Source organism: Zea mays, chromosome 4 (genome assembly GCF_902167145.1).
Source record: "Zea mays cultivar B73 chromosome 4, Zm-B73-REFERENCE-NAM-5.0, whole genome shotgun sequence".
Classification (NCBI taxonomy): Eukaryota; Viridiplantae; Streptophyta; class Magnoliopsida; order Poales; family Poaceae; genus Zea; species Zea mays.
In genome coordinates, this window is record NC_050099.1 from 230,736,426 (window position 1) to 230,808,514 (window position 72,089).

A 72,089-nucleotide genomic window follows, 5' to 3' on the forward strand; every position below is an offset into this window, starting at 1 on the left:
AAGCAACAAAAGTTTGCTGCTTCCTCACCTACAACAACATGGGTTCGAAAACCCTGAGTACAAAGTGTACTTTCGCAAGTCTTACCCGTCAAAATAAAAGACTCTCAAGGATATGCTGGTTTGAGAGGTTCAAGGTAAGGCTTTGAACAAGAATCAAGACTCTGTTTGCAGAAATGCTTACTAATAGTGGATCCTTAAAACCCAGTTTTATTAGCAAGTTAAGTCATTACTTGAATCGAGAGTTCTTTCTACCCTAGTTCAAGCACTTGGCCTATACTAGCCATCTTGTTATCAACCCTTCTTGTTCACTGGAATGCTACGTGTAGGTCAGTGACCAAGTCTTCATATCCGAGAAGTAACGGCGATCCGAATCGATTAATACCCAGCTGGGGATCTCCAATCACACGACATATGTAGCACTTAACCCTTGCATATGTCAACTCGCCACCGGGGTTCTTAAGACCAGATCAGGTTCACGCCAACCGAGAGCACAAATACACCACCGTCCAGCCTCTTGCCACGGAGGGTACACACTACTCTCGCCATCTCTCCACTCCCATTGCGTGTTATCTTATTCTAGTATTATTCTGCCCGAGGCAAAGCTTACCCATGATGAGGCATGTGACCAGTTAAAAGGTCCTCGATCATCAAGCCTACATCGAGATGGTCCTTAATCGACTCAGACGGAGACACTACACCGAGACTCTCTTCTCGTGCAAGTCACCGGCCCGGTCTCAGCTTTATCATTTTAAACCCAAAGTTTGGTACCTGCCAGAGGTACATCTTTTCCGATGTTGAACCCATCACGGCCATGATGGATCCACCATCCAGTTTTATTTTTGAAAACATCCCATCCCACTTGAAGCATCATCTTTTGTCAAAACAAAACATTTTGTTTTTCTAGAGCAAGACTAAGCATCAGAAAAACCTTTTTATAAAACAGGTGTTCAAGGAAAGGTAAACAATCATCCAAGGAAGGAAATGCAACAATTGTTTAGCACACAACTCCTATCACCTAATGCATCAAGCAAGCGAGAAAAATTTTAAAATAGCAAGGAGGTGGCAAATCCACCGGGGCTTGCCTTGTGTTATAGGAGAGTCGGGCTCTGCTCCATAAATATCGAAATAAAAGCAGTTTCCGGCAGGTGGGTCTTCAGGTGTTGGTGTAGCTCTTCCTTCTTCAACCTCTACTATTTCCTCCTCGTTCTCTATATATAATCATATATAACCATGAATGCTCATGTAATGTTTATGAAAATGCAACAATAGAAAAGGTTTATCAAATTGTATCTTGAATACAATTTTCCTTCACGGTACTCCAGGAAACTAGGGTTTTTGGAGTCAATATTTTATTTCATAGGGCACACACTATTTAGGAGATTAGAGTTTTGGGGTTTAGGTATCAAACATTATCCAAATCATGTCTAACTTTACCCAAGGTTTCTAAATATCATTTTAAGCTTATCCAAGAAGTTTGGTTAATTTTGGAGTTACTAATTAATTTCTAAAATTCCAGAAGTATAGGTTTTAGCTATTTTAAATACTTCATAATTCTTGGTTTGGACTAAAAATCCTAAAACTATTTTTATTAAATACTATAGAAATTTAGGAGTCTAACAAAATTGGTCTTGTATTTTTAGCATTCTAAATTTTTCTAAGAATTCTCTAATCCTGGCAGAAAAAGAAAAAGAGAAACTAATGAATAGTGTTGGGCTTAATCTGGCCCGAGCCAGCCCAGCATAGGCAGAACGTGCCCGCTTGCGTGTGCCCACGTGGTTAATTTTGCGCAGAGGACCTTGGTGATTTGAATAACTTGAAAAGGGATCGCGACACTATTCCTGCGTTTCACTGATAGCTTACAAACCCCCTGGATTTCTATTTCTTCACAACACTTGGTCCACGACGCAGCACGACGGCAGACTGAGCGCCGGTGAGCCTGTACTGGCCAAGACAAGCAATGGTCGATGCTCTAACTTGGCTAATACCTAGTTCAACATCTAACAAACGTTTCCCCTCGATCAATTGCACGGTTCGAGCTCCCAACCTCTCTACTCACGGTGACCGCGCAAACCGAGGACAATCCGTGGTGTTCCCGGTGATCTGGCCAAATCTAGCTTAATTGGTCGGGTAGCTAAGCATTCATAACACACAGAGATACTGAAACGAGAGTAAGGAAGCCATGAACGGACCTGAAACGAGCTAGCCACGGTGAGCTCACACCGCACTGTGTTTTTGATTGATTTGGGGGAAATCCCAAATTGGGGTTCTCTGGTGAACGATTTGAGACACGAGTGGGTGCACTGGGTTCTTGAATACCTAGCGGAGCTGAGGGCATGCTCAAATTATAGGATCCACGAGCGGTGGCGGCTAATTTGGGGAAAGACGCGCGGCGGCCGGAGAGGGGGAAGAGTTTCTGGTTGCTCAGTCGTGGCGATTGCCAGTGCAATAACTCTTGAGGTGGTAAATTCAGATGCGCCACGATTACTACAGCATGGTAAAGGACTACGACGTGGCACATTTGGGGTCGTCGGCGTACCACGACGACACCAATGATCCGACCACGTTGCACGACTGCAGGCATGGTTGATAAGCTTCAACCCGCGATCAAATCCACTCCCTTACTGATCTTTTCACCCTCCCGGTGCTATCCTGCCCGAGTTCTACATGAATCACTGCGATCAGTGTGAATCCTTGCATGGAGGTCGCCGACGGCGAGGTTCACTGAATCTGATCCTATCCATTCACTGTACCATTGGAACCGTTCATCAGAGCGCCTGACAGAGCAGATTAAAGACCTTGGTTCTCCAATTTTTGTGTGACAACTTGATAAGCCCTCTGTAACAAAGTTGTTGTTCTATATATCAACTACAATTCGACTACAGAAACCTTGCCCACCTACTTACTCCCTCGAGCTAGAATCGAATTCAAAGTTCATCCCAAGCCACCGTCAGTAAAACTTTAGTTCCAGAGTGGACTGACAGCCCGACTTAAAGTCCATTTTACTCCAAATTTTACATGACACCAAGGCTTAATTACTAAGCAAAATTGTACTCCTACAGTAGCTCTACAAGTTTGATGTGTTGACCCTAGGCAAATTCCTCATGAATTGAAAAATACAGGGTTCCAAAGTTGGTTCTAGGCATTGGTTTTCAGACTTAGGCATAGGGATGTGCATGAGGGCCTTTTTGCACTTAAGTCCAAATCCCCACTTTTTGACTTGCAAATCCTTTAATGTGAGAAATACATGGTTTGTGGTGTTGTATTACTTTGGTAATTTGCACTTTGGTCCAAAAGTGCACCAAATTTACACTTAGCCCCCTAGGATTTCAATATAGGGTTTTCTAGGGGTCTTTTCAGAGTTTTTAACACTTTTGGGTTTTGATACAATCCAAGTTCATTAAATATGATATCTTATGATAATTTATAATGAGTTTTGGGATTTTAACTTATTTGGGCTTCACTTTCACTGATAATCCCAGTTTAGGGTTAAGTACTCTAACCTAGGGTTACTCATATACCAAGTCACATCAATACAACTTGTTTGAAATTTTTGCCTAGTGAATGCACTCTAAGTGTAACAAACACATGATATGCTAATGCTCATGACGTTATGCTCAAGTTTTAGTGACAGTAACACTAGGGGCGTTACAGCCTTCCCCCCCATAAAAGAATCTCGTCCCGAGATTTCAAAGTCCTAGGGCAAGTAGTGGAAAAGGAAACACGTCATATTTTTATTTCCTTATTTCTTGTACAAGGCAGGGGGTGGTATGGGGTCTACTCCACTTTTACAACAATTGTACGTATCTCACAATTTACATGAAGCTAAAAAGCCTGGGAAATTCTTTTCTAAAAAGTCTTGGGTTTCCCATGTAGCTTCATCTTCCGTGTGTTGGTTCAATTATATCTTATAAAATTCGAGAGTTCTTCAGGTAACCCTGTCCTTTTGATCCAGGAATCGAATAGGATGTTCTGAGAATGTTAAGTCTAGTTCTAAGGCAACATTCGTCACTTCAATGGTTCGATCAGGAACCTGAAGACACTTCTTCAATTGGGACACATGGAACACATTGTGCACAACAGACAATGTTTTGGGTAGTTAGAGTCGGTATGCCACTGGTCCGCATCTTTCAAGGATAGGAAATGGACCAATGTACCGGGGTGCAAGCTTTCCTTTTACACCGAAACGAGATACACCCTTCATTGGTGATACTTTCAGGTAGACATAATCTTCATCTTGAAAGTACAGGGGTTGTCGTCGTTTGTCTGCATAACTCTTTTGTCGAGCTTGTGCTTCTTTCAAATTATGTATAATTTGTTGAACTTTTTCCTCCGTCTCTTTAACCATATCAGGCATGAAAAACCATCTTTCCCCTGGTTCAGACCAATTTAATAGAGTACGACACCGTCGTCCATATAAAGCTTCAAAAGGTGCCATCTTGATACTTTCTTGATAACTATTATTGTATGAGAATTCTGCCAACGGTAAACATTCATCCCATTTCTGTGGGTATTCCAGAACGCATGCTTGTAACATGTCTTCAAGTATTTGGTTCACTCTCTCAGTCTACCCACTGGTTTGAGGATGATAGACCGAACTATGAAGCAACTTAGTACCCAGAGACTTGTGGAGTTCTTTCCAAAATTTGGATACAAATAGTGGTCCGCGGTCCGACACTATAGTTTTTGGAATCCCGTGCAAACTGAGAATACGAGCAACCTGTATCTGGGCATAAGTGATGACCGGGTAGTACGTCTTGACTGGTAGAAAATGAGCTATTTTTGTAAGCCGATCAATTATAACCTAGATGGAGTCAAAACCTTTTGATGTCCTGGGTAATCCCACAATGAAGTCCATGCTAATGTCTTCCCATTTCCAAGTTGGGATAGGTAAAGATTGAAGTGGACCAGCAGTTTTCATGTGTATGGCTTTGACACGTCTACAAGTGTCACATCTCGACACATAGCATGCAATTTCAATCTTCATCTTTGTCCACCAATAATGCTGCTTTAAATCTTGATACATCTAAGTGCTTCCGGGATGAATGGAATAACGACTAAGGTGTGCTTCATCCAAAATTTGCTGGCGGACATCATCATCTTAGGCACAACTATGCGGTTATTAAACCATACTATGCCTTGATCATCCTTTCTGAAGCAGTTTTCTTTACCAACTTTTATTTTCTCATGAATATATCTCATACCCTTATCACTTCTTTGTGCATCAATAACCTTTTGCAGAAGAATTGACTCAAGCTTCAATTGATTTAAGGTTCCATGTTGAATCATTCACATGTTTAATTTCTCCATTTCTTGGCATAATGTGATGTCAGAAGTTTTCACTGTAAGACAATGGCAGGAAGCCTTGCAACTTAGTGCATCTGCCACCACGTTGGCCTTGCCTGGGTGATCGTGAATCTCCAATTCATAATCCTTAATCAGATCAAGCCATCTCCTCTGCCCCATATTTAGTTCTGACTGGGTGAAAATGTACTTCAGGCTTTTATGATCTGTATATATATGGCAGATATTTCCCAGTAGATAATGATGCCATATTTTAAGGGCATGAACCACAACAGCTAATTCTAAGTCATGAGTTGGATAATGTTCCTCATGCCGGCGCAACTGTCTTGAAGCGTATGCTATAACTCGGCCCTCTTGCATCAAGACACATCCGAGGCCACTACCTGATGCATCACAATACACATCAAAAGACTTTTCAATGTTCGGTTGAGCCAATACCGGAGCAGTGGTCAATAACACCTTCAGCTGCTCGAAGGCTTCGTTGCATCTTGAGGACCAGTTAAATTTTGTATCATTCTTCAATAGACTTGTGATTGGCTTCACAAGTTTAGAGAAATCCGGGATAAATCGGCGGTAATAACCAGCCAGTCCAAGGAAACTTCGAACTTGATGTACAGTGGTTGGTGGTTTCCACTCTAAAATATCCTTGACCTTGCTAGGATCAACTGCAATCCCATTCGCAGAGAGTACATGTCCCAGAAATTGGATTTCCTCCAGCCAAAACGCGCACTTACTGAATTTAGCATATAATTGATGTTCCCTCAAGTGTGTTAATACGATCCATAGATGCTGAGCATGCTCCTCTTCATTCTTGGAATATACCAAGATATCATCAATGTAGACCACTACAAATTTGTCCAACTCGGGCATAAATACCAAGTTCATCAGATAAGTGAAGTGGGCAGGAGCATTCGTTAATCCGAAAGACAACCAAATATTCAAATAATCCGTACCGCGTAGTAAATGCGGTTTTGGGCATATCTTTGGGTCGGATACAGATCTGATGATAGCCCGACCTGAGGTCAATTTTGGAAAATACCCGAGCTCCGGTAAGCTGATCGAATAAGATATCAATCCGAGGAAGAGGGTACTTATTCTTGATTGTGACCTCATTAAGGGGTCTATAATCCACGCACATCCGAAGCGTTTGATCCTTCTTCTTGACAAAGATTGCGGGACAACCCCAAGGCGATGAACTGGGCCGGATGAATCCCTTCTCTAGTAGATCTTGTAATTGAGTCTTGAGTTCAGCCAACTCATTTGGAGGCATTCGGTACGACCTTATAGAAATAGGAGTCGTACCGGGCTTTAGTTCAATCACAAATTCTATGTCTCTCTCTGGAGGTAATCCAGGCAGATCTTCAGGAAAGACGTCCGGAAACTCACATACTACCGGAATATCTTGGATTTCCGGGATGATAGCTTCATAGACTCTGCCAAATAGTTTAGCTGGAATAGCTACAGGGATGGACAAGAGAACCTCTTCATGGCCATAGCTCAACCTGATGGTTCTCAAATCATTGTTGAGGATAGCTTTGTGCTGGCTAACCAATTCATGCCAGAATTACATCTATATCTTGGCCTTTCAGAACAATCATATTCGTGGGAAAGTCCCATTCGGCCAATGTTACGGGCACATGGAAAGTCATTTCTTTAGTGAATATTTGTACCCCAGACGAATGAATAATAAACCCTTCCCTTGATTCTATGCAAGGAATGCAATATTTCTCCACAAATTTCTTGCTTATGAATGTACGCGAAGCACCAGAATCAAAGAGAATGACTGCTGGGTGATTGGCCACAAGAAACGTACCCATCATAACCGGCTCTCCCTTCGATGTAGGCCCTGTTTGGCACAGCTGCTACTTGTTGAAAAAGCAGCTTATCTGATAAGCTGGTGAAAAATAGCTTCTGCTTGTTGGCTGCTTTTAGTGTATTCTGAAAAGCAGCTGAACTGATAAGCTGCTGCAGAAGCCAGATGTTTGGCAGAACTTCTGCTTAAATTTGTGAAGAAGCTGAAAATAAGCTGTGCCAAACAGGGCCGTAGTGGCCACTTATGTGTAGTATATTCTCCCAGTCTTCTTTATATTCTTGCCCGCTGCATTATTTGTCGTGTTTCCCTTGCCTTGATTTGAGTTCCCTGAGTTATGTTGATTGTTGGATTTGTTCTGCCTCGGATATGGGCAGTCTTTGATAAAATGTTCAGACTTCCCACAATTGAAGCAGCCAGTTGAGGAACTAGGGAGGGCGGGGAAACGAGCACCAGGGGCACTCGGCTGACTTGTTGAAGTGGGGGCAGTGGCAGGGCGAATGAAGACAGACTGTTTAAATGGGTAGGAGGGTGGACGAGGTGAAGAGCGGTTTTGATTGAAAGGTCGGATTACCAACCTTGGCCGCTTTTCAGGCCCCTGATTGGACCTGTCACCTCCGAATCCCTTCAATTTTCCTGGGCCTGTACACTTAGCTTCTACTGCCAGCGCTGTGCAGACAGCCCTCCTGTAAGAGAGATCTAGGCAGGTGGCCATTTTTCTTTGAAGCCGGTCATTGAGGCCTCTCATTAAGCAATTCTTATTTTTTAGGTTAGTATTTACCTGATCAATTGCATACTAGGACAAATGATTGAATTTGTTGAGATAATGCATGACAGAATCTCCTCCTTGCTTGAGTCGCATTAATTACTCATGTTTCATGTGCAGCACTCCTTCTGGAATATAGTGCTCACGAAACGCTAATTTAAACTCATCCCATGTAACCTGATGCCCCGCAGGTTGAATGACCACATAATTTCCCCACCAAGTACTGGCAGGGCCTCTTAGCTGTTGATCCGCGAACAACGACTTTTGGGTGTCAGTGCATCAGATGAGTCCAAATTTCCGCTCTATAACCCGTACCCATTCGTCGGCTTCCAGAGGGTCTTCGGCTTTTACGAAGAGTGGGGGACGGGTTTCCGAGAAATCCAGGTATGAAGTCTCACGGGTCCCTGCGGATAAGCCCTTTCGCCTTGTTGCTAAAATTGATTTCCCGCCATTTCATGCAAAAAGCGGGTGTTGTCGGCGGTCGCATTGACCAAGGCAGCGATAGCCTCGGCCAACGTTGGTGGTACCGGCAGTGGATTGGGCGTGTCTTCTCGACCACGGGAAGTACCAGCACTGTCATGTGCATGAGTACTGGATGGCATCTGAGGCAAAGAAACATTTTGGGAAATATAACATGCCAATATGGCAATATACACCATCGTTTTACATTACTAGGATGTAATGATACAGACTCAATGTACAACATGACCTCATTACCTATTTTACATTAGTATTATAGCTAAACTATACTACTCTAGTATTTATCGTCTTTAGTTGCTTCACTATCTGTTGTAGGGGACCGTTCGTCAGCCAAGTTCATAGAAGGAGGGGCTTGAAAAGGTCCAATTCCCCACCAAGTGCTTCACCTGCTGTTCCTGAGGGTCCGGCTCCCATTCCAATAGGGTCGCCAGGTACGTCTAGGTGCAGTCGTGAATACAGTACATGGACTTCCTCATGTAAAGTATTGCAATACACCTGCAAGTTGTCAACGGCCATGCTAAGCTCATCCGCACGGGCTCGAGCTTTGGCTTCACGGTCCCAAGCAATTGAACGTGAATTGACAGCCCAATCGATTACCAAATCCCGTTCAACAAGCTCGTGTTGTAGATGTCTGACGTCAGCTCTTAACTCATTTATACGCTGACCATCTTCTACCCACACCTTGTTTTGGTGACGTAGCTCCGTCCGAAGCTACTCCACTTGGGCTTCTAGGTCTCCGATGGGGTCGTTGCTGCCGCTGCTGCTCTCTTCATGTCTTGGAGCCAGCTGATGCCGAGGTACGCCAATAGTCCCAGTGGACTTACGCGTAGTTTTCCTCGTACGAGGCGGCATATCTCCATAAGGGGAAAACTTTATTAGTATAGTTTTTAAACATGATGCATGCATAATTACAGAATCAACTTTCGTTGATTCACAACCTTCTATACATTGCACTTTATTACCTGGTATTATAAGATAAGTACTTCAGAAAGTAGTAAGATAAGAATGAAATAAAGAAATTTTCTTTAGATAAGTCTTTGAAAATTCTTTTTGAAATGTCTCATAATATCTGAAGAGATGGGTTTCGCTCCGATACAAGCTGTGACGGAACCTTCCAAGTCATTAGGCCCACCTACAGTTGTCCTTGTCCAACGGACCTTAGACAACCCGGTAGATGCACCTGATCACTTGACAAGTTTGGTATCTGAATTCTTTACCTTTCCCAAGAGCGTTTCACCCGTCACGCAGATATTACAACAAATCGGAGGAACGAATAAGCGGAAGCAATTACAGTAACTTAATTTACATTAAAATATAGAAGAGTGTTATTATTACAGACCAGTCATATAGGAGTGCAGAAGTAATATTATTACAAACCTGGGAGGCAAAAACCCCTCCCGCTAACAGTAAAGTGTTTTTAAAAGGAGGACAACATCCCTCCGAGGCTTCATTCTTGAGTTTCTTCCTTTGGCACCACCTTAGAACAAAAGCAACAAAAGTTTGCTGCTTCCTCACCTACAACAACATGGGTTCAAAAACCCTGAGTACGAAGTGTACTTTCGCAAGTCTTACCCGTCAAAATAAAAGACTCTCAAGGATATGCTGGCTTGAGGGGGTCAAGGTAAGGCTTTGAACAGGAATCAAGACTCTGTTTGCAGAAATGCTTACTAATAGTGGATCCTTAAAAATCCAATTTTATTAGCAAGTTAAGTCATTACCTAAATCTAGAGTTCTTTCTACCCTAGTTCAAGCACTTGGCCTATACTAGCCATCTTGTTATCAACCCTTCTTGTTCACTGGAATGCTACGTGTAGGTCAGTGACCAAGTCTTCATGTCCGAGAAGTAACGACGATCCGAATCGATTAATACCCAGCTGGGGATCTCCAATCACACGACATATGTAGCACTTAACCCTTGCATATGTCAACTCGCCACCGGGGTTCTTAAGACCAGATCAGGTTCACGCCAACCGAGAGCACAAATACACCACCGTCCAGCCTCTTGCCACGGAGGGTACACACTACTCTCGCCATCTCTCCACTCCCATTGCGTGTTATCTTATTCTAGTATTATTCTGCCCGAGGCAAAGCTTACCCATGATGAGGCATGTGACCAGTTAAAAGGTCCTCGATCATCAAGCCTACATCGAGACGGTCCTTAATCGACTCAGACGGAGACACTACACCGAGACTCTCTTCTCGTGCAAGTCACCGGCCCGGTCTCAGCTTTATCATTTTAAACCCAAAGTTTGGTACCTGCCAGAGGTACATCTTTTCCGATGTTGAACCCATCACGGCCATGATGGATCCACCATCCAGTTTTATTTTTGAAAACATCCCATCCCACTTGAAGCATCATCTTTTGTCAAAACAAAACATTTTGTTTTTCTATAGCAAGACTAATCATAAGAAAAACCTTTTTATAAAATAGGTGTTCAAGGAAAGGTAAACAATCATCCAAGGAAGGAAATACAGCAATTGTTTAGCACACAACTCCTATCACCTAATCCATCAAGCAAGTGAGAAAGATTTTAAAATAGCTAGGAGGTGGCAAATACACCAGGGCTTGACTTGTGTTACAGGAGAGTCGGACTCTGCTCCACAAATATCGAAATAAAAGCAGTTCCGGGTAGGTGGGTCTTCAGGTGGTGGTGTAGCTCTTCCTTCTTTAACCTCTACTATTTCCTCCTCGTTCTCTATATATAATCATATATAACCATGAATGCTCATTTAATGTTTATGAAAATGCAACAATAGAAAAGGTTTATCAAATTGTATCGTGAATACAATTTTCCTTCACGACACTCCAAGAAACTAGGGTTTTTGGAGTCAGTATTTTATTTCATAGGGCAGGCACTATTTAGGAGATTATGGTTTTAGGGTTTAGGTATCAAATATTGTCCAAATCATGTCTAACTTTACTCAAGGTTTCGAAATATCATTTTAAGCTTATCCAAATAGTTTGGTGATTTTTGGAGTTACTAATTAATTTCTAAAATTCCAGAAGTATAGGTTTTAGCTATTTTAAATACTTCATAATTCCTGGTTTGGACTAAAAATCTTAAAACTATTTTTATTAAATACTATAGAAATTTAGGAGTCTAACAAAATTGGTCTTGTATTTTTAGCATTTTTCTACAATTTTCTAGGAATTCTATAATCCTGGTAGAAAAAGAAAAAGCGAAACTAATGAACAGTGTTGGGCTTAATCTGGCCCGAGCTAGCCCAGCATTGACAGAACGTGCCCGCGTGGTTAGTTTTGCGCAGAGGACCTTGGCAATTTGAATAACTTGAAAAGGGGTCGCGGCACTATTCCTGTGTTTCACTGACAGCTTACAAAACCCCCCTGGATTTCTATTTCTTCACCACACTTGGTCCACGACGCAACACGGCGGCAAACCGAGCTCCGGTGAGCCTGTACTGGGCAAGACACGCAATGGCCGGTGCTCTAACTTGGCTGATACCTAATTCAACATCTAACAAACGTTTCCCCTCGATCAATTGCACGGTTCGAGTTCCCAACCTCTCTGCTCACGGTGACCGCAAACCGAGGACAATCCGTGGTGTTCCCGGTGAACTGGCCAAATCTAGCTTAATTGGCCGGGTAGCTAAGCATTCATAGCACAGAGTGATACTGAAACGAGAGTAAGGAAGCCATGAACGGACCTGAAACGAGCTAGCCACGGTGAGCTCACACCGCACGATGTTTTTGATTGATTTGGGGGAAATCCCAAATTGGGGTTCTCTAGTGAACGATTTGAGACACGAGTGGGTGCGCTGGGTGCTTGAATACCTAGCGAAGCTGAGGGCACGCTCAATTTATAGGATCCACGAGCGGTGGCGGCTAATTTGGGGAAAGACACGCGGCGGCCGAAGAGGGGGAAGAGTTTCTGGTTGCTCAATCGTGGCGATTGCCGGTGCAATAGCTCTTGAGGTGGTAAATCTAGATGCACCATGATTACTACAGCATGGTAAAGGACTACGGTGTGGCACATTTGGGGTCGTCGGCATACCACGGCGACACCGGTGATCTGGCCATGTTGCGCGGCTGCAGGCGCGGTTGATAAGCTTCAACCCGCGATCAAATCCACTCCCTTGCAGATCTTTTCACCCTCCCGGTGCTATCCTGCCCAAGTTCTACATGAATCACTGCGATCAGCGTGAATCCTTGCGTGGAGGTCGCCGACGGTGAGGTTCACTGAATCTGATCCTATCCTTCACTGTACCATTGGAACCGTTCATCAGAGCGCCTGATAGAGTAGATTAAAGACCTTGGTTCTCCAATTTTTGTGTGACAACTTGATAAGCCCTCTGTAACAAAGTTGTTGTTCTATATATCAAGTACAATTCGACTACAAAAACCTTGCCCATCTACTTACTCCCTCGAGCTAGAATTGAATTCAAAGTTCATCCCAAGCCACTGTTAGTAAACCTTTAGTTCCAGAGTGGACTGACAGCCCGACTTAAAGTCCATTTTACTCCAAATTTTACATGACACCAAGGCTTAATTACTTAAGCAACATTGTACTCCTACAGTAGCTCTACAAGTTTGATGTGTTGACCCTAGGCAAATTCCTCATGAATTGAAAAATACATGGTTCCAAAGTTGGTTCTAGGCACTGGTTTTGAGACTTAGGCATAGGGATGTGCATGAGGGGCCTTTTGCACTTAAGTCCAAATCCCCACTTTTTGACTTGCAAATCCTTTAATGTGAGAAATACATGGTTTGTGGTGTTGTATTACTTTGTTAATTTGCACTTTGGTCCAAAAGTGCACCAAATTTACACTTAGCCCCCTAGGGTTCCAATCCAGGGTTTTCCAGGGGTCTTTTCAGAGTTTTTAACACTTTAGGATTTTGATACAATCCAAGTTCATTAAATATGATATCTTATGATCATTTCTAATGAGTTTTGGGATTTTAACTTATTTGGGCTTCACTTTCACTCATAATCGTAGTTTAGGGTTAAGTACTCTAACCTAGGGTTACTCATATACCAAGTCACATCAATACAACTTGTTTGAAATTTTTGCCTAGTGAATGCACTCTAAGTGTAACAAACTCATGATATGCTAATGCTCATGATGTTATGCTCAAGTTTTAGTGACAGTAACACCAGGGGTGTTACACAAAGTGTGATGATGTCCAATTATGTAACCGCTGTGTACGTGAGTTCTGATCCTAGCACGTACATGGTTCGCATTCGATTTGCCTTCCAAAACCGGGTGTGACAACGATTTTCTGGAGCACATAATGACCTGCTCCACCAACTCCAAATTTTGTGGAGCTAGAGTTGTCACAAATAGGGCCTAAACCTTTGCGTATTTTGGTTAGCGTATCACAGTTACCAAAATCTATTGTTTTAGGATGGAGACTTATATTATTTACAGTACATGCTTATGGTTCCTCCCACTCCCATAGACATACGTACATATATCTATAAAAAGGTCATTCAAACATGTCAACTCAGCATCTCCCTAAATTATTTCATCAGCACACAACCATATTTCGTCAGCACTTGCAGCACACAGCCATATCATAGTGGATCAGAACATGACGATTCTATTTACAATGTGCCAGCAACTGACATGTGAAGCATGATAACACATATAAAAAAGAAAACAAAGCTACAAACTCAGTGCTATATAGTAGCAAGATTAGCCCTATGAGAATATTTAACACTTTACTCTGACAGAATCATGTAATCAGGTTATGTTGAAGTCGAAATGTAATACTATGCGGTACTGGTTTTGTAATACTATTCAGATTTCTCAAGCTTGAAAGTTACAATAAGATCTCCAAAAAAACTGGCATGACTGCTATTCTAAAAAGCAGTGGCCAACCTGCTGATGGTAATGGTTTTGTAGGATGCTTACAGTTTCTCAGGCAGTCTTTATGGGCACAACATTTGCCATTGTTCGTCCTAAGTCAATTAGCCAGACCATTTTCTCTTGACCGGTAGGCTAAGGATTGCATACTCCAAAGAGTATACAAGGAACCATATTTGTCTTCCATGAAATGATGTGTTCTAAAATTTGAGAATGGCATATAAATGAGGTTACAAAGAGCAACAATTTTTAGAAAGAGAAGACACTAAAGATAATACTTTTAAAAGAGGGACTTCTTGCTTACTTTGCTGGTCTCATGACGACAACAGTTCTCCCCGCTGTCTTGAAAACTTGCCATGTACATTTTACTCGTTTCCCCTTCAATAGAAACTTCAGGTTAAATGCAACAACAATGATGTTTAGTTACTTTACCGAGGTTCATATACCATGATACTTGAGGAAAGCAACACAAGGTTAGTAAAAAATTAATGGACGTATTTACCCAGCGTATATCCTTTAGCCTGTAAGCTTACCTCCATTTGACACTGTCTTCCAACATTTTTCTGGACTTGACAACATTCTAGTTAAGGTTGAGATCCCAACAAAACATCCAGATTCAACGAAATGAAATAGAGATATCAGGGGCATCATATTTATGCAATATCAATCATAGGGTACTCAAAGACCACATCTTTCCCACACAGACTGTGGTAGACCGGAGTGTAGGTCTCTAGCTTGTATTCGATGTTGTTCCTCTCCTTTAGGTCCAAGAAGATCTGAATGGCATCACAAGAAAAGGTTCAGTACCTTGCAGCAAGATATTAGCCAAACCATAAACTGTATCCAAAAAATTTCTAGATAACAAAAGCCAAGGGATAATGTTGTGTTTTTGTACAAGTGAATACAATTGTGAGCAGAGATCTCATGTGACATCTTTGTTCCTCAATGACATGTAGGTTATCTGAAGAAAGCAAGATGAAAACATCTACCTCGATGACCTTGGCACCATCTAGGGTACCTGACACGCTTCCTCATAATCTCAACTGGGAAGACAACATCCTCCAAGATGCCATCATGAACTGGAGTCAAAGTCCTGGTGCGAGGGCGCTGAACAGTTGAACCCTTCTTGGTTGGCCTCATGATCCTCCTTGTAGCAACGACTACCACATCCTGTGCCGAGTAAGGTGTGTGATAAGTATTCCACAAGAAGATCTATTAGAATTATTGTTAAAAATGATCATATACCAGAACCAAGATGCACATCTCCACTTATTTCAAAGTTAACTGCCTTACATGTCTTGTTCGTATTAATGTCTTCTTCGTATATCACCCATATACAAAAGGCTACACGTCAACTTTGTATAGTAGGTACATGTAGGTATAACACTTAGAAATTTAACTTTTCATCACCTCTAGATGACTCCTTTATTTCGTAGACGTACTTCACGACGCTTCTTACTTTTCTCGTTTTTATGTTCAACGGACATCGTGGCGTATCTTTCATTTTCCATTTGCCTCTTACATTCCTTAGCATCGACATTTGGTCCAAGCGAGTTCGATCCATTTTCATAACCTACAATATAACTTTGTGTATTAGTGTTCCTCTACATACTACGTTTGAATCATTAATCAACACACATGTAATAACCTTTACCTCTAATGATAGTGTTTGAGATGTTTGTGAATGGTGTGTGATCAGCATTATTTCCCATCTGGTTTGTTTCTATTGGTTCTCTGTTCTCCATAAAGAAACCCTAATAGGAACAATGGACTGTCTTAATTAAGTTTTCACACAATACTCTGTCTACACCCACAATTTAGTTGAATATAAGTTTTCACACACATCGTTTGTCTACTGTCACTACTACAATTTGGCTCTATACAAGCGTTAGGATTTTTACATCCCAGACGGTTCGGCTAGAAAACCGCCTGGGATGTCCCAGGCTAATCGGACAGCCTGGGATGTATTCGTATCACAAGCGGACCGAAATAAAAACCTCTTGTGGTGCTCGATTCGTTTCACAAACGGTCCAAAATATAAAAACCGCCTGTGATGCGCGATTCGTATCACAGGCGGTTCTCAATTAGACCCGATTGTGATTTGATTACCATATTAATATTTTTTAACAAAAATATGCCAAATACAATTTAAATGAATTTTAATAGCACACATAGATAACTAGAGATATTTTAAATTAATTGGTAACAACAATGCATAGTCGATCATACATGCTAAATACAATTTGATTCATACAATTTTTCACGAACTACCATTTTTCCGCATGTATGGCTTTAAGTTCTTATCAATTTTCTTTTCCACACGCTTGATTCTCTCTGGACCGTTAAAGACGGACATCTCTTCATACTTATTGTATTCCTCATCTCCGTCTCCCATATTATCAACTCCAACAATTTTTTGCTTTCCAGAAATAACTACATGCATCTTCTCATCTGCTAGATCGAGTACATAGAACACTTGTGCAACACATTCGGCGAGAACCCACAGGTCATCTTTATATCCTACTTTCTTTAAGTCTACCAGTGTGAGTCCATAGTTATCCACTGTCACCCCCACGAGATGTTGTACCCATTGGCACTTAAATAAGGGTATTTTCATGCTTGGGCCATAATCAAGTTCCCATATTTCCTCTATGAATCCAAAATATGTGGTCTTCTGTCCCTGTAGGTCAAAAGCATCGATACGAACACCGCTATTTTGCGCAACACTTTTCATGTCTTTTGATTTAGTGTAGAATGTGTACCCATTGATGTCATATGCTTGCCATGATGTCACTAAACACGATGGCCCAGAAGCCAAATTATTCATTGTTTTCTCTTTCAAAGAGTCTCCGAATGGGATGTTTTTGTCCATTAACCATTCGCTGAAATGATGTTTGTGCTCCCTCATGATCCAGCCCTCTGTGCGGTTCTGATTTTCTTTACGAAGCTCATCCAGGTGTTCCTCTATGTAAGGCTCGGCTATCGCGAGATGTTGTAATACACTACCATGAGCACAATGTACTAGCTTGTAATCCTCAACGCGAGATGTTATATTGTTGCTCATCACATTACTCTTAGCACTGCTTGCTTTTTGCTTTCATTGCAAGTTCCTAAATCCAAGATCAATGCTAAATGGCTAGAAAAAGACTTGCTTTACTTTATGCGTCGTGAAGTTCTTCATCAACAAGGGCTATTCTACAATAAATATGGAAATTTGCAACAACTCCTAGAACTAAGTTTGTACACGCTAGCACACAGTGTTTAGATCTTTAGTTTGGAACTTGAGATATTCAGTTGTATATGGAACTTGAGATGTTGAGTTGTATATGGAACTTGAGGTGTTTATCTTATTGTGGTTTGGTGCTAATATTAGTACTGTTATCGTTCTGTGAATGTGATTTGTGATGTATATGAATATGATGTATGGATCTGGATTCTGTATATTGATTTGTTATGAATATCATATGTATATTAATTCTATATATGAATCTAGAATCTGCATATGAATATGGAATCTGTATATTGAAATACAGTCGGACCTATATTTAAAACCGCCTGTGGTATGTGTCTAACACAAGCGGCTAGGACTAGAAACCGCTTGTGATGTGTGTCTATCGCAAGCGGTTCCATTAGCCAGAATCGCCTGTGATGTGTGTCTATCATAAGCGGTTTTAGATTGACCGCCTGAGATGTTGTTTTACATCACAGGCGGTGCACCACAAGAGGTTCCTGGAACCGCCTGTGTAGAGGCTAACTGGAGCAGTGTGTGTACATGTATCAATTTGCACACATTTTATCTTGGTTCACTGTGTGTTTAAAACAGTGGTAAAATTATTCACCACAACCAGTTCAGAAACTATCATGACATGCATGTTGAAGTAAAACAAATGCACGAAGCTCTTAAGAAAAATATTAAAATGCAACAAATCAGAATAGGAGAATGACATGTACTGTGAGTTGCAAACACACCCAATTGGTTAATCACATGAGCAAGAACACAATATCTGTCTATTTTAGGTTGAATTAGAGGACATCTCTCGAGTTCATGGTACACCACAGTTTGCTTGAATTAGAGTGGTATTAATCAAACAATTCAGGACATCTATCGAGTTCGTGGTACACCACGAATTTGTTAATTTTCTTGCTTTGAGGTTTGAGGCAAAGTTAGGCTTACTGATAAACCAAAGGTACAGTCATATGTTGATGTTATATGAGACCACACTAAAAATATAGTTCCTGTGCTATAGATCAAAGCACTTTCTTGTTAGAAGTAAAACTATAATGTATTAAGATTATCTAGAATGTAACAACGAAATTCTTGCGGCTACTCTGATTTTTAACAGACTTGCTCTCAAAATTATTACATACTTGCATTGTGATTGCTAACTGGAAAGTCAAGCTGGAAACGAAATATGGCAACCTCTGTCTAAGGTCGAGAATTAGGTAGGGTAAAGATAGCCACCAACACAATACAAGTAAAACTAATCATATATCATGGTTGGCCTATGTTAGGTCCATTACAACACTCACGAATCCAAATTGGTTTGACAAAGATCCACAAAACTAAAAAAGCAAGAGGTCCAAGCATTGTGCTTACAATTTTGTGTAGTTTCTAGCTCCTCAAAGGCCTCTGAAATCCAGCTTGTACCAACAGGACCTATAGCCCTAGCCCCTTGACACTCCCTTAAGGCAGTAGGACAAGACACACTGTAAAACTGTAGAGAAACATTTTGCAGAGTCAATTTCAATAAATTGTTAATGACCAAGAAAAATCAAATGCTACTGCAATTGGACCATTAATAGGACAACTATTAGCTGCTGACCGAAGATGAGGAAATTGGCTATCAACAAAAGACAATGGAACTTTAAAACAGTTTCCCAAAACACTAAATAATACCTTAACTTGTACATAGTTACTAATATACACTAACCATGTAAGCTAAACAGACTATAAAACTATAGAGAAACATTTAAGAGAAACATCTTGTAGAGTCAATTTAAATAAACTATTAATGGCTCAGTTGACGGCTAACCTTTCAGAAGATAATGGTGAAGAAACACCATTTATAGGTTATTCTTACAAGTTATTCTAGGTAAGGATAGTGCAAATTCTTGAGTGGACAAATACTGAAGGTTGTCTTTGGTTTATGTGTTCACCCTTTTTAGGTTCGCTTGAATGGTACTGCAACTTTTATTGGTTTGGTAGGCTTGTCTGTAGCGGGTGTTGTGCTTTGGATAAGGTACTTTATTTTTACTAAATATTACTACTAACAATGATGCGAGACAAAGCTCTTGTAAATGATTAGCAGATAAAAATAAGAATTGACTTTTGTTCATTTAAATAGGTGAGAAGTGTATCTGTCTTAAATTTCTACACAGTTTGAAGAATAATTAGCAGAAAAAAATTGGCAAACAAAAATTGTAACGATCCACCACTCTGCTCATGGAGTCATTAGTTCAAGTACGAGCCTCCATGTTTGATTCATGTACTAAAATAGGTGAAACAAATCCATGTGCACCTTGTGACTGAACAAAAGGTTTTGTTCACTTCCCGAATTCCAAATTATTGTGTACATTTTAGTTTGGTTTACTGACTACCACATGCCATTCCAAAGATGTCACTGGAGTAAAACTATAATGTATTAAGATTCTCTATCATGATATATGTCTTGAGTTTTTTATATTTACCCTCTTAGACTTACTCGAATACACAGCTTAAGGCACCCATTGTACGTGCCCTAACCTGCCATTTGCTCCCTTCATTTACGTTTGTTGGCTCATCCACTCCTTAGGTTTTCATTGTTTTTGCATTCCATATCCTAAATGTGCTCAACAAACTTCTTGGTCACCGGAAAATTATAGTTACAATGATTTATATTATATCATTTGAGATTTTTTATCACTATTAAGAATCACCTTTTTAAGAAAAAATACAACATGGCTTCTTGCTTAATAAAATACTCGGTAAAAAAGTTGGTGGAACAATCTATTAGAATATGTCACATCTCAAAATTTATATTTTAGAACATGAGCGAGCAACAATAACAAAAATCAATGATCCAATATTTTCTAAATGTTTCCAAGAATTAATTAGATTATTGATAATTTGAACGATAAAGGTTTGATTTTTTTCTAAATACAATTAGTTTTTTTGCTTACGTTTATGTTGTATACATTATTTCATTTGGTCAGAAATAGAAGACTGTTGCCGCATAACAACACCAGGTACCATAGGTACATAGAGCATCAGATTAGAAAAGGAGTGAGAGACATAGGCATGGAGGTACACCGGATCCTAGGTACTGCTCATAGAGGTTTAGGCCACAAATACTTAATGCCATGCGTCTTCTTTGCGTATGACGGATTGAAAACAAAGGCGAAGAAGATTACACGCTCAAATATCGACTCGGCCTTATGATCGACTAGCTCTTTTTTCTTTTAATTCCGGTGAGAGTTCTAGACTAAGTGGCCTATGATTCTCTATTGCCTTATTGAAGGCTTGGTTGTTTTAGTTTGCAAGCCGATTGAATAGAGTCTATGTTGACTTGGATCTAACCGAATCTAATCTAATCATATTCTCTGTTGCTCTACCTCTCTTTTTAGCTCAACAGAGGAGAGAGTTACATGCCTAATAGATTGTAAGCTATGTCCAGCAGAGGTCAACTACTCCTATCTTGTCTTAGACGTGGAGTTGTAGCGATACATGCCTTGAATATGTCATAGTGTTGAGCCTGTCTCATTGTAGTGGCAGATATATCCTATTGTAGTGGTATATACTGAAGCCTGCGTTGTTAGGTACATAGTGCCTTGGTTACACTTGCCGTCTTCGTTTGGAAATAATGCACTTCCTTGATTATATTGTCGTTCAATGCATTTAATGTGATGGATGGAAGTTTTATATTGTCCGCCACATGCCATAGGGCCATACTAAGCAAAGGCACTCTCATGAAATTCCAATATGGAGAAGATTGAATGTCTCATGTTGGTGGAGATTAAACTCCTCACAATTGGTATTGGTAACTGATACAATGAGAGGGCTAATATTTACTCTAATGTTATGAACTTGGTAAAGTCCACATCTAAGATTGAGCAAAGAATGGCAACAATGGAGATGATGGTGATGGCCACAAGAAGAGATCAAAGTGCTCAAAATGATAAAGAAGAAAATGACAAAATACAATGGCTCAAGGAAAAGGTATAGCTGGGGTATTTTATTTCATCAATCAAGAAAGAATAGAGTGTATGATTGAATTTAGAATAAATAGTCATACTATTAAGCGAGGAGTTTAATTAGACAATTTGGTCATCTAGTGCCAATAGGTATTGGAACTATGTGCATTGCATTTAGACCCAATTGAAAATGTTTATGGAAAATACTTTGAAAATGCTTACTCAGTTCTAATATACTTTACAAAAAATTGAGAGTCGGCACACTTTAAAGGAGGCAAGAAAATGTTCTTGATGCAACAGTTCTGTATCCTAAGATATGTTTGATGGTGTAGTGAATGTGTGCATTGCACACGAGGCTGAGTATCACACATTGTGTAGTCTTTTAGCCGAGTACCAAGGAAGTTAGTGTGCACTAGATATGTGTTCCTAGAGTCATTCACTGGATGTGTCCGGTGCTGGCACCAGACGCCACACCGAATACTAAAATCAGAGAACATGTAAAATATGCACATCAGCTCCGTCAAACATCAGACGTGTCTGATGACATGTCTAGTGATACACCAGACACCTGAACACATAGTAAGGACTAGTTGAGCTATTGAGATTACAGTCGTTGGAGGCACACTGAACATGTTCATTGTGACACCTCAGTGTCACCTAGGGTTTCTTCTTAAAGCTAACTCAAAACCATTATCACATGTGAACCAAATAGGGGAATGAACATAAAAAATTAACAACAAAGGTTAAAGTGAGTCTTTTTCACCTTAAGAAATTCTCCTTAATCATGCCATGAACCTCAAGGTAAGAAGAACTCTCAAACCCTAATTAATCCTAAGTGGACCCTTTAAGCACATAAAGGGAATTTGGGGAAAAGACTTGGGAAAAATACAAAATTTTGGTAAGTACCAAATAACAAAGTTTTAGTGCACTAAATAACCAACAAAATATAGTAAGAAAGTTTTGCCATTTGAATTTTCCAAAATCCCCAAATCAGCCCTTGAACCCATGCCCTATGGAAAAATTCAAAAACTCAGAAAACTGAATTTCAAACCCTTCCTAAAGATTAGATGTGTTCCCTATCTTCCAAAACTCAAATCCTCGAAGTCCAAATATCAAAGTGGCGCCAAAATACCCTAGGAACACTCTGGAGAAGTTTGAGATCAAACCCAAATCGTTTGACATGACTTGACACATGTTTTTTCTTGGTTTGGGCAGTGCTGACAGAGCAATCTCCAGGCCACCATATCTTCTCACCCAGGCCATATCTTCACTCGGGACTCACACACGACAGGAAGACCATGGCACGGTGAAGAGACGCTACATAGGATCCTTGGCAAGATATGCACGTTTTGGTCGGCCAACGGGCGTTTGAACTCGAGCATAATCACACTTCCACGTGTTCGATGGCGTGCCCAAGCGCTCGGCCGCGCACTGGCTGCCCTCTACGCGCGCGCCGCGCACGATCGGCTTCTGTCCCCCGCGCCTGCGCCCAGCCATGCCCGAGGGCGCCTATAAGTACCTCGGGTGCACAACGGTCTGCCCTTCACTCCGCCTCCCGCCCGAGCAAGAACTCCAACTCCGGCGAGGTCTCCTCCGCCCGCCACCACCGCCCGAGCCTCGGCCACCGCGGCCACTTCCAAGCTGCGCCAGTCACTCGGTTAGCTTCGCCAGTGGCCCGTGAGGCTTTCCAAGCGCTCGGACCCGACAGAACTTCATCGGAGACCCGAGATCGTCCTCGCCGGACTTTGGTCGCCCGCGGCCGCGCGTAGACCGAGCAATCCGGTGAGCCATTCTCAAATTCCTCGCGCGCATACCTTCCTTGATCTCTGGTAAAGATCTCTGACCCGTTCAATCGGACTATGGCGCCGTGAGCAGGCCAGATTCCTCGCCGTCGACGAGCTCCCCCGCCTGCGCACGCGGACCGACCTACTCCGACCTCCACCGCCGACGATCCGTACCTCGACGTGATCGCCAGAGACCCTCGGACCTCACCCGACCCCTCACCGGAGCAACCTCGCCGCCGGTAAGCCCTCCGCCCTTTTCTTCCGCCGCGGTCACTGTTCCATTAGGGGAAGGATCGTGGGTTCGATTTCGCAAAACCCTAGGGGGTTTTCTGCAGAGTCATAGACTTAGATGAATAGTGAACCGAGGACCTGTCTGTAATACACTTAAAACCTTTCGCCAGGGACCCCAGTGCAAAACCCCTTTTCCTTTATCCATTTCTATTTATTCTTTTTTTAATTCAGCAGAGAACTTGAGAAATTTGTATCTTAAGAAATATTCAACCAAATTTAGTCAAACCAATTTTACTAGATTCAAAATATTATGAACTATCACATAAAAATACTGAACCCTGTGCTTTCTATTTTAAATTCTAGAGTTTGGAATGAATTAAAGAAGCTGACCAAATCTTATTAAAAGGAAGAAAATTAGTTATGCTTCTGTGCTGAACTTAGGAAAATTTGTAGAAGTTTAAACCTCTCTTAGACACTATTTAAAAATATTGAGCACCCTAGTATTGAAGATTTAAACAGGGTTATCTATTAAAAGCCGTAATTCCCCAAAACTTAAGAAAATGAGAAAGGTATTAAAAAATAATAAACAGTGGATGCAAATATTTTTCCTAGTCTACTTAAGTAATAAAGAACCTAGGAAAAATAAAAGGAACCCTAGTCCATAGCAAATTCAAAGTGAAATGTTTTATTAAGCACTAATCAAACTAGAAAGACAATTATTAGAAATATAAGAACAATTCCAAAATTGGTAAGAAAAATTCATCAGGCTTGTAACCACAAGGACACCACTACAAAAATGATAAATACCCCAGTCCATCATTTTAAGTAGGGTGAACAAATATAACTTGATATTGAGCCATATTTCAATTAAATCATAAGCAAGCCAAAAAGTGTGCAACAGTGGGCAAGTAAATTTTTACCAAATTATTAATGGAATAGACCACCAGAGAAAAATGCAAAACCTATTCAAAACTACAAAATAATACTCATTGCCAATACTTCATGAAAAAGGCCATTTAATTCAAGAAATTCCTACCACCCTTCCCTTAAACAATAAGTTACCAAAATTTAGAATGATTGCTCTTGGGCAAAGAAGAAGTTAGGAAAAATTAGAAATCTGTTGTTTGATATTTTTCAAATATAGTGGTAGTAGAAAGCACCCCTTGGGCTAGGAACTTTAGAAAATCATAATAAAATAACTAATACGTGTTAGTGGCTAAAATTTTGTACCAAGTCATGTTATAACATCTAAATGCCAGCAAAAAAAGTCTTAGGAAATAACCCCCTGTTAAAGGAAGGTTGTAGTTCAAAACACCCCCTCTGCCCTAATATTTGATAATTTTATACAGAGAGAACCCTTCACTTTTTAAGCCCCAAATTTTGAGACAGAGAATTATACACTAGTAAGAAGCCACTGTAATTTTTGCAGAAGTTTTGGAAATTTATTAAGCTATCTTGTAGTTCAAACCCACCTTAAAAGCATAAAAGAAATAGAGATAAAGTAGAGGGAATAATAAATCTCACTCCAATGAATTCAGCTAGGAATCTTAATAAACTCTCACTAAGACATTAAAAGTGATCAGTGGAACCCCAAAATAAACTTACCAAGCTTGACCCCAATTTGCTAAGTGTACCATAAAAAAAATCTTCAGTAGTAAGAATAAGCTCCACCATATTAAATTGATCGTCCCCCATTATATTTTAATTGCTAAATTGCATATCATGCCATGCATATATCTTACTCACTGCATCCATTAGATTGCAATCTCGCTGACAGAGAGTACGTGCTCATCCCTGATCAAGGACCTATCCATGAGGAAGACGAGGAGCAAGCTCCCGAGCCTGTCATCAAGGATCTCCCCGCAGCCCCAACATTTGAAGGCAAGCCCCGGTTTTATGCATAACCGTTTATATATGCTACTTTACTACACTTAATGTTTGTAGGCTTGTAATGTGCACTTAAGTGTAGGAGTTGCTTGAAACCTTAGTTGCATGAACTCAGGATTCCTTTTTGAGATGGATACTAGTATGCTAGGTCGAGTAGCTGCTATGCTAATTAGGATCTCGGTAGAAGTCGAGTGATTTTTCTAGCACTCGTGTGAGGTCAGGAATTTATTGTATTCATCTTGATAACGGGATCTATGATGGTCTATGGGCTTGGATCTAGGGAGGATGCCTTGCCCATGAGACGGGAAAAGGAATTAAGGATTAATGTGTGGATACCTGAGTCAAGCGTTTGAACGTACTAAACACATGTCGGGAAATATGGTAACCGGTAAACCTAGTACCTGAGTGAAGCCGGGCGTGGACTTTTCTCCTCACTCGTCCTGAGACTGGGTCTCCTATGCTAGCTATGGTGGGTACAAGTGCGGTCACTGCACGGCGGAAGCCGGGGTCAGTGGAGCATTGTATGCCAAGGCGGTGAGCCCTGGCCACGAACGGGGAATCGATGGGGACGGTTGACTTGTGTGGGGACGGAGTGCCCCTACATGTCGTGTGTTTAGGTTTACCTTGCAAGGTTAAAACTCGATTCGAATCGTCTGCTTCGCGCAGCTAATGAGAAGTGCTTAACTGTGGGAAGTGCTTAACTGTGCCGGTTACCCTACGCCCCCTTTGTACACGGTGCAGCTGTACGAGGAACATCGAGTACCACGTTGCCGAGTCTGGCTGACTCTGGAGGCTCATCCCCTTCAGCCGGGTTGGCGTTCCCTTGACTCCGAGACGATTGGATTCAAGACGGACGACACCACCGAAGCAGCAGCCATGAAGACCCTGACGACTTTCTATGGCTACCATCCCCTGGAGATGGTGATGCACCCCTTGTGACTCTTCCCTACTAAGAAGAAGGATGACCCCATGTGGTGCAACCGTGTGAGCCATGTGAAGGACGTGTGGGCGATGTATCCTGACATGGTTGGGAGGGTCACTGTTCAGTGCATGAGTGCGCTGTACCGCCTTCAGGCCCTGCAGAGCGACGCTATGGCACATCTTGCTAACCTCGCTCGAACCACCAAGCTCACCCTTGACAGCCGAGAAGACTTTATGGTCGACTTGTCCTTCGAGCTGGTAGAGGACCTACAGGTGGAAAGGCTGAGCCAGCGCATCACCACCTTGGAGCAGCAAGTGGAGATCCGAGACAACACCATTGATGTCTTGGAAAATCAGCTTCACGATGTGCAGCAGGAGCTCGAGGAAGCTAATGACCACCTGGACATGCATCACCTAGAGATGGAGGCCAATGAAGCCGGAAGCGAGGGAGAAGAGGCTCCTGAGGAGTTAGGACCAGCCCCTGGTACCAATGTGACTGCCTCCGAGATTCCCCCTTCACCCGCATCTAGTGTCGCTTCCACTACCACTACAGGAAAACACTTAATTCTCGTCGGCCAGGAACCGATGGGAATAAGCCTTAAACCGACGGAAATAAGTAATTCTCGTCGGTTTAGGGCTTATTCCCATTGGTTGTAAGCCGACAGGCGTCAGATGTCGGGGATAAGATTATTCCCATCGGCCGATGACGGGAATAATTAATCCCCATCGGCCATTTACAAGCCGACGGGAGTTATTGTTAATCCCCGTCGGCCAGGCCAACCGACGGGAGTTACTAATTAATCCTTGTCGGCCCTACTTGGCCGACGGGAGTTACTGATTAATCCCCATCGGCCCTACCTGGCCGACGGGAGATACTGGCCCGACGGGAATTAACTGTTAATTCCCGTCGGTTAGACCATAGCCGACGGGAATTAACTGGGCTGATGAGAATTAGCCTATACTGCTACAAAACCAGCACTAAATTAGGTCATTATTTCTGCATAATTGCACACATAACATATATATCACACAGAACAGACACATTACAAACACATGCATTCATAATCAATTCACGCATTACAAACATAACATCCACCAACATAGTTTACACAAACATTTCAAATAGAAAGTACGACATTAGTTCAAGTGTTTAGTTCGCGAAAAACATAGAGTCAACGAGTTACTAATTAATTGTTCAAGTGTTTAGAGATAACCACCACTTGGGTGGTTAGAGCTTTGACCGCTGCCGCCACCACCACCAGGAGGAGGGAACGCGAAGATGGTGTCAACAAATCCAGTCCCTGCTGTGGGATCAGACCCACTACCACCCGCTTCGACTGTAACCTATGCAAGTTAGCAAATATCAACACGTTAAATGCAAATATCAAAAAGTATACAAGTGTATAAATTCATCGAGAGTTATCAAACGTACTCTATCTCCAGGTGCAGGTATATGTGTCGTAGGGGTGTTGAACTGTGGTGGCGGAGCTGGTGTGGATGCAAACTGGCTCCATTTTGGTGGCGGTGGAATATTTGGTGTCATGCCCTATTGCTGCATTAACTGTTAAACATATGTGTTACTATTGAAGATGTTGTATTGAAATATAATAATTTAGAGTTCAAATTATGTGTACTCACTTGATACATCGCTTGGTTATGTGCATTGCAAGCCTCCATAAATTCTCGTTGTTGTCTCATCTCTTCACGCATCCTCATAATCTCCAACTCCTGCTCGTTCGGTCGACGAGAGCATGAGCTACGGGGAGACGAACCCGTCCTCTGAGATCTCACCGACTTCGAGTTAATGAATCCGTCGAAGAGTGCGTATCTATAAGTGAGTCAAAAATTGTGATTACTGCATAATCAATTTAGTGTCAACCATATAATTTCATAAGTTAGAGCTTACCGTCCATGCGCTTTGCCACCACCACTTGCGTACACCACCGAGGGATCCACCGGTTCAAGGCGCCAGTCAAAGTCAGGGCCATGGCGACGAACCATCTCCTCCCCATATGTCGCCTATACATCATTCATAACCTTAGAAATGCAGGAATTTCTATACTTTGAACGTTTGTAATTTTGGGCCAAAACTCACCAGCCGATCCGTGGCTGTCTGGCTGCAGAGCTGGTCAGGGTTGTTAGGGTCTGGTCCTTTGTGGCCCTCCTGGTAGACCTCAATGTCACTAGGCTTTTGGCCACTCGTAGCTTTCTGTATAAACAAAAAACATTCATAAGCAATCATACTATTTGCTGATCGACATAGCTATATCAAACTTACCATTCTTTTAGCTTTTCGTACCATGTCGTCACCGCCAAACTTGTGGTTAGGATTGGTTCCTCGACATTGCCTGTGATGCGCTGACGCTTTCTGGAAGCCTTCGGAAGCCCAATATCGACACCAAGTGTAGTACGCATCAGGCACGGGCGCCATCCATAGAACCATCACCTGCACACACAATGTTACATATTATATCAATCACAACAATCAATAAAAAGGGTAAAACAAATTGAATACTAACCTCACGATATTGATCCTCAGTCAAATATATGTTTGAGGACCCTTCCTTTTTATTCATGGGGCCTACTTCTTCCGGATGCTTTTGAAAATATAGGTTTGTAGCCTGAATTCTCGCATAGTATATGGTATCCTTCACCAGCTTCTTTGCATTGTTTTGGAACACACGTTCAGCGTGCCCCATGTAATCCTCTCCGTCAGGCAACCGATATCGAAGCTACAACATAAAGAATACAAATACAATGGTATAAGTCATAGAATTACAATATTAAGAAACATAACAAAAACAATAAAGAATAAATACCCAAAAGTCATTACGCATAAGTCCCTGTCTGCCGGTGTGGTTTTGTTCCTTTTTAAACTTGTACTCATCCCAGGTACTCACGAGCACCTCATCCTCGGTATCACCGTTTGACACCTTCACTATACCAGGGTAGTGAAGGTGGCAAAGAGAACCCAACGTAAGGTTAACCTGAGTGTTGTGTCCCTTGCTGTCAAAGGACAGGTCCTCCCAATTCCTGCATTACACAAAAACATTAACAATACACATAATAGTTATATGAGATAAGTTAATATATTACACTCACCGATCTCCATGTGGCATGATTAAGATCCTATCAGCCTCTCGCTCTATCGCGTGGCGAGGCTTTACTGAGTGGCTTTTTCTTGAGCGACGTGTGCGTGTCGCTGAAGAGCCTCCTGAGCCATCTTCCATCGGGTTGTCAGCCGGTTCGGCTTGTTGGCCCCACTGGTCCCACGCCTGCTGTTGCTCTCTATGGTGGTCGCACTGGTCCCATGGCTGGTGATGCTGCGCGGCCTGGTCCCATATAGCATGCTCCACCTCCTCATTGTGCTGCTCCTCAGTGTGCTGCTCATCCTGGTACATACAACTCAAGATTTATTTGTAAATATGTAAACAAATTTATTTGTACAAGATATGTTACCTCATCTCCATGTACAGCGCTCAACAACTCTCGAAGTCTGTTGCTACTTGAAGAACTGCCCTGAAAAAGGCCCAGGCCCTTGAACAACCCCTTCACCGACTTCTTTGATTTTGGCGGCATCCTGCATCAAAAATAAGAAATTATTCATTAGTGCATCAAAAATGACATAATCCTTAAAAAATAGAAACAAATGAAATAACAAAACAACTTTATTTGTTAAATATCATCAAAATCAGGATCTATTTGTTCTCTTCTATGCAGAGGTCGCCATGTAACTTTTCTCCTAACAGGTTGTCTTTTCCATCTCTCGGGAAAAGTTAAGTCGTTAACGTCTGCAACTAGTGAATCTAATGCCGGTGCAGGATCAATATGAAAACTAGTTGGCAACTCTTCTTCTTGAAACACATCATCAACCTGCTCAAGGTGACCAATTTGATATTCGTCCTCACCAGGAGTGTATAGGCGTTCGCGGGGATTTACATTGTACACAACCCTCCATTTAGACAACTTTTTGCATGGATATGTCGAGAAATAAACTTGGTCTGCTTGATGGGCAAGGATATACGTGTCGTGTCCTTGAAGCAATTTTTCAGGTTGGATCTGTGTCATCCCAAATTCGGTCCTATAATACTTCGGGTCATACCATTTACACTCAAAGAAAACTAGCGCTAAAGGCTTATTTCCAGCAAATGTAATCTCAATTATATTTTTGGTTTTCCCGTAATAGCAGGCTTCGTGTCCTTCCATGTCGGTTGCCCTAGTAACGACTCCACTATTTTGAGTGGCGGCCATAGGATGACTTGATTCGAAAATGCTTGAACGAAAACGATATCCATTGACGTCGTAACGTCCATAGCTTTTGGCAGTTACACTTCCAATAGATAACGGACGTAAGTCATCATTCAAATTCATTTCCTCCCCAAACTGTCAATTATGCCACAAAGCATTAGCAAATTCTGTAATATTAGTTAACTAAAATTAGGTCTCGGAGCCACATAATTAAGACTTACACGGTCCCGAAGCCACATAATGAAATTAGGTCACCCATGCATACCAATTGCGTCACAATTTGTCTATGTCTCTCGTTGTTGGCCTACCGAGACACCTCATGTTTTGTTCATCAAACTCGCTGTCAAATATTATTGTATGACATGGGATATTTGATAACATAAACTAATTCACATATGAACAATTTAAGGAAATAAGTCTTACACAAAGTATTTCTCCACCTCAGGCATATTCGTGAACATGTACAGTAAAGCAGACTTCCGTTCTTCCATAGTGAGGTGATATGCCTTGGGTGGACCAACGACTTTGTCGTTTGTCTGAAAAATCGAAAGATCACTACACGAAGGCATCTCTCGTTCATCATCATGGTACCTTTTCTTTCGAGCAAATACATTATGTTCTTCTGCAAAGTAACAACTTCTGAAGTGTGCTACCTCCTTCAGTTTAAATTGTTCCGCAATACATCCTTCAACTCTTGCCTTATTGCCCACCATTGCTCTAAGCTTCTTTAATGCTCTTTCTATATGAAACATCCACCTGTATTGAACAGGACCACCGACCTTAGCCTCATATGGAAGATGTATAAAGAGATGCTGCATAGGATTGAAGAAACCCGGTGGAAATATTTTTTCCAATTTGCACAAAAGCACCGGTGCCTCTTTCTCTAGTTGTTCCATCACATCTCTTCTGATTTCTTTAGCACACAACTTTCTGTAGAAATAGCTAACTTCAGCTAACGTTTTCCACACAGCTTCGGAAATGTACCCACGAAACATTAGAGGCATGAGCCTTTCCATAATTATGTGGAAGTCATGGCTCTTCAGTCCATTCATCTTCATTGTCTTCAAGTTCACAGATCTTCTAAAACCAGCAGCATAACCATCGGGGAATTTAATATCCTTCATCCACTTCATCACCTCTTTTCGTTGCTTAGGTTTCAGACAATAGTCAGCTTTTGGTTTGCCTCCGTTTTCTCTAAGCACTTGAGTTGGACGATCACATATCACTGCTAAGTCCATGCGTGCCTTGTCATTGTCTTTCGTTTTATCAGGGAAATCCATGCATGTATTTATAAGGGCTTGGCAAAAGTTACTCCCTTGATGCATGACGTCAATGTTGCGCATCAAAATTAATGACTTAGCATAAGGAAGCTCCCACAAGCCACATATGTGAGTCCAGTTATGCTCCTCACCAAAACCTTGATACCTTTTCCCATTCTCGTCAAGGACAAGTTTCCTATGCTCTTCTGTAATTTCTATCCCACTACGTCGCTTGGGCGGTCCCTTCGTGACGATGGTGCCCTTCCTAAATTCCTTTCTCTGCCTTGTGAAGGGGTGATTGAAGGGTAGAAAACATCTATGGCAATCAAAGTAACATATCTTGCCACCATCACTAAGATGAAAACAATCTGTATCTTTAGCACAATAAGGACACGTCAATCTACCATGCACGCTCCATCCAGAGAAAATACCATACGCCATAAAATCATGAACCGAGAACAGATATGCAACACGAAGATTTAATTTCTGCTTCTTGAAGCAGTCATAGGCTTCCACACCTTGCCATAGCTTATTTAACTCTTCAATCAGTGGTTGAAGCATCACATTGAGGCGTACGCCAGGATGCTCAGGCCTAGGTATAACAAGACATAGGAACATAAACTCATATTTCATGCAAAGAGCAGGTGGAAGGTTGTACGGTATGGCAATGACAGGCCAACATGAATACGACGCAGCGGTCATATTGAACGACGTGAAACCATCAGTTGCCAAGCCGATACAAACGTTTCTTGCATCGCTGGTGAGAGCACCTAGAGGGGGGGTGAATAGGTGATCCTGTAAAAATTAACAACTAATATCCACAAAACTTGGTTATAAAGATGTTAATACAATAGAACCAAGTGGCTATAGAGCGAGCTCTTGCGAATCACAATAATCACAAAGAAAGACAACACAAGAGACACAGTGGTTTATCCCGTGGTTCGGCCAAGTATAACACTTTCCTACCTCCACGTTGTGGTGTCCCAATGTGGACGAGGGTTGCACTCAACCCCTTTCAAGTGATCCAATGATCAACTTGAATACCACGGTATTCTTCCTTATATCTTTTCCCGTTTGCGAGGAATCTCCACAAGTTGGAGCTTCTCGCCCTTACAAGATTGATCACAAAGAAGGCATGGAGTAAGGTTGGGGAGCAACACACACAAATCCGTAGCACACGCACGCACACAAGCCAAGACTTGAGCTCAAAATGAAACACAGAGAGTTCACAACTAGAATGGAACTCAAATCACTAACACGATCGATCAAGTGCGTGGAGACGGAGTGTGGGAGTATTAGATTGCTTAGTGAATGCTTGGGTAACTCCTCCATGCGCCTAGGGGTCCCTTTTTTAGCCCCAAGGCAGCTAGGAGCCGTTGGAGACAATCTTGGAAGGCTAATCTTGCCTTCTATCGGGTGGCGCACCGGACAGTCCGGTGCACCACCGGACAGTCACTTTAGCATGTCCGGTGCGGATCTCCTTACTTATTTGGCGTAGCCGACCGTTGCAACTCCGGGCTAGTTGGCGCACCGGACACTGTTCGGTGTACACCGGACAGTCCGGTGCCCCCAGCCGACCGTTGGTGCGGGCCATGCGTCGCCCGCGGATTGCGCGACCGACCATTGTGCTGGCGGCCGTTGTCTCACCGGATAGTCCGGTGCACCACCGGACAGTCCGATGAATTATAGTCGTACGCCGCCAAAATCTCCCGAGAGCAGTCAGTTCGCCGGAAGCCAGCCTGGCGCACCGGACAGTCCGGTGTGCCAGACTGAGCTGAGTGTTGGCTGCTTAGAGCCAAGTCCTTTTCTTCTTCTCTTTTCTCTGTTTCTAGCACTTAGATAAAACATGTTAGTACTTAAAACAATGTACTAAGTCTAGAGATGTACCTTGTTACATGATTTGCACTTCTCTTTTCATTTGGCACATACTCAACTCACTTAGTATGTGTTGGACACTTAATCACCAAAATAGAAATGGCCCAAGGGCACATTTCCCTTTCAATCTCCCCCTTTTTGGTGATTTATGCCAACACATCCAAAAGCGATGCAAAACATGCAACATTGATTCAAATTGAAGACCAAATTGTTTTGACTCAAATTTGGCATATTTGGATCATTCTTTGCCACCACTTGGTTTGTTTTTGCAAATCAAATTCATTTTCCTATCTCTAAGTCAAACTCACTTGTTTGGGCATTAAGAGAGATAATCCAAGAGTGAAAATGATCAAGATCCAAAAACTCTCCCTTTTTCCCATAATCATAAATTCTTCCCATAAGAGACCAAATTTTGAAAACAAGAGTATTTTGACAAATCAAAAGTTCTAACTCTACTATTTTCAAAATTCTTCTAACTCTACTATTTTTGAAATTCTCAAGTGGTAGCTGATCCATTTGCTTTGGCCTTAACTTCTCCCCCTTTGGCATGAAGCACCAAAACGGGATCATTATTGGCCCTTTAACCCCATTGCCTTACCAAAAATGTCAATTAAGAGCAAAAAGGCAATAGGAGCATAAGAATGAACTTGGAGGTGAGTACACTAATACCGGAGTGCAGTGGAAGTCTTTGCATGGTCCAAGTTCAGCTTTCCCTTTCAATTCACCTTTGAGACTACATCAAGTAAACTTAAGCACAAATGTTAGTCTCAAAGGGTCAAGTTGTAGCACTTCTCCCCCTAAATATGTGCATCATTCACACATGGACTTGTGAGGTCCGGGGATCCCTTGCACAACTTGAGCACATCAAATCTCATAGATGCATAAAGTAACTTGATCAAAGGCATAAAACATATGTATGCTATAAATCAATCCAAGTTACGCGAATCTAAGACATTTAGCTCACTACGCAGCCTGCAAAAGGTTTTCTCATCTAAAGGCTTGGTAAAGATATCGGCTAGTTGGTTCTCGGTGCTAATATAGAACACTACGATATCTCCCTTTTGCTGGTGGTCTCTCAAAAAGTGATGCCCGATGTCTATGTGCTTAGTGCGGCTGTGTTCAATAGGATTATCCGCCATGCGGATTGCACTCTCATTGTCATATAGGAGTGGGACTTTGCTCAGATTGTTGCCAAAGTCCTGGAGGGTTTGCCTCATCCAAAGTAGTTGTGTGCAACACTATCCTGCGACAACATACTCGGCTTCAGCGGTGGATAGGGCAATGGAGGTTTGTTTCTTAGAACTCCAAGACACCAGGGACCTTCCTAGGAATTGGCACGTCCCTGATGTACTCTTCCTATCAACCTTTCATCCAGCATAATCGGAGTCTAAGTATCCAATCAAGTCAAAGGTAGACCCCTTTGGATACCAGATCCTGAAGCAAGGCGTAGCAACTAAATATCTAAGAATTCGCTTAACGGCCACAAGGTGACATTCCCTTGGATCGGATTGAAATCTAGCACACATGCATACGCTAAGCATAATATCTGGTCTACTAGCACATAAATAAAGCAAGGAACCTATCATAGACCGGTATGCCTTTTGATCAACAGACTTACCTCCTTTGTTGAGGTCGACATGTCCGTCGGTTCCCATCGGTGTCTTCGCGGGCTTGGCATCCTTCATCCCAAACCTCTTGAGAAGATCTTGAGTGTACTTTGTTTGGGAGAGGGAGGTGTCGTCCTTGAGTTGTCTCACTTGGAACCCAAGATAGTATGTCAACTCGCCCATCATCGACATCTCAAATTTATGTGTCATCACCCTGCTGCCATCCTCAAAGCCAGGGGGTTGTTCCACGTACACCTCCTCCTTTATTGGCCCATTGAGGAAAGCGCTCTTCACATCCATTTAAAACAACTTGAAAGAGTGGTGAGCGGCATAGGCTAATAATATTCTAATGGATTCTAGCCTAGCCACAGGAGCAAAGGTCTCCTCGAAATCCAAACCTGCGACTTGGGCATAACCTTTTGCCACAAGTCGAGCCTTGTTTCTTGTCACCACCCCGTGCTCGTCTTGCTTGTTGCGGAACACCCACTTGGTTCCCACAACGTTTTGCTTTGGACGTGGCACCAGGCTCCAGACTTCATTTCGCTTGAAGTTGTTGAGCTCTTCCTGCATGGCCAACACCCAGTCCGGATCTTGCAAGGCCTCTTCTACCCTGAAAGGCTCAATAGAAGAGACAAACGAGTAATGCTCGCAAAAATTAGCTAATCTTGAGCGAGTAGTTACTCCCTTGCTTATGTCACCCAGAATCTGGTCAACGGGGTGATTCCTTTGAATCGTCGCTCGGACTTGAGTTGGAGGGGCCCGTGGTGCTTCTTCCTCCATAACTGGTTCTTCTTGTGCTCCCCCTTGATCACACGCCTCTTCTTGAGGAACCTGTTCATCATCTTGAGTTGGGGGATGCACCATCGTTGAGGAAGAAGGTTGATCTTCCTCTTGTTGTTCCTATGGTCGCACATCTCCAATCGCCATGGTACGTATTGCGACCGTTGGAACATCATCTTCATCTACATCATCAAGATCAACTTGCTCTCTTGGAGAGCCATTAGTCTCATCAAATACAACGTCGCTAGAGACTTCAACCAAACCCGATGATTTGTTGAAGACTCTATACGCCCTTGTATTTGAGTCATACCCTAGTAAAAACCCTTCTATAGCTTTGGGAGCAAATTTAGAATTTCTACCTTTCTTCACTAGAATGTAACATTTGCTCCCAAATACACGAAACCTGGCTCTGATACCAATTGAGACGTTAGGTTTGTTACCGGTAAGAAGTTCATACGAGGTCTTCTTGAGGAGGCGGTGAAGGTAGAGCCGGTTTATGGCGTGGCAAGCTGTGTCCACAGCTTCCGACCAAAACCGCTCAGCGTCTTGAACTCTCCAAGCATCGTCCTCGCCATGTCGATAAGCGTCCTGTTCTTTCTCTCTACCACACCATTTTGTTGTGGTGTGTAGGGAGCAGAGAACTCGTGCTTGATGCCTTCCTCCTCAAGGTACTCCTCCACTTGCAGATTCTTGAACTCGGACCCGTTATCGCTTCTTATCTTTTTCACCTTGAGCTCAAACTCGTTTTGAGCCCTCCTTAGAAAGCGCTTTAGGGTCCCTTGGGTTTCTGATTTATCTTGCAAAAAGAATACCCAAGTGAAGCGGGAAAAATCATCAACAATTACTAAACCATACTTACTTCCCCTGATGCTAAGGTAGGCGACGGGTCCGAAGAGGTCCATAAGTAGTAGCTCCAGTGGCCTTGATGTTGTCATCACATTCTTGTTGTGATGAGTGCTTCCCACCTGTTTCCCTGCCTAACATGCTACACAAGGTCTATCTTTTTCGAAACATACAGTGGTTAGTCCTAACACATGCTCTCCCTTTAGAAGTTTGTGAAGGTTCTTCATCCCAACATGTGCTAGACGGCGATGCCACAGCCAGCCCATACTAGTATTAGCGATTAAGCATGCATCTAGATCGGCCTCCTCTTTCGAAAAATCAACTAAGTAGAGTTTGCCATCTAGTACACCCTTAAACGCTAATGAACCATCACTCCTTCTAAAGACAGATACATCAACATTTGTAAACAAGCAATTGTAGCCCATGTGGCACAATTGACTAATAGACAGGAGATTGTAGCCTAGCGACTCTACTAAAAATACATTAGAAATAGAGTGCTCATTTGAGATGGCTATCTTGCCCAAGCCTTTGACCTTGCCTTGGTTCCCATCTCCAAAGATAATCGTATCCTGGGAATCCTTGTTCTTGACGTAGGAGGTGAACATCTTTTTCTCCCCCGTCATGTGGTTTGTGCATCCGCTGTCGATAATCCAGCTTGAGCCCCCGGATGCATAAACCTGCAAGCCAATTTACGCTTGGGTTTTAGGTACCCAACTCTTGTTGGGTCCTACAAGGTTAGTTACAATAGCTTTTGGTACCCAAATGCAAGCCTTGTCTTCTTTGCATTTGGGTCCCAATTTTTTAGCAACCACTTTTTCATTTTTACATGAATGTACAAACGTAGTGTTGCAAGCATGAAAGACAGTAGTAGGTTTATTACACATTTTCCTAGGAGTATGAGACACAAAATTTCTCCTAGGCCTACCATTAAAATTGGAACTTGAAGCGAACATAGCATGTGAATCATAAGCATCATAATCATATCTCCTATTATGACTAGCAATTTTCCTATTATACATGAAAGCATGATTCTTTTGAACGCTACTAGCCATAGGGGCCTTCCCTTTCTCTTTGTTGGAAATGGGAGCCCTTTGGCTTGTTAAGTTCTTGGCTTCCTTTCGAAAGCCAAGTCCATCCTAAATTGAGGGGTGTCTACCAATAGTGTAGGCATCCCTAGCAAATTTTAGCTTATCAAAATCAACCTTGCAAGTCTTAAGTTGAGCATTAAGACTTGCCACCTCATCATTTAATTTAGCATTAGAAGCAAGATGTTCATCACAAGCATTGATATCAAAATCCTTGCATCTATTGCAAATTACAACATGCTCTACACATGAACTTGATTTATTAGCTACCTTTAGCTTAGCACTTAAATCATCATTCAAAGTCTTTAAACTAGAGATAGATTCATTGCAAGTGGATAATTCAGAAGATAGTAATTCATTTCTTTTAATCTCTAAGGCAAGAGACTTTTGAACACTAACAAATTTGTCATGTTCCTCATACAAAATGTCCTCTTGCCTCTCTAGCAGTCTATCCTTTTCATTTAAAGCATCAATCAATTCATTGATCTTTTCTACCTTTGCTCTATCTAAACCTTTGAATAAGCTAGAATAATCTACTTCATCATCACTAGAATCATCATCGCTTGAAGTAGTATACTTAGGGGTTTCTCGAACGCTTACCTTTTTCTCCTTTGCCATGAGGCAAGTGTGGCGTTCATTGGGGAAGAGAGAAGATTTGTTGAAGGCAGAGGCTGCCAGTCCTTCATCATCGGAGTCGGATGACGAGCAGTCCGAGTCCCATTCCTTGCCAAGATGCGCCTCGCCTTTAGCCTTCCTGTAGCGTTTCTTCTTCTCCTTCTTCCCATGTCTTTCTTCCCCCTGGTCATTTTCATTATCGGGACATTGAGCAATAAAATGACCTGTCTTACCACATTTGAAGCAGGAGCGCTTTCCCCTTGCTTTATTCTTGTTGGGGTACTCCTTGCGTCCTTTTAATGCGGTCTTGAAGCGCTTGATGATGAGAGCCATCTCATCTTCGTTTAGCCCGACCGCCTCAACTTGTGCCACCCTGCTTGGTAGCGCCTCCCTGCTGCTTGTTGCTTTGAGAGCAACGGGTTGAGGCTCGTAGATGGGTAATGGACCATTAAGCGCGTCGTCTACATATCGGGCTTCTTTCACCATCATGCGCCCGCTTACAAACTTTCCGAGTATCTCCTCGGGCGTCATCTTTGTGTACCTGGGATTTTCATGGATGAGGTTCACAAGATGAGGGTCAATAACAGTAAAAGATCTGAGCATAAGTCGGACGACGTTGTGGTCCGTCCATCTCGTGCTCCCATAGCTCCTAATCTTGTTGACCAGGGTCTTGAGCCTGTTGTATGTCTGTGTTGGCTCCTCTCCCCTGATCATAGCGAACCTTCCCAGCTCGCCTTCCACCAACTCCATTTTGGTGATCATGGTGGCGTCGTTTCCCTCATGTGATATTTTGGGGATGTCCCATATTTGCTTGGCGTTGTCCAAGCCGCTCACCTTGTTGTACTCATCCCTACACAAAGATGCTAGCAAAACAGTGGTAGCTTGCGCATTTTTATGAATTTGCTCGTTAATAAACACAAGGTTATCCGTACTATCAAATTGCATTCCATGTTCAACTATCTCCCAAATACTGGGATGGAGAGAGAATAGATGACTACGTATTTTGTGACTCCAAAAAGAGTAGTCCTCTCCATCAAAGTGTGGAGGTTTACCAAGAGGAATTGAAAGCAAATGAGCATTGGATTTAAAAGGAATACGAGAATAATCAAATGAATAATTTGAATTAACTGGTTTCTTTTTCTCGTCGTCGTCATCTCTTGGTGAAGAGGAAGATTCATCGCTGTCGTAGTAGACGATCTTCTTGATGCGCCTCTTCTTCTTTCCATCTCTTTTCTTATGACTCGAGCCTGAGTCGGTTGGCTTGTCATCTCTAGGATCGTTGAGGAAAGACTCCTTCTCCTTGTCGTTGACCACCATCCCCTTTCCCTTAGGATCCATCTCTTCGGGCGATTAGTCCCTTACGTGAAGAGAATGGCTCTGATACCAATTGAGAGCACCTAGAGGGGGGGGGGGGTGAATAGGTGATCCTGTAAAAATTAACAACTAATATCCACAAAACTTGGTTATAAAGATGTTAGTGCAATAAAACCAAGTGGCTATAGAGCGAGCTCTTGCGAATCACAATAATCACAAAGAAAGACAACACAAGAGACACAATGGTTTATCCCGTGGTTCGGCCAAGTATAACACTTGCCTACCTCCACGTTGTGGCGTCCCAATGGACAAGGGTTGCACTCAACCCCTTTCAAGTGATCCAATGATCAACTTGAATACCACGGTATTCTTCCTTATATATTTTCCCGTTTGTGAGGAATCTACATGAGTTGGAGCCTCTCGCCCTTACAAGATTGATCACAAAGAAGGCACGGAGTAAGGTTGGAGGCCAACAAGGAAGGCTATCCTTGCCTTCTGTCGGGTGGTGCACCGGACAGCCACTGTTCATGTCCGGTGCGTGATCTCCTTCCTATTCTGGCGCAGACGACCGTTGCAGAGTCTTGGCAGTTGGCGCACCAGACACTGTCCGGTGCACACCGGACAGTCCGGTGCCCCCTGCCGACCGTTGGCGCGGGCCATGCGCGGCCGACCGTTGCGCTGGCGGCCGTTGGCTCACCGGACAGTCTGGTGTACCACCGGACAGTCCGGTGAATTATAGTCGTACGCCGCCAAATTCTCCCGAGAGTGGCCTGTTCACCGGAGTTCAGCCTGGCGCACCGGACAAGTCTTTTGGTGTGCCAGACTGAGCAGAGATTTGGCTGCACCAAGCCAAGTCTTTTGGTTCTTTTCTTTTCTCTATTTCTAGCACTTAGACAGAATATGTTAGTACTCAAAGCAATGTACTAAGTCTAGAAACATACCTTGTTAAATGATTTGCATCTTTTGCTTGTTTGGCACATAATATCTCACTCACTATGTGTTGGACACTTAATCACCAAAACAATATAGAAATGGCCCAAGGGCACATTTCCCTTTCAACCTCCCCCTTTTTGGTGATTTATGCCAACACATCAAAAAGCAATGCAAAACATGAAACATCGATTCAAATTGAAGACCAAATTGTTTTTTACTCTAATTTGGCATATTTGGATCATTCTTTGCCACCACTTGGTTTGTTTTTGCAAATCAAATTCATTTTCCTATCTCTAAGTCAAACTCACTTGTTTGGGCATAAAGAGAGATATTCCAAAAGTGAAATTGAACACGATCCGAAAGCTCCCCCTTTTCCCATAATCATAGAATCTCCCCACAAGAGACCAAATTTTACAATAAGAGTATTTTGACAAATCAAAAGTTCTAACTCTACTATTTTCAAAATTCTCAAGTGGTAGCTCATCCATTTGCTTTGGCCTTAATTTCTTCCCTTTGGTATTAAGCACCAAAACGGGATCATTTTTGGCCCTTTAACCTCATTGCCTCACCAAAAATGTCAATTAAGAGCAAAAGACAATAAGATCATAAGAATGAACTTGGAGGTGAGTTCACTAATACCGAAGTGCAGTGGAAGTCTTTGCATGGTCCAAGTTCACCTTTCCCTTTCAGCTGATAGGTCTTTTCTATTTTATTTTCTATTTTCTTTTCTATTTCTAATTTGAAATACTTAAACCAAATAAAATTTCCTGTTTTAAATTTCAGATTCCAAACTTCACTAAAAATCCCAATATAAAGATAACACCTATTATTTATTTGTTTATAATATATTTTATTTCATTCTCTTTTTAGTGTCTACTCATTTCTTACTTCTAGCTTATTTTCAAATTCAATTATTCAAACTCAAATTTATACTCTTATCTTAATTTTTAGATTTTCCAAATGTATCAATTGAAATCCAAATGTGAATATAAACCACATCATTTTAAATATTACTATGTTATTCTCCTTCTCATATTTGTTTCTAACAATAGTTGACTCAATTACAAATTAACTTTCTCATTCCCCAATGTACTATAGTAACTATATTTGTTTATTTAAAAAAAATTCTACAAATTTTGGGTCTTACACTTATGATCAAAGACTCCAAGCACATTGTCAACTTGGAGCAAGGCGCCACCTCTACACCCGAGGTGCAACCCATCGCATTCAAAGCGACGGAAGAAAAGAAGGAGGAGTATACACCAAGTAGGCTTCCAATTGACGCCTCCAAGCTCGACAATGAGGAGATGGCACGCATCATCAAGAGCTTCCGCCAAATCCTCAAGCAAAGGAGGGGGAAGGATTACAAGCCCCGCTCCAAGAGGGTGTGCTACCGGTGTGGTAAATCTGGTCATTTTTTAGCTAAATGTCCAATTTCTAGTGAAAGTGACAGGGACGAAGACAAGGAGGGGAAGAAGAGATACTACAAGAAGAAGGGCGGCGATGTGCACATGTGCCGGGAATGGGACTCCAATGAGAGCTCCACCGACTCCTCCTCCGACGAGGACGCCGCCAACATCGCCATCAACAAAGGCCTCCTCTTCCCCAACGTCAGCCACAAGCGTCTCATGGCTAAGGACGACAAGAAGAAGAAGGTCCACTCTAGAGCCCACCACTAATATACTACTTCTAGTGACGAGGATAGCTCTAGCGATAATGAGGATGATTTACTTTCTATCTTTGCCAACCTTAGCATGGAACAAAAGAAAAAATTAAATGAATTAATTGAGACCATTAACGAGAAGGATGATCTCTTGGAATGCCAAGAGCACTTGCTCGTTAAAGAAAATAAAAAAATTGTTAAGTTGAAAAATGCTTATGCTCAGGAAGTAGAAAAATGTGAAACCTTATCTAAGGAGCTTAGCATTTGTCATGATTCAATTTCAAGTCTTAGAACTGAGAATGCTAGTTTAGTTTCTAAGATTGAAAAGTTCAATGTTTGCAATGAGTCAATTTCTAGTCTTAAAGTTGAGAGTGATAATTTAAATGCTAAGATGGAGAAATTGAGTATTTGTAAAGCATCTACATCTACTGTTGAAAATGTTACAATTTGTGCTAGATGTAAAGACATTAATGTTGAAGCTATTGATGATCACCTTTCTATAATTAAACAACAAAATGATCACATAGCTACATTAAATGCTAAAATTGCTGAGCATGAGTTAGAAAATGAAAATTTTAAATTTGCTAGAAGCATGCTCTATAATGGAAGACGCCCTAGCATTAATGATGGCATTGGGTTCCAACAAGGGAGCCAATCCAATGTCAAGATTAATGCCCCCAAGGAATTGTCTAATTTTGTAAAGGGCAAGGCTCCCATGGCTCAGTATAGTGAAGGTTACATTTTATATCATGCAAACTATCCTGAGCATAAGATTAGGAAAATTCATGATAGGAAACCTCATACTATCTCTCACCATGCTTTCATGTATAAAAATGAGGCTTCCAGTTCTAGTCATACCACTCATATTAAAATGGCTAAAAAGAAAATTCCTAATGCATCAAATGAGCATAATATTTCATTTAAGACTTTTGATGCTTCTTATGTTCTAACAAACAAATCAGGAAAAATGGTTGCCAAATATGTTGGGGGCAAACACAATAGTCCAAAGACTTGTGTTTGGGTACTCAAGGTGCTTGTTTCTAATGCAAAAGGACCCAAGACCGTTTGGTTACCTAAGAACAAGGCCTAAATTTGTTTTGTAGGTTTATGCATCTGGTGGTTCAAGTTGGATAATCGATAGCGGGTGCACAAACCACATGACACGAGAGAAAAGGATGTTCTCCTCATATGAGAAAGATGAAGATCCCCAGCGAGCTATCACATTCGGGGATGGAAATCAAGGTTTGGTCAAAGGTTTGGGTAAAATAGCTATATCTCCTAACCATTCTATTTCCAATGTTTTCTCGTAGATTCTTTAGATTACAATTTGCTTTCTGTTTCTCAATTATGCAAAATGGGCTACAATTGTCTATTTACTGACGTAGGTGTTATTGTCTTTAAAAGAAATGATGATTCAATAGCATTTAAGGGAGTGTTAGATGGTTAGCTATATTTAGTTGATTTTAATGATAACAAAGCTGAACTTGACACTTGCTTAATTGCTAAGACTAACATGGGTTGGCTCTGGCATCGCCGGCCCATGTTGGGATGAAGAATCTTCATAAGCTTCTAAAGGGAGAGCACATTTTAGGACTAACCACTGTTCATTTTGAGAAAGACAGGATTTGTAGCGCATGTCAAGCAGGTAAGCAAGTTGGAGTCCATCATCCACACAAAAACATCATGACAACGGACATGTCACTTGAACTACTCCACATGGACCTATTCGGCCCGATCGCTTACATAAGCATCAGCGAGAGTTAGTATTGTCTAGTTATTGTGGATGATTATTCTCACTTCACTTGGGTATTCTTTTGCGGGAAAAATCTCAAACCCAAGATACCCTAAAGAGATTCTTAAGACGGGCTCAAAATGAGTTCGGATTAAGGATAAAAAAGATAAGAAGCGATAATGGGACGGAGTTCAAGAACTCTCAAATTGAAGGATTTCTTGAGGAGGAGGGCATCAAGCATGAGTTTTCTTCTCCCTACACACCTCAACAAAATGGTGTAGTGGAGAGGAAAAATAGAACTCTACTAGACAAGGCAAGAACCATGCTTGATGAGTACAAGACACCGGACCGGTTCTGGGCTGAGGCGATTAACACCGCCTGCTACTCCATCAACCGGTTATATCTTCACCGAATCCTCAAGAAGACATCATACGAACTCCTCACTGGTAAAAAGCCCAATGTTTCATATTTTAGAGTCTTTGGGAGCAAATTCTTTATTCTTATCAAGAGAGGTAGAAGTTCTAAATTTGCTCCTAAAGCGGTAGAAGGCTTTTTATTAGGTTATGACTCAAACACAAGGGCATATAGAGTCTTCAACAAATCCACTAGATTAGTTGAAGTTTCTTGTGACATTGTGTTTGATGAGACTAATGGCTCCCAAGTGGAGCAAGTTGATCTTGATGAACTAGATGATGAAGAGGCTCCATGTGTCGCGCTAAGGAACATGTCCATTGGGGATGTGTGCCCAAAGGAATCCGAAGAGCCCACACAAACACAAGATCAACCATCATCTTTCATGCAAGCATCTCCACCCACTCAAGATGAGGATCAAGATCAAGAATATGAAGATTTATACCAAGACGATGAGCCACCTCAAGAGGAGGACATTGATCAAGGGGGAGATGAAGACAATGAAGATAATGAAGATGATCAAGGGATTCGGGATCAAAGACCGCCACACCCAAGAGTCCACCAAGCAATTCAAAGAGATCACCCCGTCAACTCCATTCTTGGTGACATTCACAAGGGGGTAACTACTAGATCTCGAGTTGCACATTTATGTGAACATCACTCTTTTGTGTCTTCTATTGAGTCATACAGGATAGAGGATGCACTAAGAGATCCGGATTGGGTGGTTGTCACACCCGGATTTAAGGGATAAAGTCGGGTGCATCTCATATGTGTGCCAAGGAAGAACAACACACATAATAATACAGTGCATAGAGATAAATGTCATAAATATCATGAATGTACTTATTACATAGTGGAAGTCTTACAAAATAAATCATAAATATAAAACGAACTAAATCTTATTTCCCTGGCGCCACAAAGCTGACTGAGAGACGCCACCTAGATTAAGTCGAACTCCTCGCTGGGTGGCTCCTCTTGAACCACCTGTTCTTCTCCTGTGGAGGGTGTGAGACAGCAAGGGTGAGCTCACATACGTTCATAGCTCAACAAGTTGTGGGGAATAATGTGCATGAACTCACCATAGGTGGGAGTTCATGTGATGTGTAAGGCTGATCAATAAAATAAAGGCTGAAGCTGAGCATTGCTTTTATATGTTGGTCAAAATTTTATTAGCAGTTACTAAGTGTAAGTAAATACCAAACCATAGTAATAATAAATAAAAGTAATAATAAATAATCCCAATGTGATGCAAATGACAAATTGAATTTAATTCCATAAATTAATCATGTGAGTGTCCGAGCTGCTCATGACCGTGAGCACGGCTAGTATACCAGTTTTACACTCTGCAGACGTTGCACATCTTTACCCACAAGTCGTGTTACCCATTTGCCACAGGGTTGATTGGACCCCATACACCTCTACCAAGGAAGCGAGGCAGGGTACCACTACGAGGCCTTTACAAAGTTCCACTAGCTTCAGAAAACCCGCTACAGTTTATAGGAAGCTCCAGTGCAGGGATCCCTCGCCTGACCGCCATCGCAGCAAAATCAACCCAAGGACCTCCCCACACTGACCACTCCCCTACTCCCTTGCCCCTAACGGGTAAGGTAGTCATCCACTAGCTTTCCTAGTTATTCAGCCAAGGGCGTCCCATACCACCCTTGTGGTAGCACGGTTTTCTCGGGTGGTTCTCCATGTTCCCATTAACATAATGATCTTATCATGAACAGTAATTAATAAACTGATAATAAAAGTGTGAACATGAGTAATGTATATCGTTATACCCAAAACCACATAAAGCAATAGCATGTACTAGCCAAAAATTCAGTGGTAAAACAAGGTATAAAGATAGCCAAACTAGGGTAACCTATTGGGTCCCATCAAAATTAACCTATGCAGATCATTATGATTAATAAGAACATGACTGGGTAAAAAGGAAGTGATCAAGGGCACAACTTTCCTTCAACGAGCTCCTGCTCAGCAGTCTCCACCCGCTGAACCCCTGGATCCTCTATGGCTTGCTCGTCTACTCGCATCAATACAAACATACATAGTATAGAAAAAACTAACATCACACCAAACCATAGAACAGAATACATGATGATATTATATGTTGAGTAATGAGATCGTAGGAACAAAAATCACTAAATTTGGAGCTACGGTTATTAAGTTATGAATTTCTGAAGTTGTTAAGTACTTGGAATAGCATAACTCATGTGAATAATTTTAGTTCAAGTTTCATGGCTAAACAAATTTACTAAGTGATAAACAATATTAAAACAAAATTAATGTCTCTGGAATGAATTAATTTGGAGTTAAAATGAATTTAATATGAATTATACAAGTTTCTGGAATTATTTTTTTATTAAAAATCAATTTCCAGAATTAATTCTCTATTTTCATTACTCACTGGATTAGGCGCCAATTTCTGAAGAGTGTAGGGGCCCTGGCGCAAAGTATACTAAGACTCAGGCTAACAACAGGATGGACTTCGGGTTGGTTTTCTAAAACCAGAAGGGCTTTTCTGCAAAACGTGCACATCGAAGGGGTACGGGGTGATATCGGTCGTCAGATCTAAGTCTTGCGGCTGCTATTAGATTTTACCGCGTTATGAATTAGTATGTGACTGGCACCGTTAGATCCAAATGCAGTAATTCTGATTTTATGAAGCCGTATTCATCCTGAACTGCCCGATCAAATCCGACCGCTAAGATAACTCCGCGAAGGGGGTACGCGCAATGTCTAATCACTGCCTTCGGTCACGGATCTGACGGTCGCGGATCCTTCTTCCCCATCCACGGCAGAGACGTGAGCAGGGTGGCGGTGCCATCCCGAACGGCGGTGGGTTCGGTGGAAATGGTGAACCCGACACCGCATACTTAAACTTCGATTCCCATGGTTTGGCGTGACGACCAGGTTCTCCTAAATCCATTAACCTAGATTTTGTGGCAGATAACCACGTTCTCGGCTCCGCCCCCGGTGAGCAGTGACAAGACCCCCATGTTGACGCCGACCAAGTCCCAAACGCGTTACAGCTCAGCCAGAACTATCCCTCTACGCGAAATGGATATGCGAGTGGGTACATACCCGAGGTTGGCTCGACGAGGTGGCGCGCGATGCCTCGCTCCCACGTGGTGGTTATACGGCAGTGAAGAACAGGCTGGTGAGGAATGTCACCCCCCCCGCGCCGATCCAAAATTTCCCGGCCACAAAGCTTTTGGTGCGGTTAGGAAGGTTTGGCGATGGACTCCGGCCACCAATCGAATGCAACTAGGGCCCGGTCATCGAATTCGGCGGCGGCGGCAAACCAGTGTGCTATGCACGACGCCGAGAGGTCTCCGGTTTAAGGCTTTCGGGGTTACAAAGAATATGCGGACGCGATAGCCGGCACGACCTATAAACCTTTCATGCTGAGCTAGGTCGACGGGTTTAGTGGCGAAGTTTTCGGCGAGGATCATGACTCGGCCGTTGTAATTCGGTTGAGGTGAACGACGACTCGGTGGGATTGGGAATGACATGGTGGGCCCACCAGCCAGTGGATGAGACGGAGTCGTGGGTACACATGCGGGCACTGACCAAGCGTCCCACGGGTCAGTGACGATGGGCGAGCGGGCGCGGCCGACTTACGTGTGGACCCTGCAGGTCGACGCATGGCACCCGGACTGGGCTTGCGCGGTGCAGTTGGGCCGCAGGCTGAGTTACAGGCCCGGCTAGCACTCTTTCCTTCTCCTTTTCTTTTTTATTTTTTTATTTTTCTTTTCAAACTCCAAATTCAAGCCAAGTTCAAATTGCTATTTTAAATTTACAATTCCCAATTTTCAAACAAGGTTCTATTGCAAATGATATTTCTACTGCTTAATTCCATATTTATTCTATATTTCCATTTTAAAAGTCTAAATGTCATTTTAGGGTTCAACCCAGGTTCTCACCTTATTATACTTTTAGTGATATTATCGTTATTAGATGCACAAACAAAACTCCAACATGATGCATGTTTTATTGAGGAACTATTCACTTTTAAATATGTTTCCTAATAGTTCTTATGAATGGGAGAGCTGAAAGTCGCCTAGAGGGGGGTGAATAGGCAAAACATGAAATTTATAAACTTAAGCACACACTAAGGTCAGGGGTTAGCGTTAGAATTAAATTCAAGTCCAAAAGAATATCTCTCTTGCTAGGAGTTGCTCAAGGATTGCGGATGACGTATGGGAGCCAACTCAAATTCACACTAGCAAGGAAACGTTAGAGAGGGAAAACAAATCAAACGAGAATCAAGGCGAGTGAACACGATGATTTGTTTTACCGAGGTTCGGTTCCAAAGAACCTAGTCCCCGTTGAGGAGGTCACAAAGACCGGGTCTATTTCAACCCTTTCCCTCTCTCAAACGGTCACTTAGACCGAGTGAGCCTTTTCCTTAATCTCTTGGGTCACTTAGACCCCGCAAGGACCACCACACACTTAGGTGTCTCTTGCTTCGATTACAAGTCACTTAAGAAATAGAAGGAAAAATAAAAAGGCCAAACCAAGCAACAAGAGCAACAAAGAACACAAGAGATCCTCTCACAAGCCCTAATGCACTAGAGTTGATTTTGGGGCTTTGAGTGGATTGATTGCTTTGATTGTGTCTTGGAGTGTTGGCTTTTGCTCTTGCAATGAATAAGAATTCATAATGCTTGGATGGGTATGAATGAGGTGGTTGGGGGGGATATTTATAGACGTTGGTGAAGGCTACTGGTAAGTGAAGGCTGCTGGCGATGGGCGCATCGGACAGTCTGGTGCGCCATAGGACAGCCACTATGCACTGTCCAGTGCGCGCCACTTTAGCGCAATCGTTAGGGTTCAGAGCTGGTCGATCGTTGGAGCCTTTGTCGTCTTGCTGCACCGGACAGTCCGGTGCTACACCGGACAGTCCGGTGCTGTGAGACCCTGTTTGGTTTTGGTAATTGATTGACAACTTATATGGACTAATAAGTGTTTATGTTGAGATACACAGGTGATTAGTCCACAGGTACACTAGTGTGAGTTATTTTAGCCATGGTGGTGATGTGGCTTGGTGATATGGAGATGCTCAACTAGTGTGATAAAGGAGCTCATTGCATATGAAGACATGACATGGTGTCATGTGGCTATATGGAGAAGATCAAGAGATATGGCTTGGTTTCGATGGACCGAGTGGCTAGTGTGAAGGGCAAGTCAAAGGCTCACGTGTGAGGGACCGCGTGGCGGTGAAGCAAGAGCAAGGACTTAGCACCGATGGACATAAAGCAACGGTGAAGAGCAAGCTAGTTGAGATTGATGAACCAAGAAGGCTATGTGATAACATGGAGTGGATCATATCATTATAGAATTATCAAGCCATGTGTTGATCTGGGATATTGATCAAGTGGCTTGATGATGATGGTGGAGGAACTTCATGCTATGGACAAATGGTAAAAGGTATCATGGTTGGCTACACTTATGGATGCCCATTGTTAATCATTTAAGGAGATGGAATTGAATGCTCAAGGCAAAGGTATAACAATAGGTTTTTGTTTTACCGGTCAAAAGGTGCTTAGAGGTTGATAATTGACCGGGTTAGTAGGCTAGATAGCCGTACTATCAAGAGGGGTCAATTATCTTACTTGACATGTCTTTAGTGCCTCATTGCTCATATAGTTGGTGCATTTGCATGAGGGCTAACAACGCTTTGGTTCGTGTAATAAAACTTATTCAAAAGCGATTTCTTGAATGTGGGCTGAATTGAGGTACCGCGGACCGTCCGGGCCAGCATGGCGGACCGTCCGCAGGTCTAACTTGAGATGATGGACAGAAACACGAAGTTTCTGTGTTTCATGAAGTTTTTGTACTGCAGACCGTCTGGTCCCAGGTGGCGGACCGTCCATAGTTGAAGGATTGATGTTTGGACAGAACTCGAGTAGTTCTGTGTTGGTTTTATTTTTTGAACTGCGGACCGTCCGGGGCCTGAGTGCGGACCGTCCACAGTACAAATATTTTGTATTGCGGACCGTCCAGGGTCCAGGTGCGGACCGTCCACAGTACAAAGATTTTGTATTGCGGACCGTCCGGGGTCCAGGTGCGGACCGTCCGCAGTACAAATTTCAGCAAATGCGCAGAGTCAGCAAAACTTTGTTTTGGCTCAGTTTTATGTATCGCGGACCGTCCGACCTTGAGGGGCAGGCCGTCCGCAAGTCATTTTTGAATGCTTTGACACTTTTATAACCGTTTATAGCCGTTGGGATTCTTGTGCGGACAGTCCGGGCTTGTATTGCAGACCGTCCGCATGTGCGCAGAAAAGGGGCAATTGACCCATAACGGCTAGTTTTTGGAGAGGGGGCTATATATCCTTGTGTTGCCCGGGTTGAAAGTGTGAAGGAGGCTAGTTGGAACACTTGTGAGCATATTGGAGCCTTTCCTCTCCCTCTCTCTCACTCATATTGGTTGGGATTGCATTCTAGTGAGATTGAGAGCCATCTAGTGCATTGCATCAAGTTGTTGATCTTTGAGGCACTAGGGAGATTATCAAGTGAGGTCGTTGGCTTGTTACTCTTGGAGGTTGCCGCCTCCTAGACGGCTTGGTGGTGGTTCCCCGTGAGCTCTTCAAAGGAGACTGTGAAGAGGCCGCAGTGGTGATTGTGAGAGGCGTTGTGCTTGCCTCGCCGGAGCGGTGAAAAGCAACTCTAGTGGAATCGAGGTTTGAGGGTTCATTGACCAATCCAGCTCAAGAGATCAAGTGGAGACTTGATAGAGGAGCGGTTGGGAGCTTTGAATCTACCTCAACGTGGACTAGGGGTGACCGGCAAGTCATCGACACCACGGGAAAAAATCATTGTGCCACGTGTCATCATCTTCCCGTTGGTTTGCAACTTTCCTCACTAGCTTGTATTTACTTGTTCATATACTTATGCTAGTGAGTATTTGTTGCTCGTATATGCTCTTGTATATCTAGTCATATCTATAATAAAATAGTTGCTCACTTGTTGTTAGCTTGTGTAGCTAATCTGTTTTACTTAGCTTGTGTAGCTAAGTAGTTGTTTCTCTCTAGTAGTGCTTGTGCTTTGTGCTCTTTGCTTACTAGTATGTTTAGGAGCTATCGGTGTGCTTAGAATTACATTTACATAATTTGTATGTCGTTGCTAACTAGATTTGTATGGGAGAGCACTTTCACTATCTTGGCACCTTAGTTGCTTCAATTAGAATCTTTTGTCAGGTGTTTGTTATAGTTAGAGGAGTGTAGTCTTGGCTAAACCAAAATATCTTTAATTCCGTATTTATTTGTGTTAGCCATTGTAATTAGTTTTAGAAAGGACTATTCACCCCCCCTCTAGTCCGCCATCTCGACCCTACAGGTGCTCTCTGACTTCTGTGCTCTGACATCTGAGCGGCAATATTCATTATTGTTCACTCTACACAGTCGACCGTTGGCGCGAGCTAGCCGTTGCTCCGCTGGCGCACCGGACAATCCGGTGAATTATAGCGGAGCACGCCTCCATTTTCCCGAGAGTGGCTGGTTCCAACTTGTACGGTCCGGTGTGCCATTTTACAACACACGCAAGGTCTTTCTCCATTTTTAATTGTGTCCCCAACTTGATTTCTTTCTTGGTTTTCTGTTGAACCTTATGCACCTATAATACATGAATTCTAGACAAACTAGTTAGTCCATGTGTTTGTGTTGATCATCAACCACCAAAATTAATTATAGGAAATGGTTAACCCTATTTCCCTTTCAATCTCGCCCTTTTTGGTGATTGATGCCAACACAAACCAAAGCAAAATATGAAGTGCAGAAATGTAACTAGTTTGCATTTATGATGAATGTGCATAGGTTACTTGGAGTTAAACCAATGAAAGATTTTAAACATATGAATAAGAGTGAATGGTTTGTCTTTCTTTTATTTAATATTTTGTACCACATTTGCACCACAAGTTTTGTTTTTGAAAATCTTTTGGAAATCTAGTCAAATTCTTTTGCAAATAGTCAAGGTTATAAGAATATGATTGCAAGAAGCATTTTTAGGATTTAAAATTTCTCCCCATGTTTCAAATGCTTTTCCTTTGACTATATAAAAGCTCCCCCTGAATGAAATTCTCTCCTCAGCTTTTAAGAGGGTTTTGAAATAGATATGAAGTGAAATTATATCAATTGAAATTCTTTCCTACTAAATGTGAAGTTTTGAAGATGCCAATTTGAAATTTTACTTTCACATATCAATTGAAAAGTAGATACTAATTGAAAAATACACCAATTGAAATTTACCAATTAAAAATTCATTTCGAATTTTTTTTGAAATGGTGGTGGTGCGGTCTTTTTGCTTTGGGCTTAATATTTTCTCCCCCTTTGGCACTAAGCGCCAAAAATGGAGATCTTGAGAGCCCTTTTGTTCATTTCTCACAAATGGTAAAATGAATACTAGTGAAGGGTTATACTATGAGAGTTGTAGGAGTAACGGCAAAGGGTAAATGATACCGTCAGAGTTGGAGTGGAAGCCTTGTCTTTGTCAAAAACTCCATTTCCCTTTCAATCTACGACTTAGTATAGAAATACACTTGAAAACGCATTAGTCGTAGTCTTGGCACAAGAAGAATAAGGAATATGCATTTGCACCCAATGAAAGAGATATGATCAAAGGTATAAATTAGCTATGTGTGCAATGTTTTAATCAAAGTTCCGAGAATCAAGTATATTTAGCTCATTTCTAAGTTTGCTAAAGGTTTTCTCATCTAGTGGCTTGGTAAAGATATCGGCTAATTGGTTGTGGGTGTTAACATAAGCAATTTAGATATCCCTCTTTTGTTGGTGATCTCCCAGAAAGTGATACCGGATGTCTATGTGCTTAGGGAGTGTTTGCTTGGGATTATAATCTGCTCAGATTATATAATCCAACAAATTTTGAACTAGCACCTAGTTCAAAATTTGTTGGATTATATAATCTGGACAACTTATAATCCCAAACAAACACCCCCTTAGTGTGGCTGTGTTCAACGGGATTATCCACCATGCGGATTGCACTCTCATTATCACATAGGAGAGGGACTTTGCTCAATTTGTAGCCATAGTCCCTAAGGGTTTGCCTCATCCAAAGTAATTGCGCACAACAATGGTCTGCAGCAATGTACTCGGCTTCGGCGGAGGAAAGAGCTACGAAGTTTTGTTTCTTTGAAGCCCATAACACCAGGGATCTTCCTAGAAACTAACAAGTCCCTGATGTGCTCTTTCTATCTATTTTACATCCGGCATAATAGGCATCGGAATACCCAATTAAATCAAAGGTAGATCCCTTTGGGTACCAAAGCCCAAACTTAAGAGTGTAAACTAAATATCGCATGATTCTTTTCATGGCCCTAAGGTGAACTTCCTTAGGATTAGGCTGGAACCTTGCACACATGCATACAGAAAGCATAATATCTGTTGGAGACTTGTTCTCAAATGCTATAAATTAAGAACAAGGCAACACAAAAATAGGTTAATGGTTAATGCCCTTCGTCCTTCGAAGCATTATTTCCCTAAGGATATAACGATCTTCGGACGAAGGTTATGAAGGACGTACCTTCATCATCACAGCATAAATCAATGAAAAACGAAGCATATGAAACATGAAAAATAACATGGATAATCATATGACATCATAATATATCTTTTGTTATATCATTATGAATAAGTAAGAACAGTATTGAATTACATTTATACATTCGGCTTGACAGAAGGCAAAGGTACAAGCGTGATGCACGAGTGAATACAAGTCAGCGTGATCAGTACGGGGGTATTGTTCATCTATTTATAGGCATAGGGCGCAGCCTGTGTAAAATTACATTCATGCCCTTTATATTTACTATTGACTTATGGACAACCCAACGAGGACTAGATAGCCTTTTCCCCTTTAAGTCGGTTCCTTTTTCCACCATTGAGCCGAAGCTTCCTTGCGCGTAGCTTTGGAGCAACATCAGCCTTTGTCTCGACCATGCTTTTCACATCGTGTACGGTTTTAACCCGAGTCCGAAGGTACCTGTTCAGATATTACACTTGGGAAACATTGTTAAATCAAGTTTTTGAGGACCTTCGGAAGACGAAGGCCCCCAATAGTAGCCCCTCGTAGTATTAATTTGTTAAGATAACGAATTCAGACTGCGACATGGACGAAGGCCTTAAGCCGAAGGTCCGAAAAAACACCTTCCATTTGCTAGAATAGCAATAATCAATGACAGACGGGGCCCTCCAATTTGCAACGCACTGGGCGTATAAATATGAACTCACACCAGCTGCATTTGATACGCTGTTTCTGCCATTTGCATTATTTTCTCAATCTTTTAGCTCCTGCTCACTAGCGCTCGCTAGATTTTCAAGCTCTCTGAGCTTCGGTTTAAAAGACGCGTTTTCACCATGTCTGGAGAAAAATGTCCCAGGAACAGAAGGTTGTTGTGGAGACGAAGCTGACTGAAGAGGCGAAGCTGTTTGAGGAGAAGAAGGTTGTGGATCCTTATGTTGCTGGATTTGTTGAGTCGATGGCAAAGACAAACACAGAGAAGATTACTAAAGAGATACTGGAAGGTTTATCTGAAGATACTGGTGACAGTGATAGCTATGATGTGGAAAGTGGAGATGAAGATTCTGAGGATCGGCCCTGGCGGCCAAGCCATTCTGTCTTTGGAAAATCGACCATTAAACAGAGTCATCTTGAGAACATGAGAGGAAGGTACTTTCGGGACATGTCTATTGTGAGGGCTGGCGGAGACAACAACATCCCTGCCCCTGAGGAAAGCGAAGTTGTTATTTACCGAAGCTTCTTCAAGGCTAGACTTCGGTTCCCTTTGAGCAAGTTCGTAGTTGAAGTGTTGAAAATCTACCAGATCTTCCTCCATCAGATTACCCCTGAAGCTATAATGAGGATGGGGTTTTTTGTCTGGGCAGTAAGGAGTCAAGGGCTAGAGCCCAGCACGAAGTGCTTCTGAAGTATGCACGAACTTTTATATGAGACGAAGGCCATTGGTAAAGAATAGTACCACAACAATTTCGGTTGTTATGGATTTATCGCTCGCCACAACGCAAGCCACCCGGTGCCAACATTTCGGAAGAGATGGCCCGAAGCCTGGATGGAAGAATGGTTTTATGTGAAGAATGGTTTAAAGGCGAGGGAAGACATTAAAGAAGTCATCATGCGCCGCATCTGGTCCCGCTTCGGCCTCCGAAGGCCGAAGGTAGAAATTGATGAGACAGTCGAAGCGTGTCAAAGGGCTTTCAGCACTGTTTGCTCCTTTATTGGCACAAGAGATTTAATTCAAGAACATATAGCTTCCAGAGTATGGCCGCTTGTGGAAAGCTGGGAAATGCCGAAGGAGACTACCACTGATTCTAGTTATGGTGGTCTGGACCGGCTGAAATACACCTTCAGATTTAGGGAGAAGTTTGATGAGCCAAACGACGATTGGCTAAAGTGTATTGAAGCTACCTGATGAGGACATCACTACCATGGATACAAACAACACTCCCCTAGTTGATGTTCAAGGTTCGATTACTCGTGCACGCGCAAGACAATTGAATTTGCAGGTGAGGTCGTTCCTATGTACTTATTCTTGTACATTTGAGAATGTGTGCTACCTAATGAATTAATTGTACCTAGGAATGAAGGAAAGCACCAGCAAGGACATGGTGAAGGACTTGGAGGCGTGGAAGGCCAACAAGGACGTTATGGATCAAGGTGGAGGACCAAACCGACGTCTGTAATCTGTCTCGGTGCTGCGACACCGTAATTGGCCTTTGGGCTGTGTATCTTTGTTGGGCCCATTAGGGCGCGTCTAGCGAGGGAGTCACACTCCTAACCCTTATATAATCAGTAGCCGCCACCACATTAGGGCTCAGGTTTTGCTTAAGTTAGATCTGTCAAGAACAGTCGCCATAGATCGGTTTTTGAGACCTCAACTTTTGAGCTTAATCATTCATTCGCAATATTTTAGATTGTGTTCTTTCTTGTTCTTGCTTGTGTCTTTGATTCTCAGGCAGGAATTAGCCCTCGTGGCGAGATCAATCGCGCAGTGCATGGTTGATAACCAGAGGAGAAGTGGTGCTGCGTTTGTGGGGTTCTAGTCGTGTTGATTGGAAGCCGGATCGTCTGTGTGACATCTCCACCAAATCGATAGTTACCTTCACCTAACGGAAGATCGGGCACCCCCGTTCCTATCAAGTGGTATTCAAAGACTTAGGTATTACCGTCAGGATTACCCTAGTTTAGTTTATGTTTTTCTTCCTATAGCTCCAGAAAATTGCCATACAAAAAAATTCCGCTGTCCTAGAACACTGTTTAGCCTTGCAATTTCGTTTCAGATTGCTTTGTTGAGTTTGTGTCCGTGTTCGAGTCTTGTTGCTGGTTTAGGTCATGTCGTCATTGTAGTTCAACCGCTCCGTCGCTGTTATTTGTTTCCGCCGCTATCCCATCCACCTTTCCCAGATTACAAGTCGAGACACCACATTACTCGATTTGCCCTCGCTAGCCGCCTTGTGTGAACTCTCGCCACGCTAGCCCTAGATTAGGTTGCAAGCCGCCTTGCATCGCAGCCCCTCCTTGTTTCATCATCTGGCGCTTACCTATTGCTTATACCAGGGAGGTTTGTGCCCTTGTGCTCCATAGCCGCCGCTATGGTTCCTGCCAATTTGTGTCTTTGACAACCATAACTTGAGGTACCTTCCATAAAACGGGCATAACTTTTCGCTCGGTGCTCCGTTTGAGCTCAATTTTTACAGCAGATTCCTGACTCCATTCCGAGGTGACCCAAACTCGCCTTCAGCTTGTTTGGTTCGGTCAAAAAAATCAAAAAAAAGTCGGGAAGATAACTAAACAAAATTGTTTAAGCGTTTTAAGGAATTTCAAAGATCCCTTGTGAATTTCTCTAGGTCACAATACAACTCTGTTTCAAGTGAAATTTTGTGTGCTTCCATCCTTTGTGATTTTGGATCAGTGGTAAACAAATTCAGAATATTCTGAGCTCTTTTGCTGGTACTCCTTTGGAAACACGCCTTTGATTTCTACTAGTGCTGAAAAATCTGCTCTATTTACAGAACTGCCATTCTGCTGGTTTGTTACTTTTACCTTGTTGTGCTTCGATAGGACACGTCTTAGCCAGCAATTGTGACTTGTGCTTTGGACACTTATTGAACTTCGCTAATCTATATTCGATTTTTGCTAATCCTTGATATTAGTTTTTGGCCTCCTAAGCTCCACATACTTTCTTCTGATCAATACAGTTATGACCTTGCAATCGCGGTTTCACTCCCTCTTGGTAAGTATCACGAACCAGCCTCCGATTGTACCATCCTTTGCTTTGTATTTCGTCAGACACTTGTAAGAGCTTGGTAAGATACAATAGAGCGTGTTCCTGTGTTCCACCTGAGAGGAGCGTGTAGTGAGATTATTAGGGATAACCTTCACCGTTTGTTTCCTGTTTTTGTGTTTCGATGGCAGGCGACAAAGAAGAAGCAAGGATCCCTACAGACTTTGATGAATGTGTTAGCCACCAAGATCTTGAGGCAAACAACAAGCTCCTGAAGGAGCAAATGGAGGAGACGGTCCATAAGTCAGTGCATGATGCCTTCATTGACATGGACCTTGGCAAGACTTACGAGAGGCTGGATCGACGATTGTCCGAGATCGTCAATAGACTTGCTATGTTGGAGACACAACAACAAGCACCACCACCTCCTCGTCCACGTCTTCCCGATGATGCGGTGTTTGATGCATAAGGTAATTATGATGAAGCGGCCACCAGAGATTTGCGCCTTCGTCGCCGTCTTCATCAAAACATAGAAGGTATGCCACACCGCTAGCAAGGTAATAACAGTCGTGCTCCTGACGACCCTTATGCTAAGATTAAATTTACTATACCATCTTTTTCAGGTCATTATGATGATGAGGGATATCTTGATTGGGAGATGACGATAGAACAGAAATTTGCTGCCCACCTTGTACCTAAACGACATCAAGTTAGACAAGCCACTAGTGAATTTAAAGATTTTGCTATTGTCTGGTGGACTGGTCTAGTTGGGGATGGTAGAGCACCTATGACTTGGGAAGATCTTAAGATAGCTATGCGCTATAGATTTGTTCCCCCATCTTATCATAGAGAATTGCGTAAGAAATTGATGCGTTTAGAGCAAGGGGATAAATCTGTTCAAGATTATTATGCTGAGCTTCAGAAGGGATTGCAGCATTGTGGGATAGTAGAGGGACATGAGGACGCTCTTTGCCATTTTTGTTCAGGTTTGCGGCGTGACATTCAGGACATTGTGGATTACAAAGAATTTAACACTATCAACAAGTTGTTCCAGTTTGCTATGCTTGCAGAGAAGGAATTGCAGGGACGCCAACATCGACCTAGGGCTACTTTTGGCGCCTCCTCTACATCACGGACACACACACCTGCCTTGAGTCATACACCTTCGACCACTCCAGCGTCCACGCGACCTCCCTCGACACCTGCTGCACATGTTGGTAAACTTCCTTTGCAGGTACCCGCCAAGAAATAGAATTCACCAGCACCTGCAGCACCTTCCAGTGGTCGTTCTTCGGGTATTGTTTGCCACCGTTGTCATGGGATTGGTCACGTGAAGAAGGATTGCCCGAGTCAGCGAACATACATTGCTACGAATGATGGCTACATTAGTGCTTCCGATAGTGAGGATGACGATGATGACTCCAGTGATGTTGCTGCTAATGATGATGCCATGCTTGGTGCTGATGCTACTATGAACCTTCGAAGCATCATGGTGCAGCGTGTTCTTAGTTCTCAGCCTGAATCATCAGAGAAGCAGCAACGCCATAATTTGTTCCAGACTTTCTTCGCCATCGATAATCGACGTGCACGTGTTATTATTGATGGTGGAAGCTGCAATAATTTGGTGAGTTCAGATTTGGTCAAGAAGCTTGGCCTGACCACACGTCCACGGCCACATCCATACCACATTCAGTGGATCAATGATTCAGGCAAGGTTAAGGTAACACACATGGTACGAGTGCATTTCTCCATTGGTATGTATTCTGATTATGCGGATTGCGATGTAGTACCTATGGAAGCTTGTTCTCTTTTGTTGGGTAGACCTTGGGAATATGATACTGATGCACGTCACCATGGTAGGAGTAATACATACACTTTTAGGCATAAAGATAAAAACATTACTTTGCTACCTTTGACTCTTGCTGAAATTGTACAAGCTGATAAAGATAGAGCTGCAAGTACCCATAAGGAACCAACTAATGAGACAGAAATTCAGCAACAAATTAAATTGGAAGCTCCTATCATGCTTGCTACTAAATCTGATCTTCTTGAAACTCATGCTACTGATGCTTGTTGTTATGCCTTGGTTTGCAAAGATGCTTTCTTTTCTATTGACGATATTCCTAGCACTTTGCCTACATCTGTGACTAACCTTTTGCAGTAGTTCCGAGATGTTTTTTCCTCTGAGTTACCTACAGGACTTCCTCCCATTCGTGGGATTGAGCACCATATTGATTTGATTCCTGGAGCGAGCTTGCCCAACCGTGCTGCATATCGAGCAAATCCTGAGGAGACTAAGGAGATTCAGCGCCAAGTCCAAGACCTTTTGGACCGCGGGTATGTACGTGAGATCCTTAGTCCTTGTTCTATTCCTGTCATTTTGGTTCCAAAGAAAGATGGCAGTTGGCGCATGTGTGTAGATTATAGAGCCATTAACAACATCACTATCCGGTACCGTCATCCTATTCCTCGATTAGATGATATGCTTGATGAGTTAAGTGGTTCTAAAATATTTTCTAAGATTGATTTGCGCAGTGGGTACCACCAAATTAGAATGAAATTAGGCGATAAATGGAAAACTGCTTTTAAAACCAAGTTTGGCTTGTATGAGTGGTTAGTGATGCCTTTTGGATTAATTAATGCCCCTAGTACTTTTATGCGTTTGATGAACGAGGTTTTGCGCCTATTTATTGGAAAATTTTGTGGTGGTTTATTTTGATGATATCTTGATCTACAGCACTTGTTTATCTGAACATCTTGACCATCTACGTGTTGTTTTTATGCTTTGCGCGCCGCGCGCTTATTTGCTAACCTTGAGAAATGCACCTTTTGCACCGAACGAGTATCGTTTCTTGGCTATGTTGTCACTCCACAGGGTATTGAGGTTGATGAGGCCAAGATGCATGCTATTCAGAGTTGGCCAACGCCATCGACGGTGACACAAGTGCGAAGTTTTCTTGGACTTGCAGGATTTTATCGTCGTTTCGTGAAGGATTTCAGCACCATCACTGCCCCATTACATGAGTTGACCAAGAAGGGTGTTTCATTTAATTGGGGGCAGTCACAAGAGGATTCTTTTGCTCTTTTAAAAGAGAAGCTTACTCACGCGCCACTACTCCAACTTCCTAACTTTGGTAAGACTTTTGAACTCGAATGTGATGCAAGTGGAGTTGGCATTGGTGCTGTTTTGATGCAAGGAGGTAAACTCGTTGCATATTTTAGTGAGAAATTGAATGGCCCTGTTCTTAATTATTCCACATATGATAAAGAATTATATGCTCTCATACGATCTTTGCAAACATGGAAACATTATTTTGGTCTAAGGAATTTGTTATTCATTCTGATCATGTGTCACTTAAGCATCTTCGTAGTCAAACAAATCTGAACCGTAGACATGCTAAGTGGGTAGAATTTCTTGAAACTTTTCCTTGCATCATTAAACATAAAAAGGGGAATGATAATGTGATTGCCGATGCTTTGTCTAGACGTTATGCTATGTTATCTCAACTTGATTGTCGTATTTTTGGACTTGAAACGATTAAGGGACAATATGCTTTTGATGATGATTTTAAGGTGGTGGCATCAAATTGTAAAGAGGGCCATACATGGAATAAATTTGTGCTAAATGATGGATACTTGTTTAGAGCTAACCGCCTATGCATCCTAGTTGGTTCGGTTCGTCTTTTGTTGTTGCAGGAAGCGCATGGTGGTGGTTTGATGGGTCACTTCGGTGCCAAGAAGACGGAGGTTGTGCTGTCCACACACTTCTTTTGGCCTCGAATGCGGCGTGATGTTGAGCGCTTTGTAGCAAGATGCACGACGTGTCAAAAAACGAAGTCACGATTGAACCCACATGGTTTGTATATGCCTCTTCCTATTCCTTCAGTTCCGTGGGTGGATATTTCTATGGATTTTGTTTTGGGATTGCCTAGGACGAAGAGGGGGAGCGATAGTGTTTTTGTTGTGGTTGATCGTTTTTCTAAGATGGCACATTTTGTACCTTGTCACAAAACGGATGATGCCATTCATATTGCTAACCTCTTTTTCAAAGAGATTGTTCGTTTGCATGGTATGCCTTCTACTATTGTTTCATATCGTGATGTAAAATTCTTGAGTCATTTTTGGCGTACTCTATGGAACAAATTGGGGACAAAATTGTTGTTTTCTACTACTTGTCATCCCCAAACTGATGGACAAACGGAAGTTGTGAATAGAACATTGTCTGCAATGCTGCGAGCAATATTGAAGAAAAACTTGAAAATGTGGGAAGAGTGTTTGCCGCATGTGGAGTTTGCATATAATCGGGCGGAACACTCCACCACAAAGGTAAGTCCTTTTCAGGTAGTGTATGGTTTTAACCCTCGTGCTCCTATTGATCTTTTGCCTCTACCTACTACCGAGCAAGTACATAGTGATGCTAAGGAGCGTGCTGACTTTATTTTGAAACTTCATGCTTCAACTAAAGCCAACATTGAAAAGATGACTGAAAAATATAGAATTGCTGGTAGTCACGGTAGAAAACCAGTTAAGCTTGAAGTGGGTGATTTAGTGTGGTTGCACTTGAGAAAAGATAGATTTCCAGAGTTAAGAAAGTCTAAATTGATGCCACGTGCTGCTGGTCCATATAAGATTTTGGAGAAAATAAATGATAATGCATATAAACTTGTGTTGCCTCCCGAGTTCTGGGTTAGTCCTACATTTAACATTGCAGATTTGAAACCGTATTTGGGGGAAGAAGATGAGCTTGAGTCGAGGACGACTCCACTTCAAGAGGGGGAGGATGATGAGGACATCACTACCATGGATACAAACAACACTCCCCTAGTTGATGTTCAAGGTTCGATTACTCGTGCACGCGCAAGACAATTGAATTTGCAGGTGAACTCGTTCCTATGTACTTATTCTTGTGCATTTGAGAATAGTGTGCTACCTAATGAATTAATTGTACTTAGGAATGAAGGAAAGGACCAGCAAGAGAGACATGGTGAAGGACTTGGAGGCGTGGAAGGCCAACAAGGACGTTCGGATCAAGGTGGAGGACCAAACCGACGTCCGTAATATGTCTCGGTGCTGCGCCACCGTAATTGGCCTTTGGGCCGTGTATCTTTGTTGGGCCCATTAGGGCGCGTCCAGGGCGGGAGTCACGCTCCTAACCCTTATATAATCAGTAGCTGCCACCACATTAGGGCTCGGGTTTTGCTTAAGTTAGATCTGTCAAGAACAGTCGCCGTAGATCGGTTTGTGAGACCCCAACTTGTGAGCTTAATCATTCATCCGCAATATTTTAGATTGTGTTCTTTCTTGTTCTTGCTTGTGTCTTCGATTCTCAGGCAGGAATTAGCCCTCGTGGCGAGGTCAATCGCGCAGTGCACGGTTGATAACCAGAGGAGAAGTGGTGCTGCGATTGCGGGTTCTAGTCGTGTTGATTGGAAGCCGGATCGTCTATGTGACATCTCCACCAAATCGATAGTTACCTTCACCTGACGGAAGATCGGGCACCCCCGTTCCTATCACTACCAGCGATGAGCTGCTTGGAGCTTACTCCAAGGCCAAAGATAATGCTCTGTCCGCAGCCTTCGGAGGTCGGGGAAAGAAAAGACTAAACAAGGTTTTTGATGCAATCAGCTTCATATACCCCGATTACTGCTACCCGCTGCGAGGGCAACAGAAAAAGAGGAAGACTGCTGCTTCGGCCACCCCAGCTGAGCCTGTGCCGAAGGGAAAAAGGTGAAGGTTCTGACCCACCGGCCGCGTTACATTGAACCGGCCATGGTGCCTGAGTTTGGCGCAGGGTCCTCTTCAGCGGCCAAAGTAATACAAACTGCTTCGACTGCACATGGCGCTGAAGAACCAGCTGTAATGCCAAAGACGCATATAGCTGAGCCAGCCAAAGATAAGGCTGAAAAGACTGAAAAGCCAAAGATTGACGAGATAACAAAAATGCCAAAGATTCTGAGCCTTCTGATAGAGGCAAATCTGTCAAAGATACAAAAAACTTTTGCTGCAACTCCTAAGAGGAGAAGGATGGCAAACGTGCTGGATGTTGTGCTGGAAACGACGAAGGTCTTGAGTCCTGCTCTCGAAAAGAAAGTCGTTCCACCCGAAACTAAATCGCAGGCCGAAACTGAAACTAGGCAAGCCGAAGCTGCGCAAGTTCAAGCTGAAGCCAAAGCTGGGCCTTCAGTGCCCACTGAGACAGAGCCTGCCGCAGTTGAAGAAAAGGCGACAGAGCAAATTGCATCTGAAAAGATCGAAACTCCTGCTCCCGAAGCTTCGAGAGAAAGCATTGAGTACATTATTCATCATGCTTCGGGGAAAGAACTATCCCAAGGAGAAATGCTAGAAGCACGACACTACGCCCAAAAATTGAAATATCCAAAGGGGGCATTAGTGTTTAATGGAAGCAATGAAGATGATTTCTTATACTGTCTCCCGGACAACAAAGAAATATCTGTCTGCAGGGAGATGGGCAAAAGCATGGGATTCCCGAAGCTGGAAGATGGCCTTTCAATTTTATCGAAGGATGAACTTGCTCATAGCCTAGCATACAATAGCATAAAGGTATAAAAGTTAAATTTGAATTTGAAAATGAGGTATTTCCTTTGTCATACTTAATTCTTTCCTCCACTTTGCAGGGCTTGATTCTTAGTAATGCCCTTATGACACAGAAAAATATTGAGGATGAAGGCTATACAATGGCCCTGAACAACCTTCGTTCAGAGGTGATTGAATTGAGAAACGAATGTCTTGAAAAAGACAAAATCTTAATTTCTCTGGTTAACAAAGTCAAAGAAGATGAGCTAGCTTCAAAGCTCAGGCCAAAGCCCAAAAGATTGAAATTGAAGACCTTCGGAGGCAAATGGTCGAAGCTAAAGAAAAATGCACACTCGCAGATGCTAAGCAAGAAATCAGGGAATATTGGAAAAATTATTTAGAGAAAAATGTTGCAGAATTTCGCACATCCAAGGAAAGATGCTTTGAAAAATCCTTAGGCTGTGTGAAGAAAATAAAGGCTAGTTTCGCCAACGTGGGTGCCTACCCTACCGAAGAAAACTTCATACGAGGCGACCCCGAAGGCGTTATTGAATGGATAAGTGGAGAGGCCGAAACGTTCGAAGAAATTTTAAGTGATTGCGGGGATGTTTGCGCGTTTTCCGGTGCGCGAGGAATTTCAGCCATCTTGGAGAAGGCGGGATGCGACCATATTAAAACCATGGCCTAGACCGAAGCTGCCTTCTCCACAGACGATACGAAGGATCCTTCAGCTGAAGCAACCTTGATGGGCAGAAAATTCTATAATGATGTCTGGGTGAATGGTGGCTGAGAGATGGCTCATGAAATTATAAAGAAAAGTGAAAAAGACACCCATGACGCCCGAGCAGAAGCAAGATAAGCTGAAGAAGCTGCAGAGCGCGAAAAACGTATAGGTAATATCTTTTGATTTTCAGCTTCGACATTTATTTTTGTGGCTTCGGACTAATCATTTTTTTCTATTTTAGCTGAATTATCTCCGCCGCAGGAACCGTTCGATCCCCTAGCTGATCCAAAAACGAAGGAAGCGCTGGAGATCATTAATATGGCTGAATCTATTGTTGACAAAGTCGTCAATAAATTGCTAAATGAAGTTGCGGAGAAAATCCTGAAAGAAGACTAGCACTTTATTGTAAAACCATTTTTAAATGGTCAATGTAAGAGACACTAGAATGGACATTGTGCTTTTATTGTAACGAAGCTGTAATATTCGATGTGTGTAACTTTGGATCGGATATGTAAATTATTGTAATTTATTTCTTTATGATGCATGAAACTTACATACATACCGTTTTTGAGCCTTCGGCGAAAAAACACCTTTCCTTCTTTTCATGCTTCATAAAGAAAAAAGGTCAGTGGTTCGTAAAAATAAAGATATCCATGCTTCGCAAAGAGAGATCCCTCTTTTGTGTGCAGGCTGACGAAGCTGTAATTCGAAGATTACTTCGTGTAACTTTGACGGAGTATTTTCCGAAAATCGGCTCTGTATTCCATTCTTGTGTCATTGATGCAATATGATGTATGATGTGATGCTATGCGAAATGATGTGATGATATGATGCAAAATGATAATGATGTCGAAGACACATACTCACACTCCCACACTGGAACACACAATCTCTTCATTCCCTTAGGAACGACTGGAATCTCTTTGCCGTTTATTTTTCGGCTTCACCGTTTATTTTTCGGTGTAAGTTCTACATCCCCTTAGGAACGTCTTTTGAACTTCTTCGCCTTCTATTTCGGCGGTATAAGTTCTGCATCCCCTTAGTAATGACTTTTGAACTTCTTCGTCTTATATTTCGGCGGTATTTGGCTCTGCATTCCGTTTGAAACAACTTTTGAGCAGAAAACTTACGTTGTGCTCCTTTAGGAACGACTTTTTGTAGCTTCGGCAATTTTAGCTCTGCATTCCCTTAGGAACGACTTTTTGTAGCTTTAGCAATTTTAGCTCTGCATTCCCTTAGGAACGACTTTTGAGCTTCGTAAGTCTGTGAAGAAGATATATTCCATTCTGATAGAAGCAAAATCATTACAAGGAATTAAAACTAAATTTACATTGCTTGTTCCTTATTAAAAAATAAAATGACATAGAACATAAAAGTATTTCAGAGGCAGAATATCGCTCAATAGATGCTTTGATTCTGGCACAGTACTGTTGACTGTACGAGCTTCGGATTCCTCCCTGAATTCACGTTGTTGTTGGGAGTGTTGGCGCCCTTCTGGCTGCTGGCTTCAGGAATAGGTAGGTTGCAGTGGTGGTGGCGGTGGGAGCTGAGGCCAAGAAGCCTGTGAATGGCTAGCCGAAGCAACAGAAGCTGCAGGATGATTTCCCACATATTCTGGTATATAGGGAGAGTGGCATGAAGCAGTGTGTAAGACCTGCTTCGGCTGATTCTGCCGAGCTTCGGCTTCTGCGATCTCCTTTTGCTTCAGAATAGTGATTTGGCACATTCTTGTAGTATGACCCTTGTCCTCGCCACAGAATAAGCAATAGATTTTCCTAGGCTGATCCCCATATCTTCCACCGAAGCCCCTGTCGCCTCTACCCCTTGGAGCTGGCAGCCTGAAGGAGTTTTGCTGCTGCCCCGAAGACTGTCAGGTGTACTGTGGCCTCTGAAGCTGGCTTCCTTTGTCATCATTCTGACTGGAGCTGTGGATTGATCTGACATGCCTAGGGTGGATTCTTCCTCCAGTCATCTCAGAGAATCTATAAGCTTCCTCCCTTCTTTGGCGAAAGTCGTTGTCAGCACGGATGTACTCATCCATTTTCTGAAGCAGCTTCTCCAGAGTCTGGGGTGGCTTCCTAGCGAAGTATTGAGCCATAGGTCTTGGCCGAAGACCCTTGATCATGGCCTCAATGACAATTTCATTGGGCACTGTGGGCGCTTGTGCTCTTAGTCGCAAGAACCTTCGGACATACGCCTGAAGGTATTCCTCATGGTCTTGCGTGCACTGGAACAAGGCCTGAGTTGTTACTGGCTTTGTCTGAAAGCCTTGGAAACTGGTAACCAGCATGTCCTTGAGCTTCTGCCACGACGTGATTGTCCCTAGCCGAAGGGAAGAATACCATGTCTGGGCCACATTCCGGACTGCCATGACGAAGGACTTTGCCATGACAGCTGCATTGCCTCCGTATGAGGATATTGTTGCCTCATAGCTCATCAAAAATTGTTTTGGGTCCGAGTGCCCATCGTACATGGTTAGCTGGGGTGGCTTGTAGGATTGTGGCCATGGCATAGCCTGCAATTCTGCTGCCAAGGGAGAAGCATCATCAAAAGTAAAGGTATCATGATTAAAATCATCATACCATCCATCTTCGTTGAATAAGCCCTCTTGACGAAGCTTCCTGTGTTGGGGCCTTCGTCTTGATCATCTTGAGCAAGATGACACACTTTCTCAGTAGCTTCATCGATCTTCCTTTGAGGATCGGCCAGCCGAGCCATCTTATCGTTTTTCATTTGCACCTGTTGGTGGACGATTTCCATATCCCTAATCTCCTGGACCAACTCCTCCTCCTGGAATGTTGGACTAGTGGCCTTTCTCTTCTGGCTTCGAGCCTCTCGGATAGAGAGAGTCTCTTGGTTTATGTCCAGTGGCTGCAGTGCAGCCCCTGGCGCTGTTATCTTCTTCGGTGGCATGACGAAGGTCGATGCTTTGCCGAAGGTTGTGGAAGTGAGTACACCGAAGGTGGGCGCCAATGTTGGGGACTTGTTCTCAAATGTTATGAATTAAGAACAAGGCAACACAAAAATAGGTTAATGGTTAATGCCCTTCGTCATTCGAAGCATTATTTCCCTAAGGATATAACAATCTTCGGACGAAGGTTATGAAGGACGTACCTTCATCATCACAGCATAAATCAATGAAAAATGAAGCATATGAAACATGAAAAATAACATGGATAATCATATGACATCATAATATATATTTTGTTATATCATTATGAATAAGTAAGAACAGTATTGAATTACATTTATACCTTCGGCTTGACAGAAGGCAAAGGTACAAGTGTGATGCACGAGTGAATACAAGTCAGCGTGAACAGTACGGAGGTACTGTTCATCTATTTATAGGCACAGGGCGCATCCTGTGTAAAATTACATTCATGCCCTTTATATTTACTATTGACTTATGGACAACCCAACGAGGACTAGATAGCCTTTTCCCCTTTAAGTCGATTCCTTTTTCCGCCATTGAGCCGAAGCTTCCTTGCGCGTAGCTTCGAAGCAACATCAGCCTTTGTCTCGACCATGCTTTTCACATCGTGTACGGTTTTAACCCGAGTCTGAAGGTACCTATTCATATATTACACTTGGGAAACATTGTTAAATCATGTTTTTGAGGACCTTCGGAAGACGAAGGCCCCCAACAATATCCGGTCGAGATGCACATAAGTAAAGTAAAGATCCTATCATCGACCGGTATACCTTTTGATCTACGGATTTACCTCCCATGTCGAGGTCGAGATGCCCATTAGTTCCCATGGGTGTCTTGATGGGTTTGCCATTCTTCATCCCAAACTTCTTAAGGATATCTTGTATGTATTTTGTTTGGCTGATGAAGGTGCCCTCTTGGAGTTGCTTGATTTGGAATCCAAGGAAATACTTCAACTCCCCCATCATTGACATCTCGAATTTTTGTATCATGATCCTACTAAACTCTTCACAAGTTGACTTGTTAGTAGACCCAAATATAATATCATCAACATAAATTTGGCATATAAACAAGTCTTTTGCAATAGTTTTTAGTAAAGAGAGTAGGATCGGCTTAACCGACTTTGAAGCCATTAGTGATAAGAAAATCTCTTAGGCATTCATACCATGCTCTTGGGGCTTTCTTGAGCCCATAAAGCGCCTTTGAGAGCTTATACACATGGTTAGGGTATTCACTATCTTCAAAGCTGGGAGGTTGCTCAACATAGACCTCTTCCTTGATGGGTCCATTGAGGAAGGCACTCTTCACGTCCATTTGATAAAGCTTGAAGCCATGGTAAGTAGCATAGGCAAGTAATATACGAATTGACTCAAGCCTAGCTACGGGTGCATAAGTTTCATCAAAGTCCAAACCTTCGACTTCTGAATAACATTTGGCCACAAGTTGGGCTTTGTTCCTTATCACCACACCATGTTCATCTTGCTTGTTGCGGAATACCCACTTGGTACCTACAACATTTTGATTACGACGTGGAAATAAATGCCATACCTCATTCCTTGTGAAGTTGTTGAGCTCCTCTTGCATTGCCACCACCCAATCTGGATCTCTTAGTACATCCTCTATCCTATATGGCTCAATAGAGGAAACAAAAGAATAATGTTCACAGAAGTGAGCAACTCGAGATCTAGTGGTTACCCCCATATGAATGTCACCAAGGATGTAGTTGACGGGGTGATCTCGTTGAATTGCTTGGTGGACTCTTGGGTCTGGCGGCCTTTGATCCCTTATTTCTTGATCATCTTCCTTGTATTGATCATCTTCATCTCCCCCTTGATCAATGTCCTCCTCTTGAGCTGGCTCATCCTCTTGATCTTTATCTTCATCATCTTGAGCCTGATCCTCGTCTTGAGTTGGTGGAGATGCTTGCATGGAAGATGATGGTTGATCTTGTGCTTGTGGAGGATCTTCGGATTCCTTAGGACACACATCTCCAATGGACATGTTCCTTAGCGCGACGCACAGAGCCTCTTCATCATTTAGTTCATCAAGATCAACTTGCTCCACTTGGGAGCCATTAGTCTCATCAAACACAATGTCACAAGAAACCTCAACTAATCTAGTGGATTTGTTGAAGACTCTATATGCCCTTGTGTTTGAGTCATACCCAGTAAAAAGCCTTCTACAGTCTTAGGAGCAAACTTAGAACTTCTACCTCTTTTAATAAGAATAAAGCATTTACTCCCAAAGACTCTAAAATATGAAACATTGGGCTTTTTACAAGTGAGGAGTTCATATGATGTTTTCTTGAGGATTCGGTGAAGGTAGAGCCGGTTGATGGAGTAGCAAGCGGTGTTGATTGCTTCTGCCCAAAACCGATCCGGAGTCTTGTATTCATCAAGCATGGTCCTTGCCATGTCCAGTAGAGTTCTATTCTTCCTTTCCACTACACCATTTTGTTGAGGTGTGTAGGGAGAAGAGAACTCATGCTTGATTCCCTCCTCCTCAAGAAATCCTTCAATTTGAGAATTCTTGAACTCCGTCCCATTATCGCTTCTTATCTTTTCCATGTTTTGATATGTGCCACTGAACTTTTTAAGCTTACAAATGTGCCATTAATCTTCCAGTCAAATATGAAATAGACCATTTTATACGGTTTTGTCTGAATCAGACCATCCACCAGTGATCTATTTTCATATTTCTTTGTACCCTTGCTTGAACGAACACTGATTTTGCGATGAACGCATCACGACTTGTATTCTCCTGGCTGCTAGAGCTCCACTTCCTACCAGAGCTGCGCTTGCTCTTGAAGTGCTAAATCAAGAACCCGCTGAAGAAATCGATGGCCCATGAATGAAAAGGCTGAAGAAACAACTCAACAGAGCACCATGCTAGCATCTAAGGAGACAATGCCAAGATATCACAAGGGAGCCACCTGTAGATATTCAATCACAGAACCAGGAACCAGTAGATAAAAAAGAAGCTATTGTACAAGAAAGATAGGTTGCTGAAAGCTGAAACAGTTGTTACTGAAGCACCAGTGCAACAAAGCACCAGATCAACATAATCTAGGTGTTGCAAATAACACAGTGCGAGAAGACACCGAAAGCTCCTGCGGGTGGCACAACTCCGGCAGGAGGCACAACTTCGGTGGTGGCTACTAGGGTTAAAGGAGGCGCAGGTATGGAGAGACGAATGGGTATACATAAATTGTGTTGCATTTGTCTAATAAAAACAGGCATTCGTCAAAGCAAGGGTACATACGAAAATATGTTCACTGGTGCAAGGTCTGATTTAGACAACCGTATAAAATGGTCTATTTCAGATTTGATTAGAAGTTTAATGGCATATTTGCAAGCTTAAGAAGTTTAGTGGCACATATCAAAACATGAAAAATTATAATGGCACAGACATAATTAACCCTATTCTAAATTTCTGATCTAAATTTGGAGAAAGCGCTGATCTAAAATATAAAATAAAATAAAAAACTGTAGTAAACAAAAAATGAAAGTTTTACCTGAAGGCGATTGAGAACCCTACTATACTTCCCAAAAAGCAAAGGTTTCTTTGCCGAAGGAAGCACTTCAAGTATTCTAGAAATGCACCAGGCTTAAGAGGCATGCTTTCAATAAATCGAACTGCCTCTTGTAACTTACCAGCTCGACCAAGTAGGTCCACTATGCATCCATAGTGCTCCATTCTTGGAACAATGCGACAGTACTCAACCATTTGATTAAAGATGCTCCAACCTTCTTGCAACAAACCTCCATGAGCACAAGCACCAAGTGCAGCAACAAAGACTGTATCATCCAGTGTGACTCCTTCTCTGCACGTATCATTGTAGACCAAAAGGGCTTCTCTAAACTGTCCATTATATACAAAACCAGATATCATTGTTTTCCATGTGGCAATATATTTGTTGTCAAAATAGATTCATATATCATTCACTCTTAAACATTTACTCTAATTTACATCTACTAAACCATCTGAAGATTTATGATGAATACCATCGTTTAAATCTGCTAGATGATCGTATACTAGAACTTTTTGTCTAACTACTACTTAATCTGTTCTTTAGTTCTTCCCACTCCTGTTCCATACGGCTCA